The following is a 72089-nucleotide window of genomic DNA, read 5'->3' as shown; positions in this document are numbered from 1 at the left end:
CCAAGTCAATCACACTTCTGTGAAATCAAACTGTCCACTTAGGAAGCAACACTGATTGACAATACATTTCACATGCTGTTGTGCAAATGGAATAGACAACAGGTGGAAATTATAGGCAATTAGCAAGACACCCCCAATAAAGGAGTGGTTCTGCAGGTGGCGACCACAGACCACTTCTCAGTTCCTATACTTCCTGGCTGATGTTTTGGTCACTTTTGAATGCTGGCGGTGCTTTCACTCTAGTGGTAGCATGAGACGGAGTCTACAACTCACACAAGTGGCTCAGGTAGTGCAGCTCATCCAGGATGGCACATCAATGCGAGCTGTGGCAAGAAGGTTTGCTGTTTCTGTCAGCGTAGTGTCCAGAGCATGGAGGCGCTACCAGGAGACAGGCCAGTACATCAGGAGACGTGGAGGAGGCCGTAGGAGGGCAACAACCAAGCAGCAGGACCGCTACCTCCGCCTTTGTGCAAGGAGGAGCAGGAGGAGCACTGCCATAGCCCTCCAGCAGGCCACAAATGTGCATGTGTCTGCTCAAACGGTCAAAAACAGACTCCATGAGGGTGGTATGAGGGCCTGATGTCCAAAGGTGGGGGTTGTGCTTACAGCCCAACACCGTGCACAAGGTTTGGCATTTGCCAGAGAAAACTAAGATTGGCAAATTCGCCACTGGCGCCCTGTGCTCTTCACAGATGAAAGCAGACGTGACAGAGTTTGACAGACGTGACAGAGTTTGGAGACGCCGTGGAGAACGTTCTGCTGCCTGCAACATCCTCCAGCATGACCGGTTTGGCGGTGGGTCAGTCATGGTGTGGGGTGGCATTTCTTTGGGGGGGCGCACAGCCCTCCATGTGCTCGCCAGAGGTAGCCTGACTGCCATTAGGTACCGAGATGAGATCCTAAGACCCCTTGTGAGACCATATGCTGGTGCGGTTGGCCCTGGGTTCCTCCTAATGCAAGACAATGCTAGACCTCATGTGGCTGGAGTGTGTCAGCAGTTCCTGCAAGAGGAAGGCATTGATGCTATGGACTGGCCCGCCTGTTCCCCAGACCTGAATCCAATTGAGCACATCTGGGACATCATGTCTCGCTCCATCCACCAATCCATTGCACCACAGACTGTCCAGGAGTTGGCGGATGCTTTAGTCCAGATCTGGGAGGAGATCCCTCAGGAGACCATCCGCCACCTCATTAGGAGCATGCCCAGGCGTTGTAGGGAGGTCATACAGGCACGTGGAGGCCACACACACTACTGAGCCTCATTTTGACTTGTTTTAAGGACATTACATCAAAGTTGGATCAGCCTGTAGTGTGGTTTTCCACTTTAATTTTGAGTGTGACTCCAAATCCAGACCTCCATCTGTTGATAAATTTGATTTCCATTGATCATTTTTGTGTGATTTTGTTGTCAGCACATTCAACTATGTAAAGAAAAAATTATTTAATAAGAATATTTCATTCATTCAGATCTAGGATGTGTTATTTTAGTGTTCCCTTTATTTTTTTGAGCAGTGTATATATACAGTGCCTTGCGAAAGTATTCGGCCCCCTTGAACTTTGCGACCTTTTGCCACATTTCAGACTTCAAACATAAAGATATAAAACTGTATTTTTTGTGTGAAGAATCAACAACAAGTGGGACACAATCATGAAGTGGAACGACATTTATTGGATATTTCAAACTTTTTTAACAAATCAAAAACTGAATAATTGGGCGTGCAAAATTATTCAGCCCCCTTAAGTTAATACTTTGTAGCGTCACCTTTTGCTGCGATTACAGCTGTAAGTCGCTTGGGGTATGTCTCTATCAGTTTTGCACATCGAGAGACTGACATTTTTTCCCATTCCTCCTTGCAAAACAGCTCGAGCTCAGTGAGGTTGGATGGAGAGCATTTGTGACCAGCAGTTTTCAGTTCTTTCCACAGATTCTCGATTGGATTCAGGTCTGGACTTTGACTTGGCCATTCTAACACCTGGATATGTTTATTTTTGAACCATTCCATTGTAGATTTTGCTTTATGTTTTGGATCATTGTCTTGTTGGAAGACAAATCTCCGTCCCAGTCTCAGGTCTTTTGCAGACTCCATCAGGTATTCTTCCAGAATGGTCCGGTATTTGGCTCCATCCATCTTCCCATCAATTTTAACCATCTTCCCTGTCCCTGCTGAAGAAAAGCAGGCCCAAACCATGATGCTGCCACCACCATGTTTGATAGTGGGGATGGTGTGTTCAGCTGTGTTGCTTTTACGCCAAACATAACGTTTTGCATTGTTGCCAAAAAGTTCAATTTTGGTTTCATCTGACCAGAGCACCTTCTTCCACATGTTTGGTGTGTCTCCCAGGTGGCTTGTGGCAAACTTTAAACTACACTTTTTATGGATATCTTTAAGAAATGGCTTTCTTCTTGCCACTCTTCAATAAAGGCCAGATTTGTGCAATATACATTATAGATTGTTGTCCTATGGACAGAGTCTCCCACCTCAGCTGTAGATCTCTGCAGTTCATCCAGAGTGATCATGGGCCTCTTGGCTGCATCTCTGATCAGTCTTCTCCTTGTATGAGCTGAAAGTTTAGAGGGACGGCCAGGTCTTGGTAGATTTGCAGTGGTCTGATACTCCTTCCATTTCAATATTATCGCTTGCACAGTGCTCCTTGGGATGTTTAAAGCTTGGGAAATATTTTTGTATCCAAATCCGGCTTTAAACTTCTTCACAACAGTATCTCGGACCTGCCTGGTGTGTTCCTTGTTCTTCATGATGCTCTCTGCGCTTTTAACGGACCTCTGAGACTATCACAGTGCAGGTGCATTTATACGGAGACTTGATTACACACAGGTGGATTGTATTTATCATCATTAGTCATTTAGGTCAACATTGGATCATTCAGAGATCCTCACTGAACTGCTGGAGAGAGTTTGCTGCACTGAAAGTAAAGGGGCTGAATAATTTTGCACGCCCAATTTTTCAGTTTTGGATTTGTTAAAAAAGTTTGAAATATCCAATAAATGTCGTTCCACTTCATGATTGTGTCCCACTTGTTGTTGATTCTTCACAAAAAAATACAGTTTTATATCTTTATGTTTGAAGCCTGAAATGTGGCAAAAGGTCGCAAAGTTCAAGGGGGCCGAATACTTTCTCAAGGCACTGTATATACACTACCATTCAAAAGTTTGGGGTCACTTAGAAATGTCCTTGTTTTTGAAAGAAAAACAAATTGATCATAAATACAGTGTAGACATTGTTAATGTTGTAAATGACTATTGTAGCTGGAAGTGACACATTTTTTATGGAATATCTACATAGGCCCATTATCAGCAACCATCACTCCTGTGTTCCAATGGCACGTTGTGTTAGCTAATCCAAGTTTATCATTTTAAAAGGCTAATTAATCATTAGAAAACCCTTTTGCAATTATGTTAGCACAGCTGAAAACTGTTATACTGATTAAAGAAGCAATAAAACTGGCCTTCTATAGACTAGTTGAGTATCTGGAGCATCAGCATTTGTGGGTTTGATTACAGGCTCAAAATGGCCAGAAACAAAGCACTTTCTTCTGAAACTCGTCAGTCTATTCTTGTTCTGAGAAATGAAGGCTATTCCATGCGAGAAATTGCCAAGAAACTGAAGATCTCGTACAATCCTGTGTACTACTCCCTTCACAGAACAGCGCAAACTGGCCCTAACCAGAATAGAAAGAGGAGTGGGAGGCCCCGGTCCACAACTGAGCAAGAGGACAAGTACATTAGAGTGTCTAGTTTGACAAACAGACGCATCATAAGTCCTCAACTGGCAGCTTCATCAAATAGGACCCGCAAAACACCAGTCTCAACGTCAACAGTGAAGAGGCAACTCCGGGATGCTGGCCTTCTAGGCAGAGTTCCTCTGTCCAACGTCTGCATTCTTTTGCCCATCTTAATCTTTTATTTTTATTGGCCAGGCTGAGATATTACTTTTTCTTTGCAACAAGGCCAGCATCCCAGAGTCACCTCTTCACTGTTGACGTTGAGACTGTGAAATAACACATTTGGAATCATGTAGCAACCAAAAAAGTGGGACTATCATTTATCTTTTTTTTTTTTAACATGACAAGGACCCAATACACACCTCCAGGCTGTGTAAGGGCTATTTGACCAACGAGAGTGATGGAGTGCTGCATCAGATGACCTGGCCCCCACAATCACTCGACCTCAACCCAATTGAGATGGTTTGGGATGAGTTGGACCGCAGAGTGAAGGAAAAGCAGTCAACAAGTGCACAGCATATGTGGGAACTCCTTCAAGGTTGTTGTAAAAGCATTCCAGGTGAAGCTGGTTTAGAGAATGCCAAGGCTACTTTGAAGAATCTCAAATACAAAATATATTTGTATTTGTTTAACAGATTTTTGATTACTACATGATTCCATGTGTGTTATTTCATAGTTTTTGTGTCTTCACTATTATTCTACAATGTAGAAAACCCTTTAAGGAGTAGGTGTTAGAATACTTTTGACCGGTAGTGTATACACTATATATAGAAAGGTATGTGTACACCCCTTCATTAGTGGATTCGGCAATTTCAGCCACAGCTGTTGTTGACAGGTGTATGAAATCAAGCACATAGACATTCAATCTCCATAGACAAACATTGGCAGTAGAATGGCCTTAGTGAAGAGCTCAACGTGGCACCGTCATAGGATGCCACCTTTCCAACAAGTCAGTTCGTCAAATTTCTGCCCTGTTAGAGCATCCCCAGTCAACTGTAAGTGTTGTTATTGTGAAGTGGAATCATCTAGGAGCAACAATGGCTCAACCACAAAGTGGTAGTCCACACAAGCTCACAGAACGGGATCGCCAAGGGCTGAAGCGTGTAGCGCGTAGAAATTGTCTGTCCTCGGTTGCAACACTCACTACTGAGTTCCAAACTGCCTCCGGAAGCAACGTCAGCACAATAACTGTTTATCGGGAGCTTCATGAAATGGGTTTCTAGAATCACACTTCACACTTCTGACGGACGAATCTGGGTTTGGCGGATGCCAGGAGAACCCTACCTGCCCAAATGCATAGTCCCAACTGTAACGTTTGGTGGAGGAGGAATAATGGTTTGGGGCTGATTTTCACGTTTCGGGCTAGGCCCCTTAGTTCCAGTGAAGGGAAATCTTAACGCTACAGCATACAATGATATTCCATAGGATACTGTGCTTCCAACTTTGTGGATACAGTTTGGGGAAGGCCCTTTCCTGTTTGAGAATGACAATGCCCCCGTGCACAAAGCGAGGTCCATACAGAAATGGTTTGTCTGACTCCCGAGTGGCGCAGTGGTCTAAGGCACTGCCTCACAATGCTAGCTGTGCCACTAGAGATCCTGGTTTGAGTCCAGTTTCTGTTCCAACCGGAAGACCCATGTGGCAGCGCACAATTGGCCCAGCGTCGTCTGGGTTAGTGGAAGGTTTGGCCGGCAGAGATGTCATTGTGCTCTAGCGACTCCTGTGGTGGGCCCGGCCATTTTGGCAAATCTGACCACAACTCCATCTTGCTCCTCCCGTCCTATAGGCAGAAACTCAAACAGGAAGTGCACGTGCTTTGTACTTTTCAACGCTGGTATGACCAATCGGAATCCACGCTTCAGGATTGTTTTGATCACTGGGATATGTTCCGAGTAGCTTGCGGAAATAATCTAGACATATTCATGGATATGGTGATTGAGTTCATAAGTAAGTGTATAGGAGATGTAGTACCCACGGTGACTACTAAAACCTACCCTAACCAGAAACTGTGGAAAGCTGGTAGCATTCGCGCAAAACTGAAAGTGCGAACCACAGCATTTAACCAGGGCAAGGCAACTGGTATTATGGCAGAATATAAACAATGTAGTTATTCACTCATCAACGCATTTAAACGTCAGTATAGAGATAAATTGGAGTCGCAATTCAACGGCTCAGACACGAGACGTATGTGGCAGGTACTACAGACAATCACAGACTACAAAAGGAAAACCAGCCACGTCGCCAAAACCAATGTCTTGCTTCCGGATAGGCTAAACACATTCTTCTCACGCTTTGAGGATAACACAGTGCCACCGACGCGTCCCGCTACCAAGAACTGTGGGTTCTCCTTTGTCCACATGGCCGACGTGAGTAAAACTTTTAAACGTGTTAACCCTCACAAGTCTGCTGTCCACACATGTTTCAAGATGGCCACCATTGTCCTGGTACCCAAGAATGTAAAGGTAACTGAACTTAATGGCTATCGCCTCGTTCCACTCACGTCTGTCATCATGAAGTGCTGGTCAAGGATCATATCACCTCTACCTTAACTGCCAACCTAGACACACTTCAATTTGCTTACCACCCCAATTGATCCACATCACTCTGCGCACTGCCCTATCCCATCTGGACAAGAGGAATACCTATGCAAGAATGCTGTTTATTGACTATAGCTCAGAATTCAACACCATAGTACCCTCCAAGCTCATAATTAAGCTTGAGGCCCTGGGTCTGAACCCAGCCCTGTGCATCTGAGTCCTGGACTTCCTGATGGGCCGCTCCCTGGTGGTGAAGTTAGGAAACATCACCTCCATTCTGCTGATCCTCAACATTGGGGCCCCAAAAGGGTGAGTACTCAGCCCCCTCCTGTACTCCCTGTTCACCCATGACTGCGTGGCCAAGCACACCTCCAACTCAATCATGAAGTTTCAGGTGAACCAACAGTAGAACCTTGCTGTTTGGCGCCGACAGCGATGGCCACCTCGCTTCGCGTTCCTAGGAAACTATGCAGTATTTTGTTTTTTTTTATGTGTAATTTCTTACAATGTTATGTTTTATTACATACAGTCAGGAGGAACTATTAGATAAAAGAGCAACGTCAACTCACCAACATTACGACCAGGAATACGACTTTCCCGAAGCGGATCCTTTGTTTGGCCCTCCGCCCAGGACAATGGATCGGATCCCAGCCGGCGACCCAAAACAACGGCGCTGTAGAAGTGGCAGACGGAGCGGTCTTCTGGTCAAAATCAGTAGACTGGCACACCGCGCACATCGCGCACATAGCACACCGCCGTGCACATCGCACACACCGCGCACACATCGCGCACACCACGCACACATCGCGCACACCGCGCACATCACGCACATCGCGCATCTGACACATCGACGGCCCTGAAAGAACTTCATTTGACTCTATGTAAACTGGAAACCACATATACTGAGGCTGCATTTATTGTAGCTGGGGATTTTAACAAGGCTAATCTGAAAACAAGGCTCCCCAAATTCTATCAGCATATCGATTGTGCTACCAGGGCTAGCAAAACCCTAGATCACTGTTATTCTAACTTCCAAGATGCATATAAGGCCCTCCCCTGCCCTCCCTTCGGAAAATCTGACCACGACCCCATTTTATTGCTCCCAGCCTACAGACAGAAACTAAAACAGGAAGCACCCGCGCTCAGGTCTGTTCAATGCTGGTCCGACCAATCGGATTCCATGCTTCAAGATTGCTTCGAACACGTGGACTGGGATATGTTCCACATTGCGGCGAACAACAACATTGATGAATACGCTGAATCAGTGAGTGAGTTTATTAGCAAGTGCATCGGTGATGTTGTACCCACAGCGTTTATTAAAACATTCCCCAACCAGAAACCGTGGATTGATGGCAGCATTCGCGCAAAACTGAAAGCGCGAACCACTGCTTTTAATCAGGGCAAGGTGACCGGAAACATGACTGAATACAAACAGTGTAGCTAGGAGATGATCGTGGACTTCAGGAAACAGCAGAGGGAGCAGCCCCCTGTCTACATTGACGGGACAGTAGTGGAGAGGGTGGAAAGTTTTAAGTTCCTCGGCGTACACATCACGGACAAACTGAAATGGTCCACCCACACAGACAGCGTGGTGAAGAAGGAGCAGCAGCGCCTCTTCAACCTCAGGAAGCTGAAGAAATTCGTTCACCAAATTCGGTCACCAAAAACACTCACAAACTTTTACAGATGCACAATCGAGAGCATCCTGTCAGGCTGTATCACCGCCTGGTACGGCAGCTGCTCTGCCCATAACCACAAGGCTCTCCAGAGGGTAGTGAGGTCTGCACAATACATCACCGGGTGCAAACTACCTGCCCTCCAGGACACCTACACCACCCGATGTCACAGGAAGGCCAAAAAGATCATCAAGGACAACAACCACCCGAGCTGCCTGTTCACCTGCCTGTTCACCCCACTATCATCCAGAAGGCGAGGTCAGTACAGGTTCATCAAACCTGGGACCGAGAGACTGAAAAACAGCTTCTATCTCAAGGCCATCAGACTGTTAAACAGCCATCACTAACATTGAGTGGCTGCTGCAAACATACTTACTCAACTCTAGCCACTTTAATAATGGAAAAATGTATGTAATCAAATTGATGTAATCAATTTTTACTAGCCACTTTATAAAATGCTTACATACCCTACATTACTCATCTCATATGCATATACTGTAGAGGGAAGTTACAACCCCTCCCCTTTCCACAATGACCACGGTCTCACCTATCCGTAGATTTCCTGACCGATCTCCCCCCCGTCTCAGGGGAACACTACGGTTTTGGTGATTGTGGATTGGTTCTCTATGTCCTGCCGTCTCCTCCCATTGCCCGGTCTCCCTACAGCCCTACAGGCTGTGGAGGCATTATTCTTAACTGTTTTAAAGTCACCATTGACCTCATGGTGAAATTCCTGAGCAGTTTCCTTCCTCTCTGGCAACTGAGTTATGAAGGACACATGTATCTTTGTAGTGACTGGGTGTATTGATATATAATTTAAAGTGTAATTAATAACTTCACCATTCTCAAAGGCATATTTAATGTCTGCTTTAAAAAAAATCCCCATCTAACAATAGGTGCCCTTCTTTGCAAGACAGTGGAAAGCCTCGCTGGTCTTTATGGTTGAATCTGTGTTTTGAAATGCACTGCTCGACTGAGGGACCTTACAGATAATTGTATGTGTGGGGTACAGAGATGAGGCAGTTATTTAAAAATCATGTTAAACACTATTAGTGAGTCCATGCTACTTATTATGTGACCTGTTAAGGAAATGTTTACTCCTGAACTTGAGACTTCCCATAACAAAAGGGATTGAATACTTATTGACTCAAGATTTTCAGCTTTTCATTTAGTATTCAATTGTAACAATGTCTAAAAATATGATTCCACTTTGACAAACTGAAATAGTCCACCCACACAGACAGTGTGGTGAAGAAGGCGCAACAGTGCCTCTTCAACCTCAGGAGGCTAAAGACATTTGGCGTAACACCTGAAACCCTCACAAACTTTTACAGAAACACAATTGAGAGCATCCTGTGGGGCTGTACTGCAACTGCACCACCCACAACCGCAAAGCTCTCCAGAGGGTTGTACGGTCTGCCCAACGCATTACCAGGGGCAAACTTCCCACCCTCCTGGACACCTTACAGCACCCGATGCCATAGGAAGGACAAAAAGATCATCAAGGACATCAACCACCCGAGCCACTGCCTGTTCACACCGCTACCATCCAGAAGGAGAGGTCAGTACAGGTGCATCAAAGCTGGGACCTAGAGACTGGAAAACATCTATCTCAAGGCCATCAGACTGTAAACAGCCATCACTAACACAGAAAGGCTGCTGCCTACATACAGACTTGAAATCATTGGCCACTTTAATAAATGGATCACTAGTCACTTTAATAATGCCACTTTAACGTTCACAGTTCTTGCATCACTTATCTCATATGTATATACTGTATTTTATACCATCTATTGCATCTTGCCTATGCCGCTCTGCTCATCCATATATTTATATGTACAGTTGAAGTCGGAAGTTTAGCCTTAGCCAAATACATTTAAACTCAGTTTTTCACAATTCCTGACATTTAAACCTACTAAAAAGTCCCTGTCTTAGGTCAGTTAGGATCACCACTTTATGTGAAGAATGTGAAATGTCAGAATAATAGTAGAGAGAATTATTTATTTCAGCTTTTATTTCTTTCATCACATTCCCAGTGGGTCAGAAGTTTACATACACTCAATTAGTATTTGGTAGCATTGCCTTTCAATTGTTTAACTTGGGTCAAATGTTTCGGGTAGCCTTCCAGAAGCTTCCCACAATAAGTTGGGTGAATTTTGGCCCATTCCTCCGGACAGAGCTGGTGTAACTGTGTCAGGTTTGTTGGCCTCCTTGCTCGCACACACTTTTTCAGTTCTGCCCAAATTTTCTATGGGATTGAGGTCAGGGCTTTGTGATGACCACTCCAACACCTTGACTTGGTTGTCCTTAAGCTATTTTGCCATTTGGAAGACCCATTTGCAACCAAGCTTTAACTTCCTGACTGATGTCTTGAGATGTTGCTTCAATATATCCACATAATTTTCTTTCCTCATGATACCATCTATTTTGTGAAGTGCACCAGTCCCTCCTGCAGCAAAGCACCCCACAACATGATGCTGCCACCCCCATGCTTCACAGTTGGGATGGTGTTCTTTGGCTTGCAAGCCTCCCCCATTTTCCTCCAAACATAACGATGGTCATTATTGCCAAACAGTTCTTTTTTTGTTTCATCAGACCACAGGACATTTCTCCAAAAAGTACGATCTTTGTCCCCATGTGCAGTAGCAAACCGTAGTCTGGCTTTTTTATGGCGGTTTTGGAGCAGTGGCTTATTCCTTGCTGAGCGGCCTTTCAGGTTATGTCGATATAGGACTCGTTTTACTGTGGATATCGCTACTTTTGTACCTGTTTCCTCCAGCATCTTCACAAGGTCCTTTGCTGTTTTTCTGGGATTGATTAGCACTTTTCGTACCAAAGTACGTTCATCTCTGGGAGACAGAATGCGTCTCCTTCCTGAGTGGTATGACGGCTGCATGGTCCCATGGTGTATATACTTGCGTACTATTGTTTGTACAGATGAACGTGGTACCTTCAGGTGTTTGGAAATTGCTCCCAACGATGAAACAATTTTTTTTCTGAGGTCTTGGCTGATTTCTTTTGATTTTCCCATGATGTCAAGCAAAGAGGCACTGAGTTTGAAGGTAGGTCTTGAAATACATCCACAGGTACACCTCCAATTGACTCAAATGATGTCAATTAGCCTATCAGAAGCTTCTAAAGCCATTACATAATTTTCTGGAATTTTCCAAGCTGTTTAAAGACACAGTCAACTAAGTGTATGTAAACTTCTGACCCACTGGAATTGTGATACAGTGAATTATAAGTGAAATAATCTGTCTGTAAACAGTTGTTGGAAAAATGACTTGTGTCATGCACAAAGTAGATGTCCTTACCGACTTGCCAAAACTATAGTTTGTTAACAAGAAATTTGTGGAGTGGTTGAAAAACGAGTTTTAATGACTCCAACCTAAGTGTAAACTTGTAAACTTCCGACTTCAGCTGTATATATTCTTATCCCATTCCTTTATATAGATTTGTGTGTTTTAGGTAGTTGTTGTGGAATTGTTACATTACATGTTAGATATTGCTGCATGGTTGGAACTAGAAGCACAAGCATTTCGCTACACTCGCAATAACATCTGCTAAAAATATTTATGTGACCAATACAATTTTATTTTATTTGACAATGATGGGGTATTTTGTTTAGGCCAGTGGCACAACATCTCTATTTAATCCATTTAAAATCAGGCAGTAACACAGCAAAATCTGGAAAAAGTCAAGGGGTGTGAATACTTTTTGTAGGCACCTAAACAAATGACAGAAAGCATTGAGTCTTACATATGATATGGAAAGACATACAATATAACATTATTAAACCAACCATTATTTATACAAATACTTTTATTGAAAGAATAAGGTTAGGGGAATAGATTCTCATTGAAACTGAAAACAAAGTGCAAGTTACATCACTGTCATAACCAGAACATTATACACAACCTGTTGCCCTTGCATTCAGGTGCCAAACAAGCAAACCACATCATATTCTCTTTTCTATATGTCCTGTAACAAAGCCAACCATTTCTACAGTAGGTCTCAAGTACATTGAAGCTTCACTCTATCTGTTCTGACAATCAGCCAAATGTTATCTTGGTCTTTGATCTGTTTGTGCTATACAGCCAGTTGTGTACAAAGTACCCAATCGTCATACTTGAGTAAAAGTATAGATACCTTAATAGAAAGTTACTCATGTAAAAGTGAAAGTCAGACAGTAAAATACTACTTGAGTAAAAGTTTTAAAGTATTTGGTTTTAAATATACTTAAGTATCAAAAGTAAAAGTATAAATCATTAAAAAATCATTAAATTAAGCAAAGCAGACAGCACAATTTTCTTGTTTTTAAAATGTACGGATAGCCAGGGGCACACTCCAACACACATTATTTACAAAAGACGCATTTGTGTTTAGTGAGTCCGCCAGCCCAGAGGCAGTAGGGATGACCACGTGTTCTCTTGATACGTGCGGGAATTTGACAATTTTCCTGTCCTGCTAAGCATTCAAAATTAAATGAGTACTTTTGGTTGTCAGGGAAATTTTATGGACTAAAAAATACAATATTTTCTTTAGGAATGTAGTGAAGTGTCAAAAATATAAATAATAAAGTACAGATACCCCAAAAAACGACTTAAGTAGTACTTCAAAGTATTTTTATTTAAGTACTTTACACCACTGTATACAGCCAACTCCTATGTATAGCCAAGCCAACTGCTACTATGGTAACATGGCATGACAACTATCATACATTAGGAGTTAGCAAGACCGTGTAAACAGATCTAGGACCAGGCTATATAATTTCTACGACCTGCACCACCAGCTCGGTATGTATAGCAGTCACCACCAGCATCAACCTAGGAAGTTTAGGGAGGAAACCAGTTCATCTGTCTCATACTCCTCACAAAGTAGCTCCTCATCAAAAGCATCATCCTCCAAGAAGTCCATGACCTCATGGTCCTCCTCATCCTTTAGCACATAATGGGATCATGAATGGAAGGACTGTGTAGCTGCTACAAGTTATCAACCTGTTGGCAAGGTGACAAAGATACATTTTATAATTCTAAAGTTTTGACTCTGACATTTGAGAAACATAATTTCATTTCTCATAGATATGGGTTATACATTAATTATTGCGTTCTCAGCCAGAAGGCTTACTATTTGTTAGGAGTCATTAAACAGATAAACATACAACTAATGAGATATCTAGCTAGCTAGGTAGCTAATAATCATAATAGCTACCCTCTCTCTTCTGGCTGGTAGGCTAGTAGCTACAAATCCAATCACAAGCCAGCTTATTTTAGCACTAATACCTAATAACATATACTTTCAAATTGTAAATTTGAGCAATTGATTTTGTACAGTCATCAAAGAAAACAAACATAAAAAAGATGACAAGTTAAAACAAGTAGCAGGGTTCTCCCCAGGATTTTTTGAACAAGGTGGGAGGGATTTTTTGAACACTTGTAACTGCCATTTCCTGCCATCTAGATTCCCAGCGCCTCTCGTACATTCTTTGGGGAGAAACTGTTAGAGTTGCGTCAATTCGAATCTGGTATCAGGATAAATATGACAATGAGTCACCGATTGTATACTATGTATTTTTTTATTAGCTAAGCAATAAGTGGTAAATGCAATTTTCGTATATACGGGCTCTCTGTCCCACCTCGCAGGGCAAACAGAGAACTGACAGGATGTATGTAAACAGTATTCTTTATACTGTGATAGACATAGTTCCAACCCGTCTGTTGGCCTATCACAGTAGAGGCTGGGCGTGGTTTAAACTTGCTCAGCCTATTGCAGGCGCTCAGGCAGGTCCCCGCCTCTTAGCGCTTCAGTTGATAGATGTAACTGTTGCTGTGAAGAACATCCATGCGCTCATGCTCGATACCGTTATCTCGCACCTGGCTCCTGTTATCTAACAAAAGACAGCTTGTTCTCGCAACTACACGCTCTGAATGTGCCCCCCCCCAACTCATTCTCATTGCACAGTTCCTGTCTTCATGCTACTCTCTATTTTTCCATCATGAGAAAGGCCCATGGCCCTGAAACTGTTAACAATGTTTCAAGTCAGCTATGTTGCATAACACATACATACATCCACACAAGCCAACAGCAGATAATATTCAATCACATATATGGTAATGGGCTATAGTGCATAACACAGAATCCTCATAAAACCGAAGTAGGCTACCTTGGTCCGTTTTGGGTGACTGACTGCAGCTTGAACAACAGTCAACAGGCGAGCTGCCATTAATTAGCTCACAGACTGGTAGCAGGCAATCTAGTTAACATCTGAGGAGACCTATAGTGGACTGGAAATACGATGACATTACTGAAGCAGGCAAGTAATTAGAAGAAAACAACTTTGCCATTGTTTATCATATTGTCAAATTGACTTTAGAGAAATGGCAATCGCCATAGCTAGAAAAGTTTGTGAAATATTGCTAGCTAGCAATGCTAACGTTAGCTAGCTAAAATCCGGTCCAGTCCCGCAATCTTAACTAGCTAGCTAAAGTTATATTTAATCTAAAGTCAATCTTGCGACATCACAGTGATGGCAAAGGGTTGTCCTACTAATGATTTGCAGCTCAGAGGATGCTATTAAGTAACTAGCATCAGTCCTCAAGAGACCATTCAAAACAATATTGTGACAAAGCATGCAACCCATAGCATGTCATTTACTTATAATATAAACATTACTATAGTAATGTAGCAATGTGATGTTGTTCCCCTAGATTATGCACCAAGGACCAGTTTGAATAGGCCAGGTCAAGAGGGGATGTTAATAATTTGATAATAATAATTCAGTGTTTTTTTATTTAATTACAGCTGCATAACTAATTGTATTTTTGTGTACAAACACTTTTTCATATCTATATTGTAAATACACTTGATTGTAAAAGTTTAGTATATTTTGGTTTGGCCCATCGCGGGTTCTGTTTTTCCGTACCCCCTTATTGTTCTTTTTTGCCTGACCTTCAGCTAGCGAGGTGACTGAGCCAAGGGTTAACATATTGTGCGTTGTCTCTTCGTGTGCAGGGCAAATAAAAATCCAACAAGCAGACCTCCAGTTGTGGCAGTATCCTAATTATTTCACAACGCAGAACGAACCACGCTACATTAACAATTCATGAATGGTTGCTGCTGCTGCCGATTTCAAGATCCATGCGATGCTTGGAGCTGCTGGGAAATCCACGTGTACCTAGCCTCATTTGCAAAGTGTGCTGTACATGAGGTTCGACTGGACTTCTCTGGCAGGTGATTAGGATTTTTTTTTAAATCGCAGCCAAATCAGACAAAGTGATTGTTCGGAAAACACTGCAAAGGTAGCCATACTGCACAGTCTCTCTTGCTTTTGGGCGGGACCAGCACCAAAACTAGGGGGGAATATTCAAATAAACAAAGATTAATTGGTCTATTATAACCCGATCACAGGTGACGTTATGCGGTGAGTGTCACGCCCTGACCTAAGAGAGACTGTAACGGCTTTCTTCGGTAGAAGGAGAGTCGGACCAAAATGCAGCGTGGCTATTACGATCCATGTTTATTTAACAATGATGAAACATGAACTGTACAAAAACAATAAACGTAATGTGAAAACCGAAACAGCCTAAACTGGTGCAAACTAACACAGAGGACACTAAGGACAATCACCCACAAAACACCCAAAGAATATGGCTGCCTAAATATGGTTCCCGATCAGAGACAACGATAAACACCTGCCTCTGATTGAGAACCACTTCAGACAGCCATAGACTTCACTAGAACACCCCACTAAGCTACAAACCCAACACACCACATACAAAAACCCATGCCACACCCTGGCCTGACCAAATAAATGAAAATAAACACAAAATACTTCGACCAGGGCGTGACAGAACCCCCCCCCCCCCCCAAGGTGCGGACTCCCGGACGCACACCAAAAACCATAGGGGAGGGTCCGAGTGGGCGTCTGTCCATGGTGGCGGCTCCGGCGCGGGACGTGGACCCCACTCTATCAAAGTCTTAGTCCCTCCTCCTCGCGTCCCTGGATAGTCCACCCTCACCGCCGACCATGGCCTAGTAGTCCTCACCCAGAACCCCACTGGACTGAGGGGCAGCTCGGGACTGAGGGGCAGCTCGGGACTGAGGGGTAGCTCGGGACTGAGGGGTAGCTCGGGACTGAGAGGAAGCTCAGCACTGAGAGGAAGCTCAGGCAGGTAGTTGGATCCGGCAGATCCTGGCTGGCTGGCGGTTCTGGCAGATCCTGGCTGACTGGCGGATCTGGAAGAGTCTGGCTGACTGGCAGATCTGGAAGAGTCTGGCTGACTGGCAGATCTGGAAGAGTCTGGTTGACTGGCAGATCTGGAAGAGTCTGGCTGACTGGCAGATCTGGAAGAGTCTGGTTGACTGACAGATCTGGAAGAGTCTGGCTGACTGGCAGATCTGGTAGAGTCTCGCTGACTGGCAGATCTGGAAGAGTCTGGCTGACTGGCAGATCTGGAAGAGTCTGGCTGACTGGCAGATCTGGAAGAGTCTGGCTGACTGGCAGATCTGGAAGAGTCTGGCTGAATGGCAGATCTGGAAGAGTCTGGCTGACTGGCAGATCTGGAAGAGTCTGGCTGACTGGCCGTTCTGGCTGCTCCATGCTGACTGGCTGCTCTGGCTGCTCCATGCTGACTGGCTGCTCCATGCTGACTGGCAGCTCTGGCTGCTCCATGCTGACTGGCTGCTCTGGCTGCTCCATGCTGACTGGCTGCTCCATGCTGACTGGCTGCTCTGGCTGCTCCATGCTGACTGGCGGCCCTGGCTGCTCCATGCTGACTGGCGGCTCTGGCTGCTCCATGCTGACTGGCGGCTCTGGCTGCTCCATGCTGACTGGCGGCTCTGGCTGCTCCATGCTGACTGGCGGCTCTGGCTGCTCCATGCTGACTGGCGGCTCTGGCTGCTCCATGCTGACTGGCGGCTCTGGCTGCTCCATGCTGACTGGCGGCTCTGGCTGCTCCATGCTGACTGGCGGCTCTGGCTGCTCCATGCTGACTGGCGGCTCTGGCTGCTCCATGCAGACTGGCAGCTCTGGCGGCTCCTTGCAGACTGGCAGCTCTGGCGGCTCCTTGCAGACTGGCAGCTCTGGCGGCATCCTGCAGACTGGCAGCTCTGGTGGCTCCTTGCAGACTGGCAGCTCCTTGCAGACTGGCAGCTCTATGCAGACTGGCAGCTCCTTGCAGACTGGCAGCTCCTTGCAGACTGGCAGCTCCTTGCAGACTGGCAGCTCCTTGCAGACTGGCAGTTCTGAACAGGCGGGAGACTCCGGCAGCGCTGTAGAGGCGGAAGGCTCTGACAGCGCTAAACAGGCGGGAGCCTCCGGCAGCGCCGGAGAGGAGGAAGGCTCTAACTGCGCTGAACAGGCGGGAGACTCCGGCAGCGCTGTAGAGGCGGAAGGCTCTGACAGCGCTAGATAGGCGGGAGACTCCGGCAGTGCTGGAGAGGAGGAAGGCTCTGACAGCGCTGGACAGGCGAGGCGCACTGTAGGCCTGATGCGTGGTGCTGGCACTGGTGGTACTGGGCCGAGAACACGCGCAGGAAGCCTGGTGTGGGGAGCTGCTACCGGAGGGCTGGGGTGTGGAGGTGGTACTGGGTAGACCGGACCGTGCAGGCGCACTGGAGCTCTTGAGCACCGAGCCTGCCCAACCTTACCTGGTTGAATGCTCTCGGTCGCCCTGCCAGTGCGGCGAGGTGGAATAGCCCGCACTGGGCTATGCAGGCGAACCGGAGACACCGAGCGCAAGGCTGGTGCCATGTAAGCCGGCCCAAGGAGACGCACTGGGGACCAGATGCGTAGAGCTGCCGCACCGGGCTATGCACCCGCACTGGAGACACCGTTTGGATAGGTCAGGGTGACTAGGGTGGGCATTCTAGTTTTCTATTTCTTTGTTTTTGGCCGAGTATGGTTCCAATCAGAGGCAGCTGTTAACGTTGTCTCTGATTGGGAATCACACTGAGGTAGCCTTTTTCCCACCTGTGTTTTGTGGGTAGTTATTTTCTGTTTTGTCTCTTATCTGACAGAACTGTTCGCTTATGTTTTGTCACTTTGTTCAAGTGTTTTTTTGATAATAAAAATAAATCATTAACACTTTTCACACTGTGCTTTGGTCCACTCCTTCCGACGACAGGCGTTACAGTGGGACAACATTATATCCCACCAGAAAAGGCTGAAATTCCCAGTGATTTTTCAAAAAACAGCCTACACAAAAAGGGTATTATCATAATTTCTGATTGTTATTTCTACCTCAGTGTGGAAATATAAAAAAAACAGGACGAATGCCTTTTTACCTGCCCTTTAAGAGTTTATTGGCTACATATTAGGTAACGAGAGTCACACAATGGACAAAAAAGCACTGTTCAAAATGTTTTTTATTGAAGTTGTGGCATTGCAGTTAGTTGTTTATATCCCTTTAATTGATAAACAATCAGCACATGTCAAGAGGTAGAAATTAACATCAGTCTGAGAGGATATGTGGACACACACGGACACACACTTTCTTTCTGCATTACACTCCTCCTGGCCACAGAACAACAAAATAACCTAAATCTAAACCCATTCACGCCAACACTGTGAAGAGTTAAAATCCTAAATGCTAAAATAATTTACCTAGTGATTTTACTGAGCAACAGCCTTCCAAATGCACTCCAAATGATAAATACATACAATTGTCTGTATTGTGTAGGGGGTTGCACCAATTAGGGGCTGTTTCATTTTATGACCGCCTACTGATGACATTTGCAGCCTTAACCTTTGACCTTTAGGCTGATAACTAAGTGTTTTAAGTCCTACCCTGTATCACCTATCTCTCGACAGAACCAAAATACACATGGAGTATAATACAGAGGAGGATGACAAATAAGAGGAAGAGCTATGAGGGGGATTATGTGCCGGGGCTGGCGCCTGCGGGGTAGGGTACTGGGGACAGAAGGATGAGGGATGGAGACAGGGCGGTAATTGTATACTTCTGCTGTCCTGGTGTGCATCCCCAAAACAAGCACAAGCGTGGAGAGGGGGAAAGTGAGGGGAGAGACAAGAGAAAGAGGACATAGAAAATTAGCATGTATGAAGTGAGGGGTGGTTAATACATATTTGTGAAACAGAGCGGGAGAGAAACAGACCAGAAACACAGGTTCAAGTGTGTTGACATTGGTTACAGCTCAAGTCAGAGATATACAAAGAAAGAGGATGAGAGGAGGGAACAGTTGAATAAAAACTTAGTGATAAAGACAACAAGACAACCAGTGAAATAAGAAAGATACTTTCAGGAAGAGTTCCACAAAGAAAGAGAGAAGGGGGAACTATAACCACAGCGCTCCATGGACCTCATTTGACCCAGGAGATGTTGAGGCAGTGGGCGATGAAGGCGTATGTGTCGGAGGTCTTCCACCACCTCATTTGACCCAGGAGATGTTGAGGCAGCGGGCGATGAATGCATATGTGTCGGCCACCTCCTGGATGACCTTGCTGGTGGGCTTGCCGGCACCATGGCCCGACTTGGTGTCCACGTGGATGAACAACGGGTTACTCTGGCCCGCCCAGCGGCCCACCACGTGCTGCAGTGTGGCGATATACTTGAGGGAGTGCAGGGGGACAACGCGGTCATCGTGGTCACCTGTGAGGAGGAGGACTGAGGGGTACTGGACACCTTCGCCCTCGGGAACGTGGATGTTGTGCAGCGGGGAGTATCTGGCGGGAGCGGAGAGAGACATCAGGGGACAGAAAAGGGAATTGGGGCATTGGTCAAAGTCAATGCACATTTACATGTGGGTGACCATCATTTAACAGGCAAAAAATAGGGATGTGAACAGAACAACATATCTGAAAAAAAATTAGATTGGCTTGGCCAAAGGTACATTTCAACGATGTATCATGTATGATTAGAAGGTTATGTCAGAAAAACAGGGGTTCCTGACCAATGAGGAAAAATTATACCCATAAAAAGACAGTGTGCTTGATTCTATTTTTGAGCTAAAATACACCCAGATAAACTTTATCAAGGACAAAGTAACTGAGACTGCACAAACATTTTCACACTAACACATGACAACCCCTATTGTGAGATTATACACTGAGTATACAAAACATTAAGAACACCTGCTCTTTCCCTGACAGACTGGTGAAAACAGGTCAAACCAGTTTAAAGCTATTAAAACTTGTTAACTTCATTGAGATAGGGGGCAGCATTTTCACTTTTGGATGAAAAGCGTGCCCAAGAGTAAAATACCTGCTACTCAGTCCCAGATGCTAATATATGCATATTATTAGTAGGATTGGATAGAAAACACTGATGTTTCTAAAATGGTTTGAATGATGTCTGTGAGTATAACAGAACTCATATGGCAGGCAAAAACCTGAGAAAAAATCCAACCAGGAAGTGGGAAATCTGAGGTTTGTAGTTTTTCAACTCAGCCCCTATTGAAGATACAGTGGGATATTGGTCATCTTGCACTTCCTAAGGCTTCCACTAGATGTCAACAGTCTTTAGAATGTTGTTTCAGGCTTCTACTGTGAAGGAGGGGGGAAGGAGAGGGGAATGAGTCAGAGGTCTGCCAGAGAGCCATGAGTTGGTCAAGCGCATTCACATGAGAGGTAGCTTGCGTTCCATTGCTTTCCTACAGACAAAGAAATTCTCCAGTTGGGACATTATTGAAGATTTATGTTAAAAACATCCTAAAGATTGATTCTATACTTCGTTTGATATGTTTCTACGACCAGTAATGTAACATTTTGGACTTTTCGTCCGACCTTTCCGCTGGACTTGCACGTGCGTTTGGATTTGTTTACCAAACGCCCTAACAAAATGAGGTATATGGACATAAATGATTAACTTTATCGAACAAATCAAACATTTATTGTGGAGCTGAGATTCCTGGGAGTGCATTCTGATGAAGATCATCAAAGGTAAGTGAATATTTATAATGCTATTTCTGACTTCTGTTGACTATACAACATGGCGGATAGTTCTTTGGCTGGTTTGGCCTCTGAGCGCCGTACTCAGATTATTGCATGGTGTGCTTTTTCTGTAAAGTTGAAAAAAAATCTGACACAGCGGTTGCATTAAGGAGAAGTTTATCTTAAGTTCCATGTATAATAGTTGTATCTATTATCAATGTTTATTATGAGTATTTCTGTGAATTGATGTGGCTTTCTGCAAAATCACCGCATGTTTTGGAACTACTGAACATAACATGCCAATGTAAAATTAGATTTTTGGATATAAATATGCACTTTATCGAACAAAACATACATGTATTGTGTAACATGAAGTCCTATGAGTGTCATCTGATGAAGATCATCAAAGGTTAGTGATTCATTTTGTCTATATTTCTGCTTTTTGTGACTCCTCTCTTTGGTTGGAAAAATGGCTGTGTTTTTCTGTGACTTGGTGGTGACCTAACATAATCGTTTGTGGAGCTTTCGCTGTAAAGCGTTTTTGAAATCAAACACTGTGGCTGGATTAACGAGAATTGTATCTTTAAAATGGTGCCTAATACTTGTATATTTGAGAAATTTGATTTGTGAGATTTCTGTTGTTTGAATTTGGCGCCCTGCAATTTCACTGGCTGTTGGCGCCAGCGGAACCCCGTTCCCAGACAGGTTAAATCCACTTAAATCAGTTTAGATGAAGGGGAGGAGACCGGTTAAAGAAGGATTTTTAAGCCGTTAGACAATTGAGACATGGATTGTATGTGTGCCATTCAGAGGGTGAATGGGCAAGACAAAAGATTTAAGTGCCTTGGAACGGGGTATGGCAGCCGGTTTGTGTCAATAACTGCAACACTGACCAGGTTTTTCCATGCTCAACAGTTTCCCGTTTGTATCAAGAACGGTCCACCACCCAAAGGACATCCAGCCAAAGTGACACAATGGTGGGAACCATTGGAGCCAACATGGGACCGCATCCCTGTAGAACAATTTTGACACCCTGTAGAGTCCATGCCTAGACAAACTGAGGCTGTTCTGAGGGCAAGGGGGGGTAAAACTCAATATTACGAAGGTGTTCCTAATGTTTGGTACACACCAATTTATGAATGGTATAATTGCATGATATGATAGCCTTTTGCAAACCTAATTCCCCTGTCGCCCCAAGATGAATGGTTTTGAGCGAGGAGGAGCACTCACTTGATGAGCCAGTCAAACTGTTCCTTGACATCGCAGCAGCCGAAGTCGGTGGTCCAGGCGTGGCCAATAGTGAACTTGTGGAACTTGAGCATGTCCATGACGCCCACCTGGGCCACGGCACAGCCAAACAGCTCCGGCCTCTGGTTCACACACGCCGCTGGGGGACAGAAAGGGATTGACAGACACACACACACACACAGGTGAGAAGTTTGACAGGCACCAAAAAGGTTAGCAGGCAGCAAGAGACATGCACACACACAGGTGAGGAAGATCTCAACAGGTTAGGGTAGTGCCAGGGTTAGTTTTCAGACTGGGCGTGAGCTCACTGTCTAAACGCATCAGCAACAAACAATAGTGATGCTATCATTGCGGGCCCTACCTACGAGCAGGCCCCCGTTGGACCCTCCATTGATGGTGAGTTTGGAGGGGGATGAGTAGCCCTCCTTGATGAGGTACTCTGCTGCACACTGGAAGTCTGTGAAGCAGTTCTGCTTGTTGGCCAGCATGCCCGCTAAAGAAGGAAAGAAAGACACACACACACACAAAGAGAGACAGAACGGGTGAGTGTGTGAAGTTCAGGAATCAGAATTTCAGACCTGCCAACCCTGTCCAACTTTTTAGAGTATCAGACGCGCGTGGCAAATTAGAGATTTAGCACTCGCCAAATTTGGGTTTTCTTTCCCCCCGCTGTTTGTGAGTCTGATCGCAAATATAGAATTGTACCAAATCAAGTCTATAAAAGGTTGGAATACTTTCTTTCTTGACAGCATTCCATTTGCACATATGGTAAAAGTCACTCACAAGATGTAATTAGAAAGAACACACAAAGGGCCTTTATTCTTGTAGTTTTTTATTTTATTAAACACACGTTAGTTTATTAACACAAGTTATTTAGGCACAAAATGTACAAACGTCTTATCCACGATAACTTTAAAAAAAAAACTCTGATATGATAAGAACAAATGTTTGAAGCAGAGCATCAGTATCATATAAACATGTTCTCCATAATAAAAACCCAAAAGCTATGACAGGAAACAGGGGGTGAGAACAAATCTTATGGACACCTTTACATGTTCAGGAAGTCGTTTCCTAGACAGATTTGCCTGGTAGCTAGCAGATTGAGCCTTACGCAGCAGGGCATCAGGGTAGACTTTTCTGTGGAAAACGGTACCTCTGGCAATCATTGAAACCTTGGTAACGAGGGCACTCAGCATGTCTGTACTGAGGGAGGCTCTGTACTGGGTTTTGTTCTTGGAAACGAGACTGAATATTAATTCGCAGTATGACCAATATCCCCAGCATCACAGCCGGAAGGTGGAAGTAGACCAGGCTGCTCCCACTTTTCATTGTGCCAATTTCTCTCCAGGCCTGTTCCGTGCGCATGTTGACCAGACTCTGCTTAAAAGGTTGTTGCCTGATAGAGTCTAAACTCATCTTCCACCAGATCAACAGAGGTTACGCTCAGGAACAACGCAGGGAAAGAGAGCCATGAACAAGTTACGGGATGAGAACTTGGCAGTCTGCCTGCTGGCAATGTCAGCGACCACTGCATGCTGGAGGAGCACATCTCCAAATGGAAATATCAGCAACATGTAGTCTGCTGCAGAAGAAAATAAGTTTCTGACATCAAGATAGAAGGTCTGCAGATCCAGCTTGCCTTGGCTTCCTATGTAGGTGGGGGTGTCCTGGCCAATGGACAGCTCCTTGTCAGGAAGCTGGTTTTGTCTCTCCAGGTAGAGTGTAGGCTTGACACCACTACTCGTTTCTGCCATCATGGTAGTAACAGTGTCTGGCTTGCAGACGGACAACACTAGTTTCTGCAGTTGAATCTTTAAAGTTGACTGCTTCCAGAGGAGCCAGGTGAGGGCTTGGAGGATCCAGGTGAGGGCTCGGAGGAGCCCGTGGAGGCACCAGGTGAGGGCTTGGAGGAGCCAGATGGGGGCTCGGAGGCACCAGGTGAGGGCTTGGAGGAGCCAGATGGGGGCTCGGAGGAGCCAGGTGGGGGCTTCGTAGAGTCAGCTGGGGGCTTGAGCAGTGGTATAGGCAATGTGGTGGTGGAGGAGGAGGAAAAACTCTTGGGCTGCCTAGCAGAGGGCTCAAGTGAGGACGAGGATGTGGCTGTTGTGGTGCAGCTTGGGGGCACAGTGGTCTTGTTTCCCGATACCTCATCGGCAAAGAACAGTGAGAGGATCCCATTGCTGCAGAAGGCGGTTGATACACTGGCCAAGGGACAAATATCTAGTAGATACCAGCTTCAAAATATTCCTGTCATCAGTGTCACATAGGATCTGTAGGTCACACAGAGAAGTCTTCCTCTTGCTACTCTTGTCAAGATAGTAAAATATGGTTTACAAGAAAGTCTTCAGTATTAACACCGAGCTGCCTCGACACACTCTCTGCAGCTATGTGTATCAAATGGCAGGCACAACCAACCAAGTACACATTTTCATTTCTGGTCTTTAGAAATGCTGCCACTCCTTTTCCCAGACCTTGCATGACATTATCCACTGCAAAACTCACACAATTGAATCACAGAATGCTCCTCTTCTTCATTTCAGTGTCAATTATGTCAAATATAGCTCTTCTTGTGACTCTCTCGATTCACATAGCTTAAGCAATAACACTACTACCTTGCCAATACTTGCATCGAAGAGCCGTACTACAATCGGATACATTTTGACATCCTCCATGTCGGTACTGCCATCGGTAGCCAGGCTGAAAGGACACCTCTTCATTGCCTCTGTGATTCATTGCTCAGTTTGGATTAGAGGTCGGCATGGCTGATTAATAAGGGTTAATTAAAATTTTTCATAACAATCGGTAATCTGAATTTTTGGACGCCGATTATGGCCGATTACACTGCAATTCACAAGGAGACTGCGTGGCAGGCTGACCACCTGTTACGCGAGTGCAGCAAGGAGCCAAGGTAAGTTGCTAGCTAGCATTAAACTTATCTTATAAAAAACAATGAATCTTAACATAATCACTAGTTGACTACACATGGTTGATGATATTGCTAGTTTAACTAGCTTGTCCTGCGTTGCATATAATCAATGCGGTGCCTGTTAATTTATCATTGAATCACAGCCTACTTCGCCAAACGGGTGATTTAACAAAAGCACATTCGCGAAAAAAGCACTTTCGTTGCACCAATGAAGCCTAACAATGAACATCAATGCCTTTCTTAAACCTGCATATTCAGTTAAAAGAAATTCATGTTAGCAGGCAATATTAAGTAGAGAAATTGTGTCACTTCTCTTGCGTTCCAGTGCAAGCAGAGTCAGGATATATGCAGCAGTTTGGGCCGCCTGGCTCGTTGCGAACTGTGTGAAGACCATTTCTTCCTAACAAAGACCGCAATTAATTTGCCAGAATTTTACATAATTATGACATAACATTTAAGGTTGTGCAATGTAATAGCAATATTTAGATTCAGGGTTGCCACCCATTCGATAAAATACGTAACGGTTCCGTATTTCACTGGAAGAATAAATGTTTAAATTTAAGAAATGTTTTGTTTTCGAAATTATATGACTATATTCTTATTCTTATTATATTATATATATTATTATATTATATTCGAGATGATAGTTTCCGGATTTGACCATATTAACGACCTAAGGCTCGTATTTCTGTGTGTTTATTATATTATAATTAAGTCTATGATTTGATATTTGATAGAGCAGTCTAACTGAGCAGTGGTAGGCAGCAGCAGGCTTGTAAGCATTCATTCAAACAGCACTTTCCTGCTTTTGCCAGCAGCTCTTCGCAATGCCTGAAGCACAGCGCTGTTTATGACTTCAAACCTATCAACTCCCGAGATTAGGCTGGCAATACTATAGTGTCTACAAGAACATCCAATAGTCAAAGATATACGAAATACAAATGGTATAGAGAGAAATAATCCTATAATTCCTATAATGACTACAACCTAAAACTTCTTAACTGGGAATTTTGAAGACTCATGTTAAAAGGAACCACCAGCTTTCATATGTTCTCATGTTCTGAGCAAGGAACTCAAACGTTGGCTTTTTTACATGGCAAATATTGCACTTTTACTTTCTTCTCCAACACTGTGTTTTTGCATTATTTAAACCAAATTGAACATGTTTCATTATTTATTTGAGACTAAATTGATTTTATTTATGCATTATATTAAGTTAAAATAAAAGTGTTCATTATTCATTCAGTATCGTTGTAATTGTCATAACTACAAATATATACACTGCTCAAAAAAATAAAGGGAACACTAAAATAACACATCCTAGATCTGAATGAATGAAATATTCTTATTAAATACTTTTTTCTTTACATAGTTGAATGTGCTGACAACAAAATCACACAAAAATTATCAATGGAAATCAAATTTATCAACCCATGGAGGTCTGGATTTGGAGTGACACTCAAAATTAAAGTGGAAAACCACACTACAGGCTGATCCAACTTTGATGTAATGTCCTTAAAACAAGTCAAAATGAGGCTCAGTAGTGTGTGTGGCCTCCACGTGCCTGTATGACCTCCCTACAACGCCTGGGCATGCTCCTGATGAGGTGGTGGATGATCTCCTGAGGGATCTCCTCCCAGACCTGGACTAAAGCATCCGCCAACTCCTGGACAGTCTGTGGTGCGTTGGTGGATGGAGCGAGACATGATGTCCCAGATGTGCTCAATTGGATTCAGGTCTGGGGAAAGGGCGGGCCAGTCCATAGCATCAATGCCTTCCTCTTGCAGGAACTGCTGACACTCTCCAGTCACATGAGGTCTAGCATGGTCTTGCATTAGGAGGAATCCAGGGTCAACCGCACCAGCATATGGTCTCACAAGGGGTCTGAGGATCTCATCTCGGTACCTAATGGCAGTCAGGCTACCTCTGGCGAGCACATGGAGGGCTGTGCGCCCCCCCCAAAGAAATGCCACCCCACCGCCAAACCGGTCATGCTGGAGGATGTTGCAGGCAGCAGAACGTTCTCCACGGCGTCTCCAGACTCTGTCACGTCTGTCACGTGCTCAGTGTGAACCTACTTCAATCTGTGAAGAGCACAGGGCGCCAGTGGTGAATTTGCCAATTTTGGTGTTCTCTGGCAAATGCCAAACGTCCTGCACGGTGTTGGGCTGTAAGCACAACCCCCACCTGTGGACGTCGGGCCCTCATACCACCCTCATGGAGTCTGTTTTTGACCGTTTGAGCAGACACATGCACATTTGTGGCCTGCTGGAGGTAATTTTGCAGGGCTCTGGCAGTGCTCCTCCTGCTCCTCCTTGCACAAAGGCGGAGGTAGCGGTCCTGCTGCTGGGTTGTTGCCCTCCTACGGCCTCCTCCACGTCTCCTGATGTACTGGCCTGTCTCCTGGTAGCGCCTCCATGCTCTGGACACTACGCTGCCAGACACAGCAAAGCTTCTTGCCACAGCTCGCATTGATGTACCATCCTGGATGAGCTGCACTACCTGAGCCACTTGTGTGGGTTGTAGACTCCGTCTCATGATACCACTAGAGTGAAAGCACCACCAGCATTCAAAAGTGACCAAAACATCAGCCAGGAAGCATAGGAACTGAGAAGTGGTCTGTAGTCGCCACCTGCAGAACCACTCCTTTATTGGGGGTGTCTTGCTAATTGCCTATAATTTCCACCTGTAGTCTATTCCATTTGCACAACAGCATGTGAAATGTATTGAGCAGTGTATACAGTGGGGCAAACAAGTCTTTAGTCAGCCACCAATTGTGCAAGTTCTCCCACTTAAAAAGATGAGAGAGGCCTGTAATTTTCATCATAGGTACACTTCAACTATGACAGACAAAATGAGAAAAAAAATCCAGAAAATCACATTGTAGGATTTTTAATGAATTTATTTGCAAATTATGGTGGAAAATAAGTATTTGGTCACCTACAAACAAGCAAGATTTCTGCCTCTCACAGACCTGTAACTTCTTCTTTAAGAGGCTCCTCTGTCCTCCACTCGTTACCTGTATTAATGGCACCTTTGAACTTGTTATCAGTATAGAAGACACCTGTCCACAACCTCAAACAGTCACACTCCAAACTCCACTATGGCCAAGACCAAAGAGCTGTCAAAGGACACCAGAAACAAAATTGTAGACCTGCACCAGGCTGGGAAGACAATCTGCAATAGGTAAGCAGCTTGGTTTGAAGAAATCAACTGTCAACTATTTTGTGAAGTGCACCAGACTCTCCTGCAGCAATGCACCCCCACAACATGATGCTGCCAACCCATATTTGACGGTTTGGATGGTGTTCTTTGGCTTGCAAGCCTCCCCCTTTTCCTCTAAACATAACGATGGTCATTATGGCCAAACAGCTCTATTTTCAGTTCGATCAGACCAAAGGACATTTCTCCAAAAAGTACGATCTTTGTCCCCATGTGCAGTAGCAAACCGTAGTCTGGCTTTTTTATGGCGGTTTTAGAGCCGTGGCTTCTTCCTTGCTGAGCGGCCTTTCAGGTTATGTCGATATAGGACTCGTATTACTGTGGATATCGATACTTTTGTAACCGTTTCCTCCAGCATCTTAACAAGGTCCTTTGCTGTTGTTCTGGGATTGATTTGCACTTTTCGAAACCAAAGTACGCACATCTCTAGGAGACAGAACGCGTCTCCTTCCTGAGCGGTATGACGGCTGTGTGGTCCCATGGTGTTTATACTTGCGTACTATTATTTGTACAGATGAACGTGGTACCTTCAGGCATTTGGAATTTGCTGTCAAGGAAGAAGCAGACTTGTGGAGGTCTACCATTTTTTTCTGAGGTCTTGACTGATTTCCCTGTGATATCAAGCAAAGATGCACTGAGGTTGAAGGTAGGCCTTGAAATACATCCACAGGTACACCTCCAATTGACTCAAATTATGTCAATTAGCCTATCAGAAGCTTCTAAACCCATGACATACTTTTCTGGAATTTTCCAAGCTGTTTAAAGGCACAGTCATCTTAGTGTATTTTAACTTCAGACGCACTGGAATTGTGATACAGTGAATTATAAGTGAAATAATCTGTCTGTAAACAATTGTTGGAAAAATTACTTGTGTCATACACAAAGTAGATGTCCTAACAGACTTGCCAAAACTAGAGTCATGGCAAAAAGTTATTTTTCAAGACCTCTGCAATCCACCCTGGCATGCTGTCAATTAACTTCTGGGCCACATCCTGACTGAAGGCAGCCCATACTTGCATAATCAATGCTTGGAGTTTGTCAGAATTTGTGGCTTTTTGTTTGTCCACCCGCCTCTTGAGGATTGACCACAAGATCTCAATGGGATTAAGGTGTGGGGAGTTTCCTGGCCATGGACCCAAAATATTGATGTTTTGTTCCCAGAGCCACTTAGTTATCACTTTTGCCTTATGGCAAGGTGCTCCATCATGCTGGAAAAGGCATTGTTCGTCACCAAACTGTTCCTGGATGGTTGGGAGAAGTTGCTCTCGGAGGATAAGTTGGCACCATTCTTTATTCATGGCTGTGTTCTTAGGCAAAATTGTGAGTGATCCCACTCCCTTGGCTGAGAAGCAACTCCACACATGAATGGTCTCAGGATGCTTCATTGTTGGCATTACACAGGACTGATGGTAGCACTCACCTTGTCCTCTCCGGACAAGCTTTTTTTCCGGATGCCCCAAACAATCGGAAAGGGGATTCATCAGAGAAAATGACTTTACATCAGTCCTCAGCAGTCCAATCCCTGTACTTTTTGCAGAATATCAGTCTGTCCCTGACAGACTGATATTTTTGTACTGTACTGGTGGTGCCCCAATCCCGCAGCCGAATCAACTTTAGGAGACGGTCCTGGCGCTTGCTGGACTTTCTTGGGCACCCTGAAGCCGCCTTCACAACAATTGAATCGCTCTCCTTGAAGTTCTTGATGATCTGATAAATGGTTGATTTAAGTGCAATCCTACTGGCACCAATATCCTTGCCTGTGAAGTCCTTTCTGTGCAAAGCAATGATGACGGCACGTGTTTACCATGGTTGACAGAGGAAGAACAATGATCCTAAGCACAACCCTCATTTTGAAGCTTCCAGTCTGTTATTTGAACTCAATCAGCATGACTGAGTGATCTCCAGCCTTGTCCTAATCAACAATCACACCTGTGTTAACGAGAGAATCACTGACATAATGTCAGCTGGTCCTTTTGTGGCAGGGCTGAAATGCAGTGGAATTTTTTGGAGGGGATTCTTCGCATGGCAAAGAGGGACTTTGCAATTAATTGCAATTCATCTGATCACTCTTCATAACATTCTGGAGTATATGCAAATTGCCATCATACAAACTGAGACAGCAGACTTTGTGAAAATGAATATTTGTGTCATTCTCAAAACTTTTGGCCACGACTGTATAGTTTGTCAACAAGAAATGTGTGGAGTGGTTGAAAAATGAGTTTTAATAACTCCAACCTAAGTGTATGTAAACTTCCGACTTCAACTGTATATCTTAGGATCAAATAATTTAGCATCCTTATATGTAAGCACTTACCTGAGCTTCCTTGATGACTAATGTCAACATCATACTTGCACAAAGTACAATATGCATGATATGATAGCTTGGATTGCATTAAGCATGACCACTTCTCCTGGTATCGAGGAAGGAACTTTGAGACACATGCACTCTACTTTGTAGGGTTCGGGGTTACTGCTGCTGCTCTGTCTGTTTCTCTCAGTTCCCTCACTCTCATCGTCTGACATCGCTTTACTGACTGGCTGCAATAACAATGATTTGCTAAATTAGCTGCTCATTTTGTTATTGCATGGGACCTATGCAAACTTGTTTTTCATCAGCACATGTGCTTAGACAAACATTTTGGATCACACCTGGTTCAGTCCTCTGAAAAGGTATTTACAAAACATTAATAAAAGACTACAGAACATTTCAAATAAATATATGTTTTGTGGAAGTAGCACAGATTGCCTGTATGTTTATTATATTACATGTACAGTGTAGAATGGAGATAATTATCTATTACATTTTTCTTAGCACATGCCCCCAAGTCTCTATAGTAGAGGAACGCTTGTCACCTCTCAAACAGGGCCAATCACTAGGGCCAATCACTAGGGCCAGCTCACAAGTATTGTCTTTTTAGACACGGTTCCTAATCAACACTAAAAACAAAATCATTTTGAAAACATAAAAACAAAGACAAATGATTGCATCGACACAGACAGCAAACTGGCTACACAGAGCTTAAGAAGGCTAGCGCAAAGGGACTCTGAACGCTGTTCAGTAGGCTAGCGCAAAGGGAATCTGAATGCTGTTCAGTAGGCTACCGCAAATGGAATCTGAACGCTGTTCAGTAGACTAGCGCAAAGGGAATCTGAACGCTGTTCAGTAGGCTAGCGCAAAGGGAATCTGAACGCTGTTCAGTAGACTAGCGCAAAGGGAATCTGAATGCTGTTCAGTAGGCTACCGCAAATGGAATCTGAACGCTGTTCAGTAGACTAGCGCAAAGGGAATCTGAACGCTGTTCAGTAGGCTAGCGCAAAGGGAATCTGAACGCTGTTCAGTAGGCTACCGCAAAGGGAATCTGAACGCTGTTCAGTAGGCTAGCGCAAAGGGAATCTGAACGCTGTTCAGTAGGCTAGCGCAAAGGGAATCTGAACGCTGTTCAGTAGGCTAGCGCAAAGGGAATCTGAACGCTGTTCAGTAGGCTAGCGCAAAGGGAATCTGAACGCTGTTCAGTAGGCTAGCGCAAAGGGAATCTGAACGCTGTTCAGTAGACTACCGCAAAGGGAATCTGAACGCTGTTCAGTAGACTACCGCAAAGGGAATCTGAACGCTGTTCAGTAGACTACCGCAAAGGGAATCTGAACGCTGTTCAGTAGGCTAGCGCAAAGGGAATCTGAACGCTGTTCAGTAGACTACCGCAAAGGGAATCTGAACGCTGTTCGCTGGAAGAGTCCGGTGTTTCAGCCTATGTAAAGGTGCCTATTGTATTTCTTTGCAGTGCATTCATAATTTCAGAATTTTTGAAATGGATAAAATCTCAAATCTAGTGCAAAGACATTTTAGAAGCATTGCTTCTATAGCTAATACCGGACACTCATTCATTCTCCATCACACAGTCTTCTAAACTCCCAACTTATTTTTTATTAGACTTTTGTAATGCTTTTTGTGACGTGGTTCACAACTACAGTTACAGTCTATCAGGTTGCGTGATCGTTGTAATGTTACGTGGAAAATACAACTAATGGGACGCAGAATTAAATGTATATCACACTTACACAAATGCGACCATATTTGCATTTCATTTCTTTCACTAGCAAATGCAAGTGAACTGCTGGCACTTTAGAGCCCACTGAATGTCCATCTTATGTTCGCTAATGTTAGCTTGAAACAATTAAACAACAACCTTTCCACAACACACGGAGTCGAAAAGGGATTTGTCCATGTGTTTACGTACAGCTGACAGTCGGCAAACAGGAGGCGGGGCAGACGGGGTAGCTACGTCCAATAATGATGTATTAATCTCCATGTCCGTTGACACAAACTCCGTACATGTCTGTGTGTTGCAGCTCGAGAATTGGGATGTTAGATTTACTCAGCGGATTAATTTTTTCTTAAAATAAAAAATCAGGCCCTATTAATTTCTGCGTACTTTTATCTCGGATCGCGTACCTGCATAAATGGACAGAGCGTAGTTGGTAGGCAAAATTGCGTAGTTGGTAGGTAAAATTAGTGCATGTTGGCAGGTCTGGAATTTATAACCGGAGTCCTCTTCTCTCAAGTGACTGGCAACCTGTGTCTGTGTTACCTTTGTGCCAGGTCTCTCCATACTCCCCTCCTCCTCTGATGTTGGCTACCGCCAGGACTCCTCCCATGTGTCGGACAAAGATCAGCCGTGATACACTGGAAAAAACAACATTTAACATCCTGTTACTTAATTTACTCTGTCTAAACAAGTCAAGGTAGATAGAAAGCATTGTGTAGAAGGGCCAAGATATGATACTCCTCAAAAAGGCGGTAAATGGAAACATTGCTTGCAAATAATGTTACCTTAAACAGCCTTACATGTCAACAATACATCTGTACAAGGTATTGCTGAACGATTAACCAAAATGCTGTATGTGGACACACCTTCAAACTAGTGCATTCAGCTATTTCTGGAAGGCCACAGAAAGGGACCACCGAGTGATGAAGTGTGTAGCGCAGATAAAATAATCTGAAACTACCAAGTTTCAAACTGCCTTTGGGAGCAACGTCAGCACAAGAACTGTTCGTCGGGAGCTTCATGAAATGTGTGGCTAGCAGTGTCACATGTGGTTGTACCTGTAGCTACCAGTATAACAGCCAAATAGAAAAAGTAGCCAACCAGTGAGTTCTAGGGGGGAAAAGATTGCAGAACAAGCTCTAATTTGGTGGCCTCTGGTTCATTCTAATGCCTTGATTCCATCCGAAATACACAGCTAAATTATTGAATACTTTCACAACTTTAGCTCCCAGATTGGTAAAATGAGTTGAGGTATTGAACAGAAAAACATGACTTTCCAATTCAAATGACTGAACATTTATGTTTTCAGTGTGTTAGTTGTTTTGGATATCACCTAGGCCTATACGATCAGGATTATTTTCTAAGTAAGATAACCTTTTTTTTAACATTAAACCTGTCTCTTGAGATGCAGTAAACTGTAAATATGACTTGTAAGGTATGAATTGCAACAATAATGTTTGTTCTTCAAATTATGTATTTTATTGGCTCTGCTGCTGTTTTTGCTTGATCTGAAAATGTGGTCGGAGGCTCAGTATGGAGGGTGTGACGCAATTGTGGAGCCTCCAGAGGCATGCAGAGGCCAAATTGAGCTCTGTACTGCATCGCTGTACACCTCCCAAATGTCATAACAATGCGGAAGGCTCCATATAGCTCCGCATTGACATGATTGGGTGACGGTAGATGGGGGCGGAAGTTCCAGTATAAACACAAACTCACTTCCTTGACAACTTCCTTCAAATAAGCTCTGTGCTGCTCTGTGAAGACATTCTCACCGTAAACGCTGCACGGCCAATGCAGACGTCGGATTGACCACGCAGCCAGCCGCATTTTAGGGTAAGGAAACCATTGTGTAATTTTGTCATTTGGGTCAACCAACCTTTTAACAGTTTGGCCTGTCAATCAATTGCTGTGGGTGGGAGGGGGCAGGACATTTGTGAGTCACAGATTTGGTAGGGTTTCAAACCTGTCAATAAATAACTGTGGGTAGGACTTTGAGGGAAGGTGGTAGATTACTAATCTAGTCAGAAAAAGTAGTCTAGTCTACCCTTTTATTACTTTTACTTACTATCTATTATGGAAAATATTAACTCTAGCCTGCTATTTCAATTTAGTTTATTATGGGAAGAAACTAAGAAAAAAGGTTGTGTTCTGTCAAGTAAACATAGATTCCCTGTTGAGAACCAATATAGAATTGTAGGAAAATGGTTTTAAAAATTCTAGCACTTTCAGGGGAGGACCCCCAGACCCCTGCCAGATTGTGCACCTCCAAGTTTATCAGGTGCCCATGAATAGACCTACAGGTATGATTGAAGAATGAAGCAGGTGCTTTGATACACATACAGCATCTTTTAACTACTCCATTGTCAATACTAATCAAATCAGTAGGCCTATATCAATATATTTTAATTAAGAGTCTATTGAAGCACCCATGCGACAATCTAATTAACAAAATCTGTCAGTTTGTTTTTTGCGACTCAATCGACCGCATCCGCCTATATTGTACTGTTTTTTTTAAATGAATGGAAGTATGGAAGTAGTTTTCTGCCAACAACAATCAAATATTTCCTGAGATTTATTATATGTGACCCGTTTCAAGAACCTAGGTGTATGTCGCACGTTACTACTTCACAGGAGAGGCATTTCTTAAACATTTTTTTCATCAAAATGTGCTTTTGGGCAGAAATGCCTTCTGGAACATGTGCGAATACAATTGTTAAATTACATACCTAGTTGGTTTAGCCAACGAAAAAGTCAGGAACCTTCCCACTAGCCATGATTGGCTGAGAGAATGGATGGGCTGGACATGCTGAGAGATGAGTTCAGATTGGTCTGCCATGTAGCATCTTATGTCTTTAACATGAGCTTCTCATATGTGTAGATAATCCTTGCTACCGTGGCTTTTTTGAAAGATATGGAGAAATGCAAGTGTTGATACTGCTCTCAATAACATTGCTGCCCTGAATTTATCAGGCGCTATCGACAAAGGTCAGTGGGGAAAAGTTGTGATGGACTACTTTCTGGAGGACGATCGTGCCATGCTGACTCTCTCGGACTCTCGGAATTAGACGATGAGGAAATCCCTGATTAAGGAAAAAAAATCTATAAATTTGGGAAACACAGGTATTACTTGTGGTTGTACCTGTAGATATCAGTGTGACTTGTGGTTTTACCTGTGGCTAACAGTATGACTTGTGGTTGTACCTGTAGCTGGGAGTGATGGAGATGTTGAACCCTCCGTAGCCGTAGAGGAAGGCTGGGTGAGAGCCGTCCAGCTTCAGGCCCTTCTTATGGACAATAAACATGGGGATCTCTGTGCCATCCTTACTGGGGTAGAATACCTGGAGACAGATACACACTGAGTGCAGAAAACATCCTCTTTCCATGACAGATTGACCCGGTAAATCCAGGAGAATGCTATGATCCCATGAATCCACTTCAATCAGTGTAGAAGGGTAGGAGAAAGGTTAAATAAATATTTTAAGCTATGAAACAATTGAGACATTGATTGTATATGTGTGCCATTCAGAGGGTGAATGAGCAAGACAAAATATTTAAGTGCCTTTGAATGGAGTATGGTAGTAGGTGCCAGGAGCACCGGTTTGAGTGTGTCAAGAACTGCAACATTGCTGGATTTTTCACACTCTAGATTTTTCCGTGCGTATCAAGAATGGTCAACCACCCAAAGGACATCCACCTTGTAGTCCATGCCTCGACGAATTTAGGCTGTTTTGAGGGCAAAACGAGGTGCAATGCAATATTAGGTGTTCCTAATGTTTTGTACACTCCGTGTATACACAAGAGGTTTGTTGAAGTGACAAACCACACACATCCAATCAGTCAATTCTGGTGATTTGTGTTAGTAAAGAAAAGCATAAAGTAAATAAAATAAAGAACACACCCTTTAGGTGAGGTGCTGACTAACAGAATATACACTATACATAGGAAAAGGCTGCACACTCATCTCTCATTCGGGTGGATATATTTGACCAACGTTTCATCTTTAGCCGAAATGTTGGTCAATTAAATCCACTTTCATTGGCACAATATGTGAAAGGATACCATCCTTTGAGGGGTCATCATGTACGTGTAATATGGTAGGTATCTCACCTGAGTGGTCTGGTAGTCAGAGGGGTCAAAGCCCTTGACGGTGACTTCCCGGAACACGTGGGGATGCAGGGGCTCCTTGGTCAGGTCACAGTGATAGATAACGGCTGGACGGAACAGAGAGGAGGGACAGGTCATTTTATCTTTTTCAGATTCATTTTATTTGTAGAAAAATCACATGTGAATTACATTTGTACATTACAAGAGACAAGAGAGAGGAAGGGGGTGAAATAGTAGAAAGTGTGTGTGTGTGTGTGTGTGTGTGTGGGGGGGGGGTTATCTGGCAAGAGGAAGGAGGTGAAGCAGTAGAACATCTGTGCGCGTGTATGTGCGCGTGTATGCATGTGTATGGGTCTCTAACTAAGAATTTAGGGAAATATGATAGCCTAGCCTACGTGACGCGAGGAAGGAGGTGAAGCAGCATTTCATTTATTTATTTTATTTAACCTTTATTTAGTTAGGCAAGTCAGTTAAGAACAAATTCTTATTTACAATGACGACCTACCTCGGCCAAACCCTAACAACGCTGGGCCAATTGTGCGCCGCCCTATGGGACTCCCAATCACAGCCGGTTGTGATACAGCCTGGTATCGAACCAGGGTCTGTAATGGCGCCTCTAGCACTGAGATGCAGTAGAAGATCTCAGAGTCCTTATTGCATCTGCTGAAGCCCACCACCGTGTGTGTGTGTGTGTGTGTGTGTGTGTGTGTGTGTGTGTGTGTTTTTTGTCTGTCTGTGTCTGATTCACTGGTGGCACCAACTTTTTCAGTTGACGGCACCAGCACATGATTTGGTTGAACCAATTTTGTGCCGCTGCGCAGCGATAATGTCCTGACCTGTGTCCCATAATGTGCCTGGATTCATTTCAAACCAGGCTAAAATTGACAAACCATTTTTTTTTTATATAAAAAGGGTGTCATTTTTTAGGGATTTTGAAGTCACTCTACAGTTGTAGTACACAATGAAAGCAGTTTTATCTTTTGGTAAATTTAGTTTTCCTGGTTTTGTTTTTCTAGGTTTCAGAGTTTTTATCCGGGGGGGGGGGGGGGGGGTTCTAAGCTAACATATGGAATTGTTTTAAGATGGTCATACCAAGCATCATTTAGATATTTGATTTTGAATTTTAAGAAATCTTAAGGTATCAAAAAAATAGATACAAAAAATATGGAATGGAAATATTGAATTTGGCATTACTGGTATTAGCTCATACAAACGTATTGCATAACATATTCACTACATGGAACAACAGACAGCCCCCCCCAAAAAAAGCTGAAGGAAGTTTGTTCTGAAGTGTCTGTCCTAAATCTGAGAGATATAAGAAAGATCAGCCAGAGCATGGACTTGAACCCATTCAAATATCTCTGGAGATCTGTAAATAGCTGTGCAGCGACACTCCCTATCCAACCTGACAGAGCTTGATAGGATCTGCAGAGAAGAATGGGAGAAACTCCCCAAATACAGGTTTGCCAAGCTTGTTGCGTCATACCCAAGAAGACTTGAGGCTGTAGTCGCTGCCAAAGGTCCTTCAACAAAGTACTGAGTAAAGGATCAGAATACTTGTGTAAATGTGATTTCAATTATTTATTTTTATTTTTATTAAAACTATTCTAAAAAAATGTTTTTGCTTTGCATTATGGGGTATTGTGTGTAGATTGATGGGACAAAAACGATTTAATACATTTTAGAATAAGGCTGTAACGTAACAAAATGTGGAAAAGTCAAGGGGTCTGAATACTGTCCGAATGCACTGTAGTTCCATTCATTTTTTAACTGGCCAAAATGGAAAACCATTGTGTTCGTGAGTCAGCTTTCAATAGAGTGTTCATAATAGTTTGTCGGCCAAACCTTTTGGACGCTACTGACGTTTTTGTGAGAAGTTTCAGGATGTCTCATGGTCTGATAAACACTGCTCTAGCTCTGCCACCTTGCACCACAGATGCGGAAGGACGCCATCGGCGGATGTGGTGGATTGAGACGCAGCCCATTGAGACGCAGCCCAGGTTAAAGCACATTTGAGGTCTGGGAACAATCAAAAGATTTTTGGGCGGGAGCGTCCAAGAACACGTTGTGTTTGGTTAGCAGTGTTTTCGTACTGTACAGTGTAGGCTACATGTGATGGCAGAGTTTCCAAAACAAATGCGCTGTCATTGAAACAAATCATCATGATATCAGTCTGCCAGGTAGGCCTACTCTTTAGTCAACATGTAACTGAGAAGTTTTTTTGGGATGCCTTTAGAAATGTATATTCAAACAGTGCACGGTGACAAGATTCAACCAAGACTTCAGATTTCATTTCATTTTTTAAATTCGGCCTCCTGGTCTGCATATCCATTGTGTTTGAATACATCTTGATAAGAAAAGCACATTGTAAACCAAAAACTAACATGAACAAAAACAACACTTATTTTCTCCACTGGCACCCTAGCGACCAATTAAGAATAGGTGTTGCACAAATGTGAGTGCTTGGGTCGCAGTTTTGAGCCCTGGTCTTTGATAGCCTACCTGGCGAGAGGAAGGAGGTGAAGTAGTAGAAGATCTCAGAGTCCCTCTTGCGTCCGGTGAAGCCCACCACAGAGCCCACATCCAGGGGGAAGGTCCTGAGCTCCTCCCCCGAGCTCAGACGGTACATCTTAAGGACGTTCTTCACATCGTGCAGGAAACACACGAACAGGAGGCTGGAGTAGGTACAGGTGGCAAACACTGGGAGAGGGAGTGAATGAGAGAGAGCGCAAGAAGGGTTAGTCAAACAATCTACATTTTTAAAAAACATGATCATGTGGATAACAGAATACTCCTAGAGAGTATATAGCATTTGTTATTTACTGAGGACCTGATCAAAACCAATAGAGACTGACTGTCGGTCTGGTAGTGCTCCAGTCCTCCCTGTCATAATTAGCAACAGAGGACATGGAACGCATATTATGTCCTGTAATGTGGTTAATGTAAATCACTTAATTTATGTTCCTTTAACTCCCCTGAATACCTCTGTCAATCTGGCAGCTACCCATGTCAAGATTGGTTTATTGAATGTAAGATATCTAAATAATAAGTAGTTCATTTGCAATAATTTTATTATTTCCACTGACATTGACAGTGTTTTCCACAAGCACATGGAGTAGCCAGCCAAATAGAAAAAGTAGCCAGCCTGGCTCCCCCGGGCATTTTCTTTGTTGCAGAACAGGCACTATTTTGGTGGCCTCTGGTACATTGAAATGCTAGATTGTATTTTCAACCAGCAACTATCAGGAAATAACACTGATTACACATTTTCACTTTTACAGTTTCATCAGCTGTTGTGCAATATGATATAAAACACAGGAACATTTTAATTTGGACTGCAGGCTTCAAGCTTCCTTTTAAGAGGCATTTTATCAGGTACCTGCCATGCAGGACTGTTTGAATAATGAAGCAGGTGTTAATCATGGCCTTTACTACACAGAAAGCAGCAGTGGACTACTCTTATTGTCAAACTTTTCATTAAATCACTAGATCAATATCTTTGAAAATATCATATAAGTATCATTAGCTTTTAAAACAATTCAATCGCTCTCTCCACCAGCCTACATATTGTTCCTGCAGCGAGGAGGATCCACCATCGTCATCTAATGTTTTCATAATTTATCTGCAGATTAATTGGCAAAAAGCCTACCAGTATGCAAATTAGGGAGCTGAATGAACAGCTCTTACCGATGCAATTCAGTAGGCTACTGACGATTCACTCACTTTAACGCCACTGTCTGGCAAGTCCTGTTGGACTTCATATCGAAAATACAAACGAGATTTTTGCTTTATATCGCTCACTTTGTGACGGTCAGGTACCTGTCCTATCAATAGGTCGCTAAAAGATGCATGTAGTTTATTCTAAAGGTGGAGGGCTCGGCTGACTTTTCTGACTAGTGAATTGAAAAGTAGCCTAGTTAATTGAAGTGGAAAAAGTATCCAGCTAAAAATGAGTCTAAATAGCTGTATAGCCGACAGCCGGCGCAAGTGGAAAACACTGTATTCATATTTTCACATGAAACTGAAACCTGGCTTAAACCATCCGTCATTGGAACCCAATGATTTTAGTTCTCCAAATGAAAGTACCACTCCAGCCTTTTCTTATCTACAGAAACCAAGGCCGTCTGGCCGTGGTGGTAGGGTAGCAGTCATTTATAGGGACAAGTATAAGTAGCTCTGCATCTTGGCGAACTTTCGTCATTTGAAAGCCTTATCTTTTGCTTGAACAAGAAACAGCAAACCTTGTATATTTTTAATGTACTACCCTCCTAAACCAAGTACTTTTTTCATTGCAGAATTATCTGACCTGCTATCTTCGGTTATGCCTAAATCTACCATTCAAACGTTTAAAGTCACTTAGAAATGTCCTTGTTTTTTAAAGAAAAACACGTTTTTTGTCCATTAAAATAACATCAAATTGATCAGAAATAGGGTGTAGACATTGTTAATGTTGTAAATGACTATTGTAGCTGGAAATGGCTGATTTTTTAAATGTAATATCTACATAGGCCCATTATCAGCAACCATCACTCCTGTGTTCCAATGGCACGTTGTGTTAGCTAATCCAAGTTTATCATTTTAAAAGGCTAATCGATCATTAGAAATCCCTTTTGCAATTATGTTAGTACAGCTGAAAACTGCTGTTCTGATTAAAGACGCAAAAAAACTGGACTTCTATAGACTAGTTGAGTATCTGGAGCATCAGGATTTGTGGGTTCGATTACAGGCTCAAAATGGCCAGAAGCAAAGCACTTTCTTCTGAAACTCACCAGTCTATTCTTGTTCTGAGAAATTAAGGCTATTCCATGCAAGAAATTGCCAAGAAACTGAAGATCTCGTACAACGCTGTCTAATACTCCCTTTATAGGACAGAGCAAACTGCCTTTAACCAGAATAGAAAAAGGAGTGGGAGGTCCCGGTGCACAACTGAGCAAGAGGACAAGTACATTAGTGTGTCTAGTTTGTGAAACAGACGCCCCACAAGTCCTCAACTGGCAGCTTCATTAAATAGTACCCGCAAAACACCAGTCTTAACATCAACAGTGAAGAGGCGACTACGGGATGCTGGCCTTCTAGGCAGAGTTGCAAAGAAAAAGCCATATCTCAGACTGGCCAATAAAAATAAAAGATTTAAGATGGGCAAAAGAACAGACACTGGACAGAGGAAGATTGGAAAAAAAGTGTTATGGACAAACAAATATAAGTTTGAGGTGACCAGATCACAAAGAAAAACATTTGTGAGACGCAGAAAAAATGAAAAGATGCTGGAGAAGTGCTTGACGCCATCTGTCAAGCATGGTGGAGGCAATGTGATGGTCTGGGGGTGCTTTGGTGGTGGTAAAGTGGGAGATTTCAAATCAAATCGGTCACATACACATGGTTAATGCAGATGTTAATGCGAGTGTTACGACAGTGCAGTGATATCTAACAATTTCACAACCACTACCTTATACACACAAGTGTAAAGGAATGAATAAGAATATGTACATATAAATATATGGATGAGCGATGGCCGTGCAGTATAGGCAAGATGCAGTAGATGGTATAGAGTACAGTATATACATATGAGATGAGTAATGTAGGGTATGTAAACGTATAAAGTGGCAATGTTTAAAGTGACTAGTGATACATTTATTACATCCCATTTTTAATTATTAAAGTGTCTAGAAATTTGAGTCAGTATGTTGGCCGCAGCCACTCAATGTTAGTGATGGCTGTTTAACAGTCTGATGGCCTTGAGATAGAAGCTGTTTTTCAGTCTCTCGGATGTGTACAGGGTATCTTGAAGAAGGAAGACTATCACTCCATTTTGCAACGCCATGCCATACTCTGTTGGAGCCAATTTCTCCTAGAATAGGACAATGACCCAAAGCTCCAAACTATACAATAACTATTTAGGGAAGAATCGGTCAGCAATTATTCTGTTTATAATGGAGTGGCTCGTGCAGTCACCGGATCTCAACCCTATTGAGCTGTTGTGGGAGCAGCTTGACCGTATGGTACGTAAGAAGTGTCCACCAAGCCAATCCAACTTGTGGGAGGGCTTCAGGAAGCATGGGGTGAAATCTCTTCAGATTACTTCAACAAATTGACAACTAGAATGCCAAAGGTCTGCATGGCTGTAATTGCTGAAAATGTAGGATTCTTTGACGAAAGCAAAGTTTGAAGGACACTATTATTATTTCATTTAAAAATCATTATTTATAACCTTGTCAACGTATTGACTATATTTCCTATTCATTTTGCAACTCATTTCATGTATGTTTTCATGGAAAACAAGGGCATTTCTAAGTGACCCCAAACTTTTTAACGGTAGTGTACACAAGATGAATGCCTTGAAATGAGTGATGAGAACTACGTAACACTGGAAAGAGAAACTAAAAAGCGGAAGGGTACCGTCAAAGTTAACGAAGCTGACATGAATTAACTTAAGAGAGAGAATAAGTTGTTGAGCAGATCACTACTTGATATACAGACTAGATCAATGCACGAAAATCTGGTGCTTAATGGAAATAGAGGATGAAGGTGAAGATCCAGAGAGAATGGGGAAAGAATTCATGGTTAAAGCAGATCCCAGGCGGCACGGTTTACCAATTTAAACTCTAACTCTAGAGGACAGCGATACGAGCGCCCAATCGTTGCCAAATATACATCCTTTTAGTGCTGTCCCCGACTAAATTAAATCTTGGTCAACCGAAAGTAATCTGTTCTTTCGACCAATTGATTGGTGGAAATGTTTAAACATGTATTTTTCCATATATAGACACACGTAAGGTGTTTTAATAAAATCAACTACATGCATTGAACTTGTCTGATGATTTAAGCTTCCTGTTTTGATGAAATAAGACACATGTACCCCCTTTTCTCCCCAATTTTGTAATATCCAAATAGGTAGTTACAGTCTTGACTGTACAGGAGTTGCAGTGATGGGACTCGGGAGAGGTGAAGTTCGAGAGCCACACGTCCTTCGAAACACGACCCTGCCAAGCCGCACTGCTTCTTGACACACTGCCCGCTTATCCAAGAAGCACCAATGTGCTGGAGGAAACACCGTACTACTGGCTACCGAAGTCAGCGTGCATGCGCCCGGCCCGCCACAGGGAGTCGCTAGAGCGCGATGGGACAAGGACATCCTGGCCGCCCAAACCCTCCCCTAACCTTGACGACGCTGGGCCAATTGTGCTCCGTGGCTTCCGTCTGGCCTCTCTACCATAAAAGCCTGATCGTGCTGAAATGCTGCAGATGGTTATCCTGTTCTCTCATTTCCACAGAGGAACTCTGGAGCTGTGTCAGAGTGACCATCAGGTTCTTGGTCACCTCCCTGACCAAGGCCCTTCTCACCCGATTGCTCAGTTTGGCCGGGCGGACAGCTTTAGGAAGAGTCTTGGTGGTTCCAAGCGTCTTCCACTTAAGAGTGATGAGGCCACGGTGTTCTTGGGGACCTTCAATGCTGCAGAAGTGCCGACACGATCCCGTTTCGGAGCTCTACGGACAATTCCTTCAACCTCATGGCTTGGTTTTTGCTCTGACATGCACTGTAAACTGTGTAAACTGTGGGACCTTATATAGACAAATGTGTGACTTTCCAAAGCATGTCCAATCAATCGAATTGACCACAGATGGACTCGAATCAAGTAAAACCATCAAGGATTAATGGAAACAGGATGCACCTGAGCTCAGTCTCGAGTCTCAGAGCAAAGGGTCTGAATACTTATGTAAACAATAAATGTTTCTAAAAAACAGTTTTTGCTTTGTCATTTTTTAAATTTAATTCATTTTAGAACAAGGCTGCAATGTAACAATATGTGGAAAAAGTCAAAGGTTCTGAATACTTTCCCGAATGCAGTGTATAATAGGCGAAACACAGAGAAGATGCCCGCTACAGGTTCACAATGGTGTATGTTGGTGCATAAAGCCGAGAGAGCTATGGGAGTGTTAAGAGTTATTTTGAGTCAAAACTGTTGCAGAAGACTCTTTATTTACCCCCGCCAGCTGTCCTGCTAGGCACCACAATGCCAAGTCCTCATATTTTCCTCAGAGATTAAGCTTGTCCCCTACATGAGAACCCTTATCCAGGTATGTTGAGAATGTTGGAATAAATTTCACTTTTCTGTTTCTAATTTCCTTTGTTACTGCATATATGCACACACCTCTTTATGACAAGTGCCATTTTATCAAGGCTTTTGGATCCTGGAAAATTGTATATTTTTTTGTTTACCTAATATGACTTTCTCTTGGACACCTTCTGAATGACAGGTAACATCTCAATAAACCTGGGCATACCTGGAACTACCCCCTCTCGTTGTCGGAGAGTTAGAGTATGCATTCGGCATCATCTTCAAGAATGATGGCTACACACTTAGTTCTTTTGAGTGCACTGTAACCAGTCGTTTTAAATCTTGTTAATAAAATTCAACCCGATTGTGGGACGCCTCAGTGTGCAATAATTTAGATTAGACCGAACTACACCACAAGCCTGTAAAGTCGTTGTCAGCAATTGATGTTCAAATATAATCCATTGAAACAACTTGTATTGAAATGAAGAAATGTCAGTGCTTTTTCAGCACACGAATAAACCTTTATTCTTGCTTCTGAAAATATACCACAATACTAAAGTGTCTGCTGAGAACAGACATGTAAAACAAGTGTCTATGGAATAAAATGTGTCAAAGTGTAGTTACAAATATTTCTGAACAATAGTTTAACAGTGTCTGCTATGAACAGACATGTAAACAACAAAAGGGTCAAATATAGTGTCAAGAGTGTAGATAGAAATATTTAACAGCAATATAAATATTTCAGAACAATAGTAAAACAGACATGTAAATAACAAAAGTGCATATGGAATCAAATTAAAGTGTCTAGTGTCTGACTTCTGAGATATCTGAACAGAACAAGTTGTTAATTTCACTGTGGTCCCAGTCGTCGTGGTACATATTCGTCATGCGAACTCATGCAGCTGGTGATCGAATTCCTCCCAGAGTTTTGGCGAGAGTTCACCCATAGGTGCCAGGACCCTGTGGGGAGGATGAGAAGAGGGGGGGAATTAGGAGTGTCTGGAGAGTGTGCATGGTGAAGAGGAAAAAAGAAAACAGAAGAGAGGAAAGGAGATCAGAGTAAAGTCTGACATTTTTATTTATTTACCTCTGGGACAAGCTGGTGGCATGGAGCATGATGTTGTCCAGACGGAGTCTGCAGCCCTTTTCTCCATTCTTCTCACACCCCTGCTACTACTGCTGCTGCTCTGTGGCGTCGGTGAGGAGCAAGCCAGTGGAGTAGTTCTCGGAGGTAGGCCCAGGATAGAGTTGCCCAAGTCCTGCATGGAGATTGTTCCTAATTCTGCACTGCAACTCAGTGCGGGAGATGGGCTGGGGGCCGGTCACCAGTTAGTACTGGGGACAGAGGTCGTGCTTGGGGCCGGTGAACAGGAAGTGCTGGGGTGCAGAGAACAAAACCAGGTGCCGTCTCCATTCACTGGTGTTTGTTCCTTGAAAATAAAAGTAGAGGGCTATTTAGTACACTTTTCAAAACATTAATTAACATCAAATATCATTAAACGAGACAACAATAGACTATATAATGTTGCAAACGTTTGAGCAGAGTTGAGTAGGCCTGGCCTAGCTACTCAACTCTGCTCAAATGTTTGCAACATTTTGACTAGCTGGACCTTGCTACCAAACATCGACTTTGGGAAGCTTATGTTTTTCTTTCTATGACAAAATTGTTTAATCAAAAGTTGAAAAGATCTTTAGTTAAGTTGGTTGGCTTGCTTCCCCTGCACGACTAGCCATTAGCCAGCCAAGTAGCTAGCACTAGCTGGCTCGCTATTGTTGGCAAAACATGGCTACCCTTTTCGTTAACTACAATTAAAAAAATACAACATACCCCATCCTTTGGTAAAGATGACATGTTGCTTCACCTGCCGTAAAAGCCAGCAACATTCCTGGAGAAGCCTTTCCACCAGCATCTCCACTGCGGCCCTTGTTTCTTTTCTTTGCCTTGAACTGGTTTCGAACACTTTTTTTTGAACAAGTGGTCGGGTCGGACTCCAGCGTCTCCGCAATCTCCCTCCATGAATTGGCATTTACATGGTAGTGTTTATATAATGCATGGCTAGAATCGTATCAGTCAATCGATGCATGACGTTGTCATTCACCATGCTGAATCCACACGGAGTTTCGGGCTGAATCGAAAAGAAGCACCCCTGCAGTTGACCAATCACAGACAGAGGCGTAGAGAAAAAAAATGTGCGCCCAAATAGCCGACAAAACCCAAACCATAATCCAAAACGTTAAAAATATGCACAAACTGTACCGAACTGTTTCGGGTGGGAAGCATGCGGCTGCCTTAACAGGGACATGCTCGCATTACCTTATCTCTGCAATTTTTTAAACAATTCTTTACAGAAAATATAGAAAATATTAGAACTCCGATTGACAGTAGCTGACACCATACCAGCATTTCTGATCAGGAAGCACGTACGGCAACTCCATGTACGTGAACCCTACTAGACTACTAAAAGAGGTTATGCCTACTGTTTATGCCTACTGTTGGCCCCAACATTCTGTTTATTGTAAATAGCTTTCTGACCTCTGGCTCCTTTCCAGCCTATTTCAGCATGGCGCTGTATTGAATGGCCACCGTTTTGCAAGCTCTGGCCCAACTTCGCTATTTTGTGAAAAATCGTGTGTTTATTTTTAGTCTACTTACACATAATCTATCCTCTATTATTTCTTACAACCGACAAGAACTCTTGAACATCAGATCTTTAGTTACTTACCCCTATTCTGGCTTCTACATCAGCTAATCTGCCCTGGGCTCTCTCTGTAATTCCAACCCAATTTTCAGGCTACCGAAGAGGAAACCCTGGCGTTACAGAGGCAAGAGAGGGGGGTTCTTGGTGAGATTAAGTCAAAGGGAAACCCTCCATTCTACTGGCACAAGTACTTGATAATAAAATGAATTTGCTACCAATGAGACTCTCGGAATTGCAATATTCTTTGCTTTTCAGAAACATGGCTCTCAGACAAGATACCCCCCACGGCTATTCAACTCGGATTCTCAAGGGCCGCACTGGACAGTGGAGTCGGGGAAATCGAGGGGGAGGGAGGCGTTTGCCTCCTCATCAACTCCAACTGGTGTGGTAATTCCAACACGATGGAAGTGTCAACCCACTGTTCACCCGTCTTGGAATACCTTATGGTCAAATACCGAGCCCTTCTACCTTCCGAGGTAGTTTTCAGCTGTTATCGGGACTGCTGTAAACATTTCACCACAGGACAATAAAAAGAATAAGCTGGCGCTTAAACTGTGCAAGGCTACAAACTATCTGCAATTTTAAGTCGGCATCAATAAGACACTTGATGCCCAACTTTCATCAACACGTCTCCAAAACACTAGGGGCGATTAAATCTTAGACCACTGCTATTCTACCCACAAGCAAGCATACAAGACCCTCCCTCGTCCTCCATTCTGCAAATCAGATCACGACGCCGTACTTTTACTTCCTGTTTACAAGCAAAGGCTGAAACAGGAAGTACCCGCGATTCGCTCCGTTGAGAAATGGTCACCAGAATCAGAGGGTATGCTTCAGGACTGCTTTGCTAGTGCTGATTGGAATATGTTTAATGACTCCACCGATAACGTTGAAGAGTGAACCACCTCAGTCACCGGCTTCAATAGAAAATGCATCGGCTGAGCAAGGGTCATAACACTGCCTTGCAGTGCTTGAGGCAAAACTACAGACCCGGGTTTGATCCCAGGTTGTGTCAAAGCCAGCCGTGACCGGGAGGCCCATGAGGCGGCGCACAATTGTCTCAGCTTTGTACGATTTAGGGGAGGGTTTGGCCGGCGAGGAATTCCTTGTCCCATCGCGTTCGGCTCGGGCGATTGTGGAGGCCAGGTCATCTGATGCAGCACTCGATCACTCTCCTTCTTGGTCAAATAGCCCTCAAACAGCCTGGAGGTGTGTTGGGTCATTGTCCTGTTGAAAAACAAATCAGTCCCACTAAGCCCAAACCAGATGGGATGGCGTATCGCTGCAGAATGCTGTGGTAGCCATGCTGGTTAAGTGTGCCTTGAATTCTCAATAAATCACAGACAGCGTCAACAGCAAAGCACCCCCACACAATCACAGCACCTCCTCCATGCTTCACAGTGGGAACCACACATGCGGAGAGCATCCATTCACCTACTCTACGTCTCACAAAGACATGGCAGTTGGAATGTAAAAATCGAATTCGGACTCAGACCAAAAGGACAGATTTACACCAGTCTAATGTTCATTGCTCATGTTTCTTGGCCCAAGCAAGTCTCTTCTTCTAGTAGTGGTTTCTTTGCAGCAATTCGACCATGACGGCCTGATTCACCCAGTCTCCTCTGAACAGTTGATGTTGAGATGTGTCTGTTACTTGAACTCTGTGAAGCAATTATTTGGGCTGCCATTTCTGAGGCTGGTAACTCTAATGAACTTATCCTCTGCAGCAGAGATAACTTTGGGACTTCCTTTCATGTGGCGGTCCTCTTCCTTTCCTATGTCCAGTTTCATCATCGCGCTTGATGGTTTTTACGACTGCACTTGAAGAATCTTTCAAAGTTCTTGATATTTTCTGTATTGACTGACCTTCATGTCTTAAAGTAATGGACTGTCATTTCTCTTTGCTTACTTGAGCCGTTCTTGCCATAATATGGACTTGATATTTCACCAAATAGGGCTATATTCTATATACCCCACCTACTTTGTCACAACACAACTGATTGGCTAAAATGCATTAAGGAAATAAATTCCACAAATTAACTTAACAAGGCACACCTGTTCATTGAAATTCATTCCAGATGACTACCTCATGAGGCTGGTTTAGAGAATTCCAAGAGTGTGCAAAGCTGTCATCAAGGCAACAGGTGGCTACTTTGAAGAATCTCAAATATAACATATATTTTGATTTGTTTAACACGTTTTTGGTTCCTACATGATTCCATGTGTTATTTAATCATTCTGATGTCTTCACTATTATTCTATAATGTAGAAAATAGCAAAAATAATGAAAAACCCCCAAACTTGAATCGTATAGGGTGTGTGTGTGATATATATAGCACACAGAGCTATCGCAGAAAACACTGATGCTACAGCCAAAGACAGCAATAAGTACACGAAGGCCCGCTATGACCCAGGGCTCTGTAGATCATTCCAAAGTCTAGATTGAAAACTAAAGGAGACTGGGCATTTGCCATTAGGACCCTTAGACTTTGGAATGATCTACTAGAGGAGATCAGACTTGAAGATTCAGTGCCTCTTAAAACCGTGCTGAAGACACACTTATAAAGATGCTTTTAATGTATTATTTAAAATTCTCCTTCATCCGGTCTTTGTTAGTACTTTTATTTTAATATTTTATGATGTATTGAAAACACTATACAAATATTTATGATTATTTTTTTAAAAGTTATGTGTCATCACTGTTGGCTGCAGCCAAAAAGTGTTTGGTAAAAACCTAAAGTGCATTCGATAAGTATTCAGACCCCTTGACTTTTTCAACATTGTTAAATTAAAGCTTTATTCTACATTGGATTAAATCCCCCCCACCCCCCCCCCAATAAAAAAAACTGATATTTACAAAAGTATTCAGACTCTTTACTCAGTACTTTGTTGAAGCACCTTTGGCAGCGATTACAGAGTCTTCTTGGTCATGACGCTACAAGCTTGGCACATCTGTATTCGGGGAGTTTCTCCCATTCGTCTTCTCAGATCCTCACAAGCGCTGTCCGGTTGTATGGGGAGCGTTGCTACACAGTTATTTTCAGGTATTTCCAGAGGTGTTCAATTGCGTTCAAGTCCAGGCTCTGGCTGGGCCACTCAAGGACATTCAGACATATCCTGAAGGCACTCCTGCGTTGTCTTGGCTGTGTAGTTAGGGTCAATGTCCTGTTGGAAGGCGAACCTTCGCCCAAGTCTGAGGTCCCGAGCACTCTGTAGCAGGTTTTCATCAAAGACCTCTTTACTTTGCTCCGTTAACAATTCCCTCGTCTCCCAGTCCCTGCAGTTGAAAAACATCCCCACAGCATTATGCTGCCACCACCATGCTTCACTGTAGGGATGGTGCCAGGTTCTTCCAGAATGCTTGGCATTCAGGCCAAAGAGTTCAATATTAGTGTCATCAGACCAGAGAATATTGTTTCTCTTTTAGAGGTCGACCGATTATGATTTTTCAACACCAATAATTGGAGGACCAAAAAATATAAAAATTGGCCGATTTTTTTTTTTTTTTGTAATAATGACAATTACAACAATACTGAATGAACACTTATTTTAACTTAATATAATTTAGCCTCAATATAATTTATCCTTATTTGAACCTCAAGTAAATAATGAAACATGTTCAATTTGGTTTAAATAATGCAAAAACAAAGTGTTGGAGAAGAACGTAAAAGTGCAATATGTGCTATGTAAGAAAGCTAACGTTTCAGTTCCTTGCTCAGAACATATGAAAGCTGGTTGTTCCTTTTAACATGAGTCTTCAATATTCCCAGGTAAGAAGTTTTAGGTTGTAGTTATTATAGGAATTATAGGACTATTTCCCTCTATACCATTTGTATTTCATTAACCTTTGACTATTGGATGTTCTTAGGCACTTTAGTATTGCCAGTGTAACAGTATAGCTTCCGTCCCTCTAGTTAGCGCGCGCTAACTAGCTAGCCATTTCACTTCGGTTACACCATCCTAATCTCGGGAGTTGATAGGCTTGAAGTCATAAACAGCGCAATGCTTGACGCACAACGAAGAGCTGCTGGCAAAACGCACTAAAGTGCTGTTTGAATGAATGTTTACGTGCCTGCTTCTGCCTACCACCGCTCAGTCAGATACTTAGATACTTACTTGTATGCTCAATCAGATTATATGCAACGCAGGACACGCTAGATAATATCTAGTAATATCATCAACCATGTGTAGTTAACTAGTGATTATGATTGATTGTTTTTTATAAGATAAGTTTAATACTAGCTAGCAACTTACCTTGGCTTACTGCATTCGCGTAACAGGCAGTCTCCTTGTGGAGTGATACGAGAGAGAGGCAGGTCGTTATTGCGTTGGACTAGTTAACTGTAAGGTTGCAAGATTGGGTGCCCCGAGCTGACAAGGTGAAAATCTGTCGTTCTGCCCCTGAACAAGTCAGTTAACCTCTTGAAGCTAGGGGGCACTATTTTTATGTTTGGAAAAATAACGTTCCCAAAGTAAACGGCCTATTTCTCAGGACCAGATGCTAGAATATGCATATAATTGACAGATTAGGATAGAAAACACTAAAGTTTCCAAAACTGTCAAAATATTGTCTGTGAGTATAACAGAACTGATATTGCAGGCGAAACCCTGAGAAAAATCAAACCAGGAAGTGGCTTCTATTTTGACAAAATCATGTTCCATAGCCTCCCATTGCGCCATTTAAAGGGATATCAACCAGATTCCTTTTCCTATCGCTTCCTCAAGGTGTCAGTCTTCAGACATAGTTTCAGGCTTTTATTTTGAAGAATGAGCGTGAACGACCACATTGCGTAAGTGGATAGGTGGGGGCTCTCACAGTGACTTGTGCGCAAAAGAGAAAGGCAGCCATTGTTACTCCCGGTCCTAGTGAAAAGCCAACTGTCCCGGTTGATATATTATCGAATAGATATTTGAAAAACACCCTGAGGATTGATTATAAAAAAACATCTGACATGTTTCTGTGGATATTATGGATATAATTTGCAATTTTTGCGTTGTCGTGACCGCTCTTTCCGGTGGATTCCTGGGCATAACGCACCAAACTAACGGAGGTATTTGGATACAAAAAATATCTTTATGGAACAAAAGGAACATTTGTTGTCTAACTGGGAGTCTCGTGAGTGAAAACATCTGAAGCTCAAAGGTAAACGATTAATTTGATTGCTTTTCTGATTTTCGTGACCAAGTTACCTGATGCTAAGTGTACTTATTGGTTTGTCGAGCAATCGATAAACTTACACAAACGCTTGTATTGCTTTCGCTGTAAAGTATAATTTCAAAATCTGAGACGACAGGTGGATTAACAAAAGGCTAAGCCTTTTTTTTTTCCCCCATCGGCAAATCGGCGCCCAAAAATACCGATTTCCGATTGTTATGAAAACTTGAAATCGACCCTAATTAATCGGCAATTCCGATTAATCGGTCGACCTCTGAGATAGTTGCAGAGATAGTTGTTCTTCTGGAAGGTTCTCCCATCCCCACATTGGAACTCTAGAGCTCTGTCAGAGTGACCATCGGGTTCTTGGTCACCTCCCTGACCAAGTCCCTTCTCCCCCGATTGCTCAGTTTGGTCGGGCAGCCAGCTCTATGAAGAGTCTTGGTGTTTCCAAACTTCTTCCTTTTAATAATTATGGAGGCCACTGTGACCTTGGGGACCTTCAATGCTGCAGAAATGTTTTGGTACCCTTCACCAGATCAGTGCCTCAACACAATCCTGTCTCGGAGCTCTACGGACAATTCCTTCGACCTAATCAAAACATCTTCATTAGGCTGCCTTTTAAAGATCACTTGTTGGTAGTAGCAAGCAGTGAATGGAAATAATTTTTTCCTCTTTAGTATATATTTTTGTCTAGCTTCTGTATAAAGTATATTATTTGCGTAAAACTGTCTTTTCATTGTCTGTGACCTACCGATGACGTCCTTGTCGTGCTGGGGGATAAGCTCCTTCCAGTTGGCCTGGGCAGGCTGGGCAAAGTTTATGTTGATGAGGCGGTAGCGCGGGGCCTCTAGGTTGGTCTTGAAGGTGAACACTGTGCCCTCATTGGTCACGTACTCGTACTCCGCATCAAAGTTGTCTATCAGCTTCACCCACGGCAACAGGCCTGGAGAAGAAAGAGATACAAGGGGATACAATGAGTGATCTAATGCGATGCACACAGAGGGCCAATCAAAAGATCTGCTTATGGATGGATTTTGCCCATTTAACAAGGTTTTCCCATTGAGCTCAAATGAAGAATTTTTTTTTTTTTTTTTAGCATGTCGACCATCACACCATGTGTGAATTAATTGTCACGTGTGCATACCATGATGCAGGCCCGGGACCCTCCAGTCTTCAGGGGGCCTGATTGGCGTCACACTTTTGCCCCAGCTAACACACCTGACTCCAATACTCAACTAAACATATTCAGTTAAAAATTGCAATTGCTTTAAAATCAGGTGCGTTTGCTAGGGATGGGGGAAAAGTGACACCAAATCAAATCAGGCCCCGGAGGAATGGAATTGTCCAGGCCTGAATCTAAACGTAATTAACCAATTAGTCCAACATAAATTCCCAACCATGTAGATTGACTTCAAATTAAAATGTTTGCTGACAATTATTCACATCAGCAGCCTATGCTTTAGCCTAATGCTATTCTCTTTTTTTTTACTAGAAAATTATCATGATCCATTGGGTAATTTGTCACTTTCAATTATTAAAATAAACACAGTATGTCAGATTGCATTTTACACCCCCTCCACCCGTCGCCTCAAGATTAATGTTTTGGTTCATAGCACTAGCTGCACCACTGAAGTTTAAAATGAAAAGGACATTTTAAAATGTATTTTGTTGTACTGTTAGATTTCTATCGCTGTTTCAAGTCCAATGGAGTTTGAGCTGCGTGAACCACGAGCAAATTATTTGGATAATTTCACGTTCCCTGTAAGAACCATGTATAGCAGACCGACGCTGTCATCAACCTACCAAAGGTTGCACCTTAGCAGAAACCTGCATGTCTGCTAGCTTGCCAGCGGTCAATGGGGACCTCGTAAGCAGTTTACAAGCATTGAACAATTTTTGCCATCTATTTTCCAAACTTCAAATAGGTTAAATCACATTGTTAAAATGTTTTAATTCAGTTCCAAAAGCAACAGTCCTGGCTGAGCCCTACAGGCTATGCACACCATGGCCGCTTCATGGTTAAAATTTAGCCAAGCTGTGTCGGTATGCAGCAAATGAGAAAGCACATGATATAAAACAGATCTGCTTGCGGGCCCGGCTCCACGAGGGGGAAAAAAAGGAGCTTAGCCACCTGTGTGCCAACTCAGTTTTAGTTTTATGTCCCAATACAAAAATAGCAAAAAAGTTCAAATGATTGAGTGACTGGGCAGGGGTGCAACCATGGGTGGGCCTGTGAGAGAATTGGGCCACCCACTTGGGAGCAGGGCCCACCCACCACGGAGCCAGGCCCTGCCAATCAGAATAAATGTTTCACTACAAAAGGGCTTTATTACAGACAGAAATACTCCCCAGTTTCATCTAATGTCCAGGTGGCTGGTCTTACACAATCCCGCAGGTAAAGAAGCCAGATGTGAAGGTCCTGGGCTGGCGTGGTTACACGAGGTCAGAGGTTGTGAGGCCGGTTGGACGTATCGCCAAATTCTCTAAAACGACGTTGGAGGCAGCTTATTGTAGAGAAATTAACATTCAATTCTCTGGTAACAGCTTGGGTGGACATTCCTGCAGTGAGCATTCCAATTGCACACTCCCTCAAAACTTGGCACATCTGTGTCATTGCACTGTCCTATCCCATCTGGACAAGAGCAATACCTATGTAAGAATGCTGTTCATTGACTATAGCTCAGCATTCAACACCATAGTACCCACCAAGCACATCATTAAGCTCGAGGCCCTGGGTATTAGGTCCTGGACTTCCTAACGGGCCACCCCCAGGTGGTGAAGCTAGGAAACAACATCTCCACTTCGCTGATCCTCAACACTGGGGCCCCACAAGGGTGCATGCTCAGCCCCCTCCTGTAATTTCTGTTCACCCATGACTGCATGGCCATGCACGCCTACAACTCAGACGACACAAAAGGAGTAGGCTTGACTACCAACAATGAGACAGCCTGCAGGGAGGAGGGGAGGGCTCTGGGAGTGTGGTGTCAGGAAAATAACCTCACTCATCAACAAAACTAAGAAGATGATTGTGGACTTCAGGAAACAGCAGATGGAGCACCCCCTATCCACAGACAGGACAGCAGTGGAGAAGGTGGAAAGTTAAGTTCCTCTGCGTACATATCACTGACAAACTGAAATGGTCCACCCACACAGACAGTGTGGTGACGGCACAACCACTCCTCTTCAATCTCAGGAACCTGAAGAAATTTGTCTCGTCACCCAAAACCCTCACTTTTACAGATGCACAATTGAGAGCATCCTGTCGGGCTGTATCACCGCCTAGTACGGCAACTACACCGCCCACAACCACAAGGCTCACAAGAGGGTGGTGCGGTCTGCACAACGCATGACTGGGGGCAAACTACCCACTCTCCAGGACACCTACAGTACCCGATGTCACAGGAAGGCCACTGCCTGTTCACCCCGCCATCATCCAGAAGGTGAGGTCAGTACAGCTGGGACAGAGACTGAAAAACAGCTTATCTCAAGGCCATCAGACTATTAAACAGCCATCACTAACACAGAGGCTGCTAATTAGAGATGTATACAAAGCTCTCCCGCGCCCTCCATTTGGCAAATCTGAACATAATTCTATCCTCCCGATTCCTGCTGCAGACAAACAAACAAAAACTAAAGCAGGAAGTACCAGCGACTCGCTCAATATGGAAGTGATCAGATGATGAGGAATCTAAGCTACAGGAGTGTTTTGCTAGCACAGACTGGAGTATGTTCCAGGATTCATCCAATTGCATTGAGGAGTATATCACCTCAGTCGCCGGCTTCATCAATAGGCAGATCAAAGACGTCGTCCCCACAGTGATCGTACATACATATCCCAACCAGAAGCCGTGGATTACAGGCAACATCCGCACCGAGCTAAAGGTTAGAGCTGCTGCTTTCAAGGAGCGGGACACTAATCCGGACGCTTTTAAGAAAACCCACTATGCCCTCAGACAAACCATCAAACAGGCAAAACATCAATCCTACTACACCGGCTCTGACGCTCATCAGAAGTGGCTGGGAAAGGGACAAAGGGAAGCACAGTTGTGAGCTGCCCAGTGCCGTAAGCCTATCAGACGAGCTAAATGCCTTTTATGCTAGCTTCGAGGTAAACAACACTGAAGCATGCATGAGAGCCCTAGCTGTTCTGGATGACTGCGTGATCAAGCTCTTCGTAGCTGATGTGAGCAAGACCTTTAAAACAGGACAACATTCACAAGGTCGCAGGGACAATCTCACTCCACACTGCTCTTTCCCACATGGACAAAAGCAACACCTATGTAAGTGTGCGGTTCATTGACTGCAGCTCAGTGTTCAACACCACAGTGCCCACAAAGCTCATTACTAAGCTAAGGATCCTAGGACTAAACACTTCCCTGTGACGGGCCGCCCCCAGGTGGTAAGGGTAGGCAAGAACACATCTGCCACGTTGATCCTCAACACTGGAGACCCTCAGGGGTGCGTGCTTAGTTCTCTCCTGTCCACCATCATTACATTTACTAACTACACAACAGACCTGATCACCGACAACAATGAGACAGCCTATAGGGAGGTGGTCAGAGACCTGGTGTCAGGACAACAACCTCTCCCTCAACGTGAGTAAGACGAAGGAGCTGATGGTGTACTACAGGAAAAGGAGAGCCGAATACACTCCCATTCACATCAACGTGGAAGCAGTGGAGCCGGTCGAGAGTTAAGTTCCTTGGTGTCCACATCACCAACAACTATAATGGTCCAAACTAGAGGTCGACCGATTATGATTTTTCAACGCCGACACCGATTATTGGAGGACCAAAAAAGCCGATACCGATTAATCTGCCATTTTTTTTTTTTGTAATGGTGACAATTACAACAATACTGAATTAACACTTATTTTAACTTAATATAAAACATCAATAAAATCAATTTAGCCTCAAATAAATAATGAAACATGTTAAATTTGGTTTAAATAATGCAAAAACAAAGTGTTGGAGAAGAAAGTAATATGTGCCATGTAAAAATGTGTGCCATGTAAAATATGTGCCATGTAAAAAAGATAACGTTTAAGTTCCTTGCTCAGAACATGAGAACATATGAAAGTTGGTGCTTCCTTTTAACATGAGACTTCAATAATCGAAGGTAAGAGGTTTTAGGTTGTAGTTAATATAGTATTTATAGGACTCTCTCTCTATACCATTTGTATTTTATATACCTTTGACTTATAGGCACTATTGTATTGCCAGTGTAACAGTATAGCTTCCGTCCCCCTCCTCGCCCCTACCTGGGCTCGAACCAGGAACACGTCGACAACAGCCACACTCGAAGCATCGTTACCCATCACTCCACAAAAGCCACGGCCCTTGCAGCGCAAGGGGAATAACTACTACAAATCTAAAAGCGAGTGACGTTTGAAACAGTATTAGCGCACACCCAGCTAAACTAGCTAGCCATTTAACATGGGTTACACCAGCCATTAGGCTGATAGGCTTGAAGTCATAAACAGCACTGTGCTTGCGAAGAGCTGCTGGCAAAATGCACAAAAGTGCTGTTTGAATGAATGATTACGGGCCTGCTGCTGCTCAGTCAGACTGCTCTATCAAATCAGACTTAATTATAACACACAGAAATGTATGATAATAATATGGTCGCATCCGGAAACTATCATTTTTAAAACAAAACGTTTATTATTTCAGTGAAATACGGAACCGTTCGGTATTTTATCTAACGGGTGGCATCCCTAAGTCTAAATATTCTTGTTACATTGCACAACCATTAATGTATGTCATAATTACATAAAATTCTGGCAAATTAGTTCGCAATGAGCCAGGCAGCCCAAACTGTTGCATATACCCTGACTCTACGTGCAATGAACTCAAGAGAAATGACACAATTTCACCTGGTTAATATTGCCTGCTAAACTGGATTAGTAGTTATATCTAGTGATTATGATTGATTGTTTTTATAAGTTTAATGCTAGCTAGCAATTTACCTTGGCTTCTACTGCATTTGCCTAACAGGCAGCCTACTCATGGAGTGCAATGGTTAAAGCGTTGGACTACTTAACTGTGCGTTTGCAAGATTGGAACCCCTGAGCTGACACGGTGAAAATCTGTCGTTCTGCCCCTGAACAAGGCAGTTAACCCACAGTTTCTAGGCAGTCATTGAAAATAAGAATGTGTTCTTAACTGACTTGCCTAGTCAAATAAAAGGTATAAAAAAATACCGATTTCCGATTGTTATGAAAACTTGAAATCGTCCCTAATTAATCGGCCATTCCGATTAATCGGTCGACCTCTAGTCCAAACACACCCAGACAATTGTGAAGAGGGCACAAAAACTAATTTCCCCCCTCAGGAGACTGAAAAGATTTGGCGTGTGTCCCCAGATCCTAAAAAAGTTCTACAGCTGCATCAGAGAGCATCCTGACCGGTCGCATCACCGCCTGGTATGGTGACACTGCTCGGCATCTGACTACAAGGTGCTACAGAGGGTAGTGCGTACGGCCAAGTAGATTACTGGGGCCAACCTTCCTGCCATTTAGGACCTATATACCAGGCGGTGTCAGAGGAAGGCCCTAAAAATTGTCAAAGACTCCAGAGGCCCTAGTCATAGACTGTTCTCTCTGCTACCACATGGAAAGCAGTACCAGAGCACAAAGTCTAGGTTCAAAAGGCTCCTTAACAGCTTCTATCCTGAAGCCATAAGACTGATAAACAATTAATCAAATTGCTACCCAGACTATTTGCATTGACCCGTTTTTTTACGTTGCTGCTACTCGCTGTTTATTATCTATGCATTGTCACTTCACCCCTACCTACATGTACAAATGACCTCAACTAACCTGTACCCCCGCACGACTCTGTACCAGTACCCCATGTATATAGCCTCGTTGTAATTGTATTGTTACTTTTTATTTAAAAAAATTTACTTTAGTTTTATATTTTCATAACTATTTCTTGAACTGCATTGTTGGTTAAGGAAGCTACAGAAAGCTTCCGGGGAACCATCGTTTTGGGCGAGGGTACTTGTGATTATTAATTTATTATGAAGGCAAGGGGTACCTGTGATGCCCTGAGGAGTGGTTTGGAGGTCGCAGTACCACAGCCGGTTGACCGGGTCACAGCCCTCCCTGATGGACAGCAGCACATAGCGTCCGTCATCGGACACCTGGAGAGAGCGACACTGGTCAAGCACTCTGACCACAAAAGTCTTCCGCTAACCCAAATAAAATACCAGAGAAATTGCTAACAGCAAAATTGTGTAGAGGGGAAAAGGATTGGCATAGATGTGAAATGAACAGAAAATATTACTTACATTAAAGATAACGACATTACTCAAATGTCATTTCTGCTTCAGTGCCTATTAAAGCTTAGAACCAAGTCAAGCACCCACCTGTCTGTTGAGGAGCGTTTAAGTAATAGTGACTCCATCCTACCTCGACACCGCTCATCCACTTGGGGTGGTCGGAGAACTCAGCACATAGGCAGTCCTGGGACTGGGGGGTCCCCAGCACGTGAAAGTAGAGCTTCTGGTGCAGGTTGGTGGACGTCTCCGTGCCTAGAGGAGAGAGAGACGTTAATGTACCATGTCTGCCCCATTGTGGCAATGGGAGATCCCTAACATATTATAAAACACGCAACGATTTTACTGAGTTACAGTTCTTGTAAGGAAATCAGTCAATTGAAAACAATTCATTAGGCCCTAATCACGACTGGGAATACAGATACGCATCTGTTGTTCACAGATCACAGATTGAGGCTTGGACCAGAAAACCAGTCAGTATCTAGTGTGACCATTTACTTCATGCAGCGTGACATCTCCTTCCCATAGAGTTGATCAGGCTGTTGATTGTGGCCCACTCCTCTTCAATTGCTGTGCAAAGTTGCTGGATATTGGTGGGAACTGGAACACGCTGTCGTACACGTGACCTATTGAGCATGTTTGGGATTCTCTGGATCGACATCTGGTGATTATGCAGCCAAAGGAAGAAATGTGACATTTTCAGCTTCCAGGAGTTGTGTACAGATCCTTCCGACATGGGGCCGTGCATTATAATGCTGAAACATGAGGTGATGACTGCGAATGAATGGTAAGACAATGAGCCTTAGGACTTCGTTGCGTATCTCCGTGCATTTAAATTGTCATCACTAAAATGCAATTGTGTTCATTGTCTGTAGCTTACGCCTGCCCATACCCCCACCGCGGGGCACTCTGTTCACAACGTTGACATCAGCAAATTGCGCGCCCACACGAGGCCATACAAGTGGTCTGCGATTGTAAGGCCAGTTGGATGTACTGCCAAACAAAAAAACGGAGGCGGCTTATGGTAGAGAAATGAACATTCAAGTCTCTGGCAACAGCTTGGGTGGACATTACTGCAGTCAGCATACCAATTGCATGCGCCCACATTTTAGTGGCCTTTTATTGTCCCAACGCAAGGTGCTGTTTAAATCGGCTTCTCAGGTGGATGGATTACCTTGGCAAAGGATAAATGCTCACTAACTGGGATGTAAACTAATTTGTGCATAAAAATGGAGAGAAATTGGCTTTGTGCATTTTGAACATTTCTGCGAGCTTTAATTTCAAGTCAAGATACATGGGACCCACACTTTACATGTTGCGTTTATATTTTTGTTCAGTGTGCGTCTACGTAGCCAAGATGCTCACCGTCGCTCTTGCCCTCCTGCATGGGGTAAGAGTTGTAGAAGAGGCCCTTGCCGTCGTGGGTCCAGGACATGCAGCTGAACTTAACCCTCTCTAGTTTGTCCTTGAGGGCGACAGCCCCCTCCACCTGCAGGAAGTGCATCTCCACCCAGTCCGAGCCGCTGGCGCTGGTACCATACGCCAGGTATTCGCCATCCTCCGAGAACGCATAGCCTGAGGATTGACAGAACCTGATTTAAAGCCTTTATTTAACCAAGTAAGACTTTTATAGTGAAGACATAACAGGAGACACTGGAAAGCAGGGTCACAATGAGTTAACCTATGCCAGGATTCCCCGACGTATGGTCCACAGACAAAATTTGGTCGACAGGTGAAGTTCTCTCGACATACAGTACCAGTCAGAAGTTTGGACACACCTACTCATTACAGGGTTTCTTTACTTCTACAATGTAGAATAATAGTGAAGATATCAACACTATGAAACATATGGAATCATGTAGTAAACAAAAAAAGTGTTAAATCAAAGTATTTGTATCTTTTTTCTTTTTTTTTATCTTCAAAGTAGCCACCCTTTGCCTTGATGTCAGCTTTGCAGACTTGGCACTCTCTCAACCAGCTTCATGAGGTCGTCACCTGGAACGCATTTCAATTAAGAGTGTGCCTTGTTAAAATTACATTTGTGGAATTTCTTTCCTTAATGTGTTTGAGCCAAATCAGTTGTGTTGTGACAAGGTAGAGTAGTATACAGAAGAAGTCCAAATTTAGGCAAGAACAGCTCAAATAAGCAAAGATAAAGGACAGTCAAGCATTACTTTAAGACATTAAAGGTCAGTCAATCTGGAAAATTAAGAACTTTGAAAGTTTCTTCAAGTGCAGTCGCAAAAACCATCAAGCGCTATGAAACTGGCTCTCATGAGGACTGCCACAGGAAAGGAAGACAGAGTTACCTCATTAGAGTTGCCAGCCTCAGAAATCAAAGCCCAAATAATTCCTTCACAGAGTTCAAGTAACAGACACAACATCAACTGTTCAGAGGAGACTGCATGAAATCAGGCCTTCATGGTTGAATTGCTGCAAAGAAACCACTACTAAAGGACACCAATAAGAAGAAGAGAGCTGCCTGGGCCAAGAAACACGAGCAATGGATATTACACTGGTGGAAATCTGTCCTTTGTTCTGATGAGTCCAAATTTGATTTTAGGTTCCAACCGCCATGTCTTTCTGAGACACAGAGTAGCTGAACGGATGATCTCCGCATGTGTGGTTCCACCGTGAAGCATGGAGGTGGTGGTGTGATGGCATGTGGGTGATTTGCTGGTGGAACTGTCAGTGATTGATTTAGAATTCAAGGCACACTAAACCAGCATTGCTACCACAGCATTCTGCATCGATACGTCATCCCATCTGGCTTGCGCTTATCATTTGTTTTACAACAGGACAATGATCAAACACACCTCCAGGCTGTGTAAGGGCTATTTGACCAAGACGGAGAGTGATGAAGTGCTGCATCAGATTACCTGGCCTCCACAATCACCCAAATTCAACCCAATTGAGATGGTTTGGGATGAGTTGGACCGCAGAGTGAAGGAACCGCAGAGTGAAGGAAAAGCATTCCAAGTGAAGCTGGTTGAGAAAATGCCAAGAGTGTGCTAAGCTGTCATCAAGGCAAAGGGTGGCTACTTTGAAGGAACTTAAACAAATAAATATTTTACATTTAACAGTTTTTTTGGTTACTACATGATTCCATGTGTTATTTCATAGTTAATGTCTTAACTGTTATTCTACAATGTTAAAAATGGTTAAAATAAATTAAAAACCTGGAATGAGTAGGTGTCCAAACCTTTGACTGGTACTATAACACACACTGCATTCAGAAAGTATTTAGACCCTTGGCTTTTTCCACTTTGTTACATTATAGCCGTATTCTAAAATTAATTAAATGTTTTTCTCGTCACACTAGACACAATACCCCATAATGACAAAGTGAACAGGTTTAGATATTATTGCAAATGTATTAAATTTAAAAAACATAAATAACTTATTTACATAAGTATTCATACCCTTTGGTATGAGTATCAAATTTGAGCTGAGGTGAGCTCAAATATCGATGTTTTGTTCCCCGAGCCACTTAGTTATCACTTTTGCCTTATGGCAAGGTGCTCCATCATGCTGGAAAAAGCTTTGTTCGTCACCAAACTGTTCCTGGATGGTTGGGAGAAGTTGGTCTCGGAGGATGTGTTGGTAACATTCTTTATTCATTGCTGTGTTCTTAGGCAAAATTGTGATTGAGCCCACTCCCTTGGCTGAGAAGCAACCCCACACATGAACGGTCTCAGGATGCTTTACTGTTGGCATGACACAGGACTGATAGTAGCACTCACCTCGTCTTCTCCGGACAAGCTTTTTTCCACATGCCCCAAACAATTGAGAAAATGACTTTACCCCAGTACTCAGCAGTCCAATCCCTGTACCTTTTGCAAAATATCAGTCTGTCCATTATGTTTATCCTGCAGAGAAGTGGCTTCTTTGCTGCCCTTCATGACACCAGGCCATCCTCCAAAATGTTTCACCTCACTGTGCGTGCAGATGCACTCACACCTCTGCCATTCCTGAGCAAGCTCTGTTCAGGTGGAGGCCCAATCCAGCAGCTGAATCAACTTCAGGAGACGGTCCTGGCGCTTGCTGGACTTTCTTGGGCGCACTGAAGCCTTCTTCACAACAATTGAACTGCTCTCCTTGAAGTTCTTGATGATCCGATAAATGGTTGATTTAGGTGCAATCTTACTGGCAGCAATATCCTTGCCTGTGAAGCCCTTTCTGTGCAAAGCAATGATGACGGCATGTGTTTCCTTGCAGGTAACCATGTTTGACAGAGGAAGAACAGAGATTCCAAGCACCACCCTCCTTTTGAAGCTTCCAGTCTGTTATTCGAACTCAATCAGCATGACAGAGTGATCTCCAGTCTTGTCCTCATCAACACTCACACCTGTGTTAATGAGAGAATCACTGACATAATGTCAGCTGGTCTTTTTGTGGCAGGGCTGAAATGCAGTGGAAACGTTTTTTGGGGATTCAGTTCATTTGCATGACAAAGAGGGACTTTGCAATTAATTTGATCACTCTTCATATCATTCTGGAATATATGCAAATTGTCATCATACAAACTGAGGCAGCAGATTTTGTGAAAATGAATATTTGTGTCATTCTCAAAACTTTTGGCCACGACTGTACACACAATACCATATAACGAAGTGAAAACACTTTTTTTTCTACAAATGTCGCAAATCTATTACATAAAATACAGAAATCTAATTTACGTAACTATTCACACCCCTGAGCCAGTACTTCATACAAGCAACTTTGGCAGTGAATATAGCTGTTAGGCTATCATTTTTTAGTCCAAGAGATTTCCACACCTGGATTGTGCAACATTTGCCCATTATTATTTTCAAAATACTTAAAGCTCTGTCAAATTGGTTGTTGATCATTGCTAGACAACCATTTTCAGGTCATTCCAAAGATTTCAGAAGATTTAAGTCAGAATTGTAACTCGGCCACTCAGGAACATTCAGGGTCTTGTGGTAAGCAACTCCAGTGTATATTTGGCCTTGTGTTTTAGGTTATTGTCCTGCTGAAAGGTGAATACATCTCCCACTGTCTGGTGAAAAGCAGACAACCAGGTTTTCTTTTAGGATTTTGCCTGTGCTTAGCTCCATTCTGAAAAACTCCCTAGTCCTTAATGATTACAAGCACACCCATAATATGATGCAGCTACCACAACTCTTGAAAATATGGAGAGTGGTACTCAGTAAGATGTTCTATTGGATTTGCCCCAAACATAACACTTTGTATTCAGGACAAAAAGTTCATTGCTTTGCCACATATTTTGCAGTATTACTTTCAGTGCCTTGCTGTAAACAGGATGCTTTGGAATATGTTTAATTCTGTACAGGCTCTCTTTTCACTGTCAATTAGGTTAGTATTGTGGAGCAATTACAATGTTGTTGATCCATCTTCAGTTTTATCCCATCACAGCCATTAAACTCTGTTTTAAAGTCAGCATTGGCCAAACTGAAATCCATGAGCAGTTTCCTTCCTCCCTGGCAACTGAGTTAGGAAGGACGCCTGTATCTTTGTATTGACTGGGTGTTATTGATACATCATCCAAAGTGTAATTAATATTTCACAATACTCAACGGGATGTTCAATGTCTTTTTCCCCCCTTTTTACACACACATCTACCAATAGGTGCCCTTCTTTGTGAGGCATTGGAAAACCTCCCTGGTCTATGTGGTTGAATCTGTGTTTGAAATTCACTGCTCAAATGAGGGACCTTACATAATTTAGTGTGTTGGGTACAGAGATGAGGTAGTGATTAAAAGAAAATGTTAAACACAATTACTGCACAAATACTGAGTCCATGCAACGTATGACTTTAGGCAGTGTTTACTCCTGAAGTTATATAAGCCTGCCATAACAAAAGGGGTTGAATACTTATTAACTCAAGAGATTTCAGCTTTTCATTTTTAATTAACTTGTAAAAATGTCCAAAAACATAATTCCACTTTTGACATTATGGGGTATTGTGTGTAGGCCAGTGATACATCTCAAATGAATCCATTTTAAATTTAAATTCAGGCTGTAGCAAAACAAAATGTGGAAAAAGTCAAGGGGTGTGAATACTTTCTGAATACACATCATATAGCCTTGCATGTCCGGCTAGACAACATGGTACACAGTCAGCGACACACATTGATTGTTAATAGAGAATATATCTCTATTATATCATGAAGACAATCTGTATAGTATTGTCAATAAAGAAAGTATTCTACACAAATGTGTTTTAAATATTAATATTGTTTGTACACATTTCAGTCCCCCACCTTGTAAAGCAACAGTCCCATCCTCAGAGAAAGTGTTTGGGTCCAGAAAGACTGTGGGCTCTGCCTCCAGGCTCTCCTGAACATACATCACACTCTGGTTCTGGAGACCAGTGTTGTAGAAGTGGAAATACCTGCAGAGGGGGCCAGGAATGTGAGCCAGACATCAATAGAACCGCACTACCCAGTATTCCAAGAGACAAGTCCCCCTGAGCCTCTCAGGGCGTTGTCACACAGTTGAGCTACAGTTCGAATCAGAGATTGCCTATTTGTTATTATTTACATTTTAGTTTGGTAGGTTTCACAAAATGTCAAACAAACTAAAATTTCTAAACAACACCACGTGTCCATGCATGTCTTTTGTTAAATCCATTTATGATTATCATGAAGCATCACTTGTGTGTCCCAATCTTCATATTACTTTCACTTTGATCTTTCAACATGCAGCAGGAAACAGAGAAAGATGCTCTAACTCCGACGTGAATAGGCTATATTCAAAAGCCTATAACCCCGGTATAGCCCTCGTCTCCCCTAATCTGCATAGGATGCTCTCAAATGCGCAGCTACTCACAGAATGTTTCAGGGATCTCAAGTTATGATGCTGTGTGCATTTAGTCAAATGCTCGCAGTCAAACAACCAATAATAGCGCTCGACTCTGGTAATTTTTCTTTCTCCCCAGCAGCGAACTGCACCAGGGTTCGAATTGAATCGGACCACTACTACCCTTTTTGAGCGAACCATGGTGGGTTGTTTAGTGCGTTTCTGAGTGCAGTGTTCACACCAGTCCAAACAAAGCAAAATAAGGGGGTAAGTGCTCTGAAAAAAAATGCACCAAACCAATTTGATGGAAAGCCACCTTCAAGGTGCAGCTAGATTGTGTTCACAAGAAACCAAACTGGGAGGGCCTACTTGGGGTGTGGTCATTATTTTTAACAAAAAAACATTTTGAAGCAGAATCATTTTTCTATTTGACAAATGCAGCTAGGTCCCTGCGCCATTTGATAGTTTGCGTCTGTTGGGTTTCTAGTGAATAAACCTCTGGAGCTGTCCAATAAGAAATGCTCATTTTTATTTTTCTGTTGCAGAACATTTAAGACATGTTCTGTTACATGCCCTAATGAACATGACCCTGTGTTTTTGGGTGCAGCAAAAGTCCTCAAAACTCCCACACCTTGACCTAGACAGCAGATCCGACCTGCTTGCTTACAAATGCACTAGGGTCGGAATGACTGCTGTGGACATTTTTCCAGAAAACTAACAGTCATTCAATATTCTCAGTGTACCAGTTGGGATAATGGGACACCCTTTCTCACCCCATTTTCCAAGCCATATCTGCAGTTTCTTAATTTACAAAGGATGGCTGTCTGACCCTAGTGTAGCTGTAAGCAAGCGGGTCAAATGTGCTCGCTAACCTTGACCCAACCCTACTCCTCTCACCTACTCCCCCTCTTGAAGGGGCAGCTGTATTTGGGGTAGTCGTAGAGCTCCGTCATGCGCTCCTTGAACAGGTCTCGCACCTCACAGCGCTCCAAGTAGGGCAGTGTCAGCTGGTTCTGAGCATTGACAAAAGCCTGGGAAGAAACAAGACATATCAACATCAATGCAATGACCACTAATTCACAGGTGGTGGTGCTGGTTGCAACCTTACCTACTGTGTCAGTAGCCTATGTCAATACCTGCTGGACATTTTTGGTAGATGTGCTGAGTTGGTGACTCAAATTAATTTCATTTTTTTCCCCCCTTGATTGTGGGGGAGTTGGCAGTGGCACATTCTACAGTGACCAACTCAGCTAACTTTACTATACCTTGATAAAAGTAATAACATACAAATTAATGTGAATTTCATCAGAATTGAAAATATTGACCCCGACTAAGGACTCCCTGACCGAAATCAACTGGTAACGTTGCGATAACATTCCTTCAACCAGTGTTGAATGAATGGCAAATGGGCGTTTACCTGCGTCTTTTCGCTGTCTGGGTCTTCCAGCCAACTGTACGGGTCTGGAATCTTATTGCCATGGTAGTCGTCCACCTGTGAGAAATAACAAGCAGGTGAAATCCATAATGTGCGGCAGCAGTCACCCAACAACTTTGATCATTTGCTGCTGGATGTTATGCGATAACATGACAGCGCTAAGGTTAGCTTGCTAGCTAGCCAGCCTATGCAAAAGCTTTGCTAGCAGCTAGCTAACATGAGACAAAGCCAACAAAAGGCGAACGAAGCCGAGCTAACGTTAGCTGGCTGGCTGACTCATTCATTCATTTGAGGTTTGGTTATCCATGCCGGTAACATTAGCCTACAAGCTAACAGTTAGCTAGCCGATGTTCATTTGTTAGCTCGCGAACTCGGTTCATAGCTAGCAATGTGCATGTGTTCAAATGCCAACTAATTTTAGTAGCCTCAAACTATCTAAATAAACAAAGAGCGCTAGCTAGTTAGCATGTACCGGTACATGGCAAGCTAGCAAGTGGCTAGCTCCTCCCCATTGCCTTGGAAGCGACATGACAAGCTAGCCTGTTACTTACAACTGCCTCGTCACGGTAAGCATTTGGGTACTGGAAAGACATTTTAGAAGTGACTGTTCTTGAATTCCGTAATAAGAAAAGTTGTGTCAAAGACTTAAATAATTGTTTGGATAGGACTTTCTGGACCCGTCCAAACATCAACTTCTTCTTAAAATGTCTTACTCTTCTTCAATGATTTATTGACAGACTACATCCCAAAAGTTGTATTGCCGCCACCTATTGGGTGGGGTAAAAATTAAAATACTCTAACAAAAATATATACAAAATAATAATAATATAACAACAAGAAAATTATAATAATTTCCACATATTATCCTCAAAAAACGAAACAAAAGTCAATGCACTCCTTCACTTAGTCAAATGTACTCAGATCCCTACACAGGCTCTGGGGCCTGAGAGGGGGAAGCATCTTCAAATCAAATTAAATCAAACTTCAAATCAAAGTTTATTTGTCACGTGCGCTGAATACAACAGGTGTAGTAGACCTTACAGTGAAATGCTTACTTACAGGCTCTAACCAATTGTGCAGGAAAAAAAGGTATGTGTGCGTGTGTGTGTGTAGGTAAGTAAATAAATAAAACAACAGTAAAAATACATTTGAAAATAAGAGTAGCAAGGCTATTTACAGACACTGGTTAGTCAGGCTGATTAAGGTAGTATGTAGATATGGTTAAATTGACTATGCATATATGATGAACAGAGAGTAGCAGTAGCATAAAGAGGGGTTGGTTGGTGGTGGGTAGCGGGACACAATGCAGATAGCCCAGTTAGCCTATGTGCGGGAGCACTGGTTGGTCGGGCCAATTGAGGTAGTATGTACATGGATATATGGTTAAAATGACTATGCATATAAGTTAAACAGAGAGTAGCAGCAGCGTAAAAGAGGGGTTGGGAGGGGGCTACCCGGGGGGTTACCCGTTCAGGAGTCTTATGGCTTGGGGGTAAAAACTGTTGAGAAGTCTTTTTGTCTTATACTTGGCACTCCGGTACCGCTTGCCATGCGGTAGTAGAGAGAACAGTCTATGACTGGGGTGGCTGGGGTCTTTGACAATTTTTAGGGCCTTCCTCTGACACCGCCTGGTGTAGAGGTCCTGGATTGCAGGCAGCTTTGCCCCAGTGATGTATTGGGCCGTACGCACCACCCTCTGAAGTGCCTTGCGGTCAGAGGCCTAGCAATTGCCGTACCAGGCAGTGATGCAACCGGTCACTAAAAAGATGCTCTCGATGTTGCAGCTGTAGAACCTTTTGAGGATCTCAGGACCCATGCCAAATCTTTTTAGTTTCCTGAGGGGGAATAGGCTTTGTTGTGCCCTCTTCATGACTGTCTTGGTGTGTTTGGACCATTCTAGTTTGTTGGTGATGTGGACACCAAGGAATTTGACGTTCTCAATCTGCTTCACTACAGCCCCGTCGATGAGAATGGGGACGTGCTTGATGCTCCTTTTCCTGTAGTCCACAAATATCTCCTTATTCTTGGTTACGTCGAGGAATAGGTTGTTATTCTGGCACCACCCGGCCAGGTCTCTGACTTCCTCCCTCTAGGGTGTCTCGGCGTTGTTGGTGATCAGGCCTATCACTGTTTTGTCGTCAGCAAACTTAATGATGGTGTTGGAGTCGTGCCTGGCCATGCAGTTGTGGGTGAACAGGGAGTACAGGAGGGGACTTAGCACGCACCCCTGGGGAGCTCCAGTGTTGAGGATCAACACAAGTTGGTGAATAAATGTGTAGGTGGCAGGGCCTATAGCTTCCTATGGATGCAAACTTTTTAAAACCAAGTGTAATTGTGGCCCATCACGAGAGAGGGTATTAACCAACAGTTGGGACCTTTTGCACCTCGGGAAGTATTTTTAATCATTTTTTGGAAAATTCAGAAATTGATCGAAAAAGTGACAGTGCCCACTTTTTCCTTTCGCTCCAGAGACCAAGTCCAGCTGTGGGCCTGGTGATTGGATGGGTTACCAGGCCCATATTTTTTAAATGATTTTTAATACATTTAGGGGGCATCCAGACCTCCATGCCCGCTATGGGAGCACCCCACTACGGGCCCAAATCAATGGGGGCTGCCCCTAGTGATTTATGGAGTTTTTTCTTTTCTTCAGAAAAATGACTAAGACCACGGGCATCTGGTATTATTTTTGGGTTACCAAGCCCAAATTTTCAAAATGGTTTTAAATGCATTTAGGGGGGTTCCAGACCTCCATGCCCGCTATGGGAGCACCCGGCTGGCGTAATGAGGCAAATTATGGTACTAGTAGTGCCTTGCCTGTGTTTCAAGGGAATGGCACATATGGCTGGCCACGGATCCGTGGTCTGTAACCGAATCTTGATTTAAGTTCATTGTAGCAACGCTTCGTCGAAGTGTACCGAAAGTCACTTGACTTCCAATGCCAAACTCGGCAAATATCTGTTCCACATCCTGTTGTACATCCTATTGTACGTTTTTCCGCAGGACGTGAAAAAGAATGCTTCTTAGTCTGAGCAGATTCCACTCAGATGAGGCCTGATCTGATGGAATTGTTTAAGCCAAGTGTATTCCTCCTCCGATATCACAATTCTGCACTCCCTGAAGCTATAGTTCGTTTTGTGACTTGCAACACAGAGCTGAAACCCCCCACTTTCCTGGGTTACTTCCAGAAAATCAGTGAACATCGTGACTGGGGATCGTCTAGTGCCACTAAATACGGCCAACTTGCTGGTCATGAGAGCCGCAAACCTACGTCTGTCAGAGCAAGTTGCTCGGACCTCCAGTCTGCTGAGAACCCGAAGGAATAGCTTTAGCACTTAGCTGGTCAAACTGCTTTAACTCTGCAGCATTGAGCACCTCATCTCTGCAGCACATGCAACATTTCGCCCTGTACTGGGTCTGCCGGGAATCACGATCCATCTGTGCCATGTAGAGTAACACCGATCTAATTCCACTGGCTTTAGCCCGCAACCGTTTAGGCTTAAACTCAATAAGATATTTCAGGAAATTTTGAACATCGGCCCGATAGATTTTTAATGTGGTTGGGGCCAAACCACGGTCTTCAACTTGGCTATGCCACCCAGAAACACGTCTGTAATTATCCAGGGAACACAATCCTTCATCGGCCTTTGCCTTCTGACATAACATGGAGGAATTCCTGTACTCGGGAAACACTACTGCGAGTATTGTCAATTCATTTCACTGAAGGGTTTTTACCCAGAATAAAGTGTTCATATTCAGTCAAAATTGCATTCCCCTGACCTTCAATGCTGGACGATTCAGAGGCGAATTCATCACTCTCGCTGTTTGTTGAAGTCTCTCCGACGCAGACTTGCTACATTGGTTCCAAACGTGGTTCCCTAGGCTGCCCTGATTCGGCTTGCTGTCTGGCGGTAGACTGCTGGCTAGCTTGCTTCCATTTGATAGTCCCATACTTAAGAGCATGGGCGGACTTGAAATGTTTGTCTATCCGCACGATATTCTGCTTGGAACAGAGCCCACGATCACGTTTTTTCCTGCTCTTCATAGCTTCTTTGTCCTGCCTTCCCGCACTTCCCTTTGTTTGCTCCAACGGCCGCCGACGAACTAACCCTAAATTGGCCTTTTGAGCAAACATTGTTTTATGGAAGAGGTAGGCTTTTGGCACAAGCACATTGGCTACCGCCGGCAAGTGAGCTGCACATCATCGGGTGAGTCAATGAAACTGGAAAGCTTTTTTAGGATTATAATTCCCTCATATTGTACAGTACAGGCCTATAATATTGATGGGTTCAA

The 72089-nt window shown here is 43.4% G+C and overlaps 1 protein-coding gene across 1 annotated transcript; it reads right to left on the bottom strand.

Annotated features, from left to right (window-relative positions):
* Window positions 1-18303: 18303 nt before the first annotated feature.
* ppce (Prolyl endopeptidase) lies at window positions 18304-68523 on the bottom strand. Its single transcript, NM_001165076.2, is given in 6 exon segments — window positions 18304-18829; window positions 60973-61156; window positions 65827-65957; window positions 67262-67395; window positions 67782-67856; window positions 68351-68523. Coding segments are annotated over 6 exon segments (672 nt in total). The 5' UTR covers window positions 68489-68523; the 3' UTR covers window positions 18304-18819.
* Window positions 68524-72089: the final 3566 nt, after the last annotated feature.

This window comes from Oncorhynchus mykiss, chromosome 4 (assembly GCF_013265735.2).
Source record: "Oncorhynchus mykiss isolate Arlee chromosome 4, USDA_OmykA_1.1, whole genome shotgun sequence".
In the NCBI taxonomy this organism is placed as follows: domain Eukaryota; kingdom Metazoa; phylum Chordata; class Actinopteri; order Salmoniformes; family Salmonidae; genus Oncorhynchus; species Oncorhynchus mykiss.
Note: the sequence above shows the minus strand (reverse complement) of the source record. Positions and strands in the feature narration are given on the sequence as shown.